General features: G+C 47.2%; 2 protein-coding genes across 4 annotated transcripts in view; one reads left to right on the forward strand and one right to left on the reverse strand.

Moving 5' to 3' along the window:
• The first annotated feature begins 16,249 nt into the window (after nucleotides 1-16,249).
• Nucleotides 16,250-55,232, forward strand: LOC111153837 (fasciculation and elongation protein zeta 1). Of its 3 annotated transcripts, none has more exons than XR_002641045.1 (9): nucleotides 16,250-16,603; nucleotides 25,070-25,169; nucleotides 41,252-41,338; nucleotides 43,451-43,619; nucleotides 46,022-46,293; nucleotides 47,062-47,142; nucleotides 48,923-48,949; nucleotides 52,460-52,525; nucleotides 54,745-55,232. XR_002641045.1 is itself a non-coding variant. In XM_022513096.1 (9 exons), the coding sequence occupies exons 1-9, from the start codon at nucleotides 16,293-16,295 to the stop codon at nucleotides 54,759-54,761; spliced, it is 1,041 nt and encodes a 346-aa protein (XP_022368804.1). In that variant the 5' UTR covers nucleotides 16,250-16,292; the 3' UTR covers nucleotides 54,762-55,232. The 3 variants fall into 3 exon arrangements, 2 of the variants coding, with proteins under 2 accessions (XP_022368804.1, XP_022368803.1); XM_022513096.1 differs by having other exon boundaries at nucleotides 41,252-41,303; nucleotides 43,554-43,619; nucleotides 48,874-48,949; XM_022513095.1 differs by having other exon boundaries at nucleotides 48,874-48,949; nucleotides 54,745-55,098.
• Nucleotides 55,233-66,480: 11,248 nt separating this feature from the next.
• The window catches only part of LOC111153807 (PBX/knotted 1 homeobox 2), a 254,837-nt gene continuing 250,854 nt past the window's right edge, over nucleotides 66,481-70,463 (reverse strand). Inside the window, exons 11-13 of the mRNA XM_022513052.1 lie at nucleotides 68,753-68,829; nucleotides 67,736-67,914; nucleotides 66,481-66,765 (exon numbers count right to left, since the gene is read on the reverse strand). Of these exons, the coding sequence (XP_022368760.1) occupies nucleotides 66,539-66,765; nucleotides 67,736-67,914; nucleotides 68,753-68,829 (483 nt within the window). The 3' untranslated portion in view covers nucleotides 66,481-66,538. The remainder of the gene's footprint in view (nucleotides 66,766-67,735; nucleotides 67,915-68,752; nucleotides 68,830-70,463) is intronic.

The following is a 70,463-nucleotide window of genomic DNA, read 5'->3' on the forward strand; positions in this document are numbered from 1 at the left end:
CTGACTAATATTCCATGGTATGGAGAGACCACAATTTGTGTATCCTTCATCTTCAGATGGTCATCCGGGTGGTTCCCGCTGTCTTGGCTCTTACAAACATTCATGTACAAGTTTTTGTGTGTATGTACTGATTAAGTTTTAGTTTATGGTTTATCAGGCCCCCTGGCCTACTATGATGGGATAAACCAATGGTAAATATGAAAGAGAGGCTGATGTCATTACTTCTTTTAAATTTTTCTCTTGACTATACCTTCCTTTACGCCTATTCTCCTTACTCTTACACTCATCTTTCCTTGTAGAGTGGTCTAATCAGTCTTTTGCAAATATCCAGGTAAGGAATTCTGAGATGCTTATGGAAGATATTTTTCACCCCCGCAAAAGATATTCCATAAGTGTGGAAAGGAGAGAGAGAGAGAGAGATTGGAGCAATGATATATAGGCCAGCCTTAGTCCTCAAGGGCAATTAAAAATATCATTTAGAAACATTGGTTTTAACTTTTCTTACTGAGAAAAGCTATACAAAAGTATGCAAATCAATTAATTATCATACATAGGCCCACGGGCGAGCGCGCGCGCGCGCGCGCTCTCTCACACACACACACACACACACACACCCATCATTTACAATTTGCTTATCTCCACCAAAGTAAGGGTAGAGGTAGGGTTGCCAGATAAAATATGGAGATACAGGGCATCCAGTTAAATTTGAATTTCAGGCAAACAATGAATAGATTTATAGTACAAGTCTATTTTATGCAATATTTGTGACATACTTCTTTAAAAAAACACTATTCGTTATTTATTTGAAACTCAAATTTAACTGGGTATCTTATATTTTGTTAGGTAAATTTGGCAATGATAGAAGGGAGTATTCAAGAACATCCATTTGGTATAAATCAACCTTATGACTCAGTAGCAACTGAAGCTGGGTTAGAGGAAATCCCTGAATAAAACGCAATTTGGAGTTAGTATGTAGATTTAATTCAGTTGGCTCTCTCCTTAGGGTTTGTATAACTAAGCGTTGTGCCATCTTGTTTTCTCCCAATACCTATGTGAAATACTTAGGAGTCTACAAATGGATACACAAATGGAGGGAATTTAAAGACATCCCAAGATCCCTCTGAATTTGGAGTCAATTTAAATAAAATGTTGTGATTGGTTTTGGAAGGAAAACAGAGTTTAGGTTGATTACATTTAAGAGAAGGAAAAGATCTTACTTGAAACTCTTTCTATTGTAGATGAGCAAACAGAGGGCAGAAAACTAAGTACGGGGCACCTGGGTGGCTCAGTGGGTTAAGCCTCTGCCTTCAGCTCGGGTCATGGTCTCAGGGTCCTGGGATCAAGCCCCACATTGGGCTCTCTGCTTGGTGGGGAGCCTGCTTCCCCACCTCTCTCTGCCTGCCTCTCTGCCTACTTGTGATCTCTCTCTCTCTGTCAAATAAATAAATAAAATCTTTATAAAAAAAAAAAAAAAAGAAAACCTAAGTACTTCTCCCTGAGTCACTGGAGCTAGCTAATGGTTAAGTTGACACTAAAATCCCAAACACCTGACTCCTAGTTTATGCTAGGTGTTTCCCAACATCACACACCCTTCTGCTTTTCCTCCCTCCCTTTTAATTTTCTTCTCTTGTAATGTGGTCCAGATAATCAGCTCAGCCATAATCATATAGTTATATGAAACACTAGACTGAGAGTTTTTCCTAGATCTTGCAAGTATAGAGAGCTGGATTATTTAATATGGATTAAATACTTTTCTGTTCTAAACAAAGTTTACAAAAGGATTAAAGAATAATCATCATTAGATTATGGGGTAATCTTTTCTCTTCTGATAGGTAACGAGTGAGCTTCCTTTGATGTATACATTCTCCATTTCCTTCATGTCCACTGGACCCAATGAACAAACACATTCTTAACCTGGAAAGATTCTGGATTTTTCTTAATATGCAAACCTACAAAATCAACAGATTTTGGATGATTATAGATTGTCATACATGATTGTAGATTGTAAATAAAACTTCTTTATTTACATTTGCCCTATATCTAACTGCACTGTGCATTTCTAAGTCAGTATTTGCATCATTGATTTCTTCCCACGCATCCCAGGGGTCTGATCTATATCCAACACTGGGTTTTTCCTCTGACAGCTCCCCAAGACCCAGCAGCGATGCCATGTCATGTCAAGAATTTTGCAGGATGTCATTTGGTCTGTATATTTGTGGGGAGCCCTCTTGCTCATCACCAACCATAACTCTTCTTTGGGGTTTGGTGTTCAACACTGTGAAGCTCTCACCTTGTAGGATGTGACAACTAGAAGAGACTGGTTTATTTAAATCCTGGCGACAATGACTTGGTGGAAAAAGCCTAACTGCTGAAAGTGAGACTTTGGGGGTTCTTTGCTCCTTATTTCTACAGGGTGGGAAAATGCTGTCGTGACTCAGAGCCAAGTCTTAAGGAGGACAGCTGTGGCCTGGGGCAGAATTTGCTGAGCGTGGAGGGCTGGGCTGGGCGGGGCTGGGCGGGGCTGGGCGGGGGGCGGGGGAGCGGTTTGCGGGTGAAGTGATTTTTATGTGGCCAGACGAGTATAGTGAAATAACAGTGTTAATTGGCATTTTCATTTCCTCAAGTTCATTTCTGAATCATCACATTTCTGAATACCAGGGCATCCAGGGTAGCATAAAATAGAGATTATCTGACATAGAGGGCAGGGGGAGTCAGTCCTCAAAGGTTTATATATAAACGAGTCCCAAGTCTGCTTGACCTGGTGGATGCATGAAGAACCAAAAATTGATCTAAAAGTGAACTTCTGAACCGGAACCATCTCGTGAGTGGCCTCCCATCATGACACTGTGGTTGAGTAGTAGGAGTCAAGAGAAGGACACAATAGCCTATTCTGTCCACATTCACCCGGGCACATGCTGATTCATGCTGATTAATCACTCGGTAGCTACAGAGAGGGGAAGATGAACGACCTTTCTTTTTGACCACCGTAGATCTAAAAGCTTCCCCCACACCGGGGACGTCATTTTCCTTTTCCAATTAAAATCTGTGGGTTCTCCTTTCCTGAAATTGCCAAGTATTTTCTTTATAGAAAAAAAAATTGTCTTATTTCCACTAAAGGGAATTTCCAATATCTTAAGGGATCTCATTCTTTAATATTTGCCAGCTAGTTCATGTATTTTGTCATTTTTCATCAGGTAACAGAGGCTACTATTCTGGAATTTGTAATTATTCTTGGGATTGATTTATTGTCAATTTTTATAGTGCTGCTTATTCTTTTTGAAAGTAATGTGCTCTTGTTCCTGGGGCTTGTGCTTTGTGGTGGAGAGTAATTACCTACCGACTAGATGGGTATGAATACATTCTGAATCTTGGGGAATATTCCACTTCCCTTGTGGAAACAAATCAGGGAGTTTAATCAACCCTGGAGATTGAGGATGGAGATGAATATGGGCTGGAATTGAATGTTGGTGTCTGAGAGCTACCAGTGATGGAAAAAATCAAGCAGCCTTAAAATGTTAGCAGCTATGAGCTCATCTTTATTTGCTGGGCTGTGATTGACGTAGGTTTTCAAAAAAGACTCAGCAGCTCATTTCCAGAATGCCATGGAAAACTGGCTTCTTCCAGAAGGGTCCTTCTAAGGAAAATCAAGTAGAACGAGCACAGTCCATATCGTGCTATCACTGAATTTCTAACGATAACAAGCTGTTTCTAGCCTTGAAAGCCATTAAAAGCACAAAACCCAAAAAACAAAAAGGACAGGTCAGGTTGCTCCTCACAGGAGGTATCTAACATCACCCAGGGATACTGGTTTCTGAATCAGGTGGGAGGTTAGATTAGATGACCTTTAAGTGCTCTATATCTTCCCAGATTCTTTGATTATATCATGTAGATTAGGGACTAAAATAAGTTCAGTTCAGGAACTAAAATCAGCCCCTAGAATGGTCCTAGTGTGATTTTAGCAAAAATTTTTATGCTGTATTTCCCACGGCCAGCAGTTTGAATCTATGACCAGACTCAGTTTTTCTTTTCTTTTTTTAAAAAATATTTTATTTATTTATTTGACAGAAAGAGAGAGAGATCACAAGTAGGCAGGCATGGGGGAGGGGAAGCAGGCTCCCTGCTGAGCAGAGAGCCCGATGTGGGGCTCGATCCCAGGACCCTGAGCTCATGACCTGAGCTGAAGGCAGAGACTTAAGCCACTGAGCCACCCAGGTGCCCCCAGCCTCAGTTTTTCTTAAAAGGCACATGTATGCCTTTCCAAATAACCCAAGCTTTGGTTCTGCTGGTTCTCTCTGTGGGAAACGTCGCCCTGTGCTAGCAGACTGTCCACTCACCCCTTAAAGACCTATGTCTAGGGTAGCGGTGCTCAACTCAGGTGATTTTGTGATTTTCTCCTCCAGGTGTCGGTCACTTGATGAAATACAGAGGCATTTTTGGTTGTTACAACTGGGGGGATGCTACTGGCATCTAGTGGTCAGAGAAGCCGCTAAGCACCCTGCAACACGCAGGACAGCCTCCAACAGAGTTCACCCAAACTCAACAGGCCTGGGCTGGAGAAAACCTGCCCCAAGGTTTTCAGGCAACCCCCCTGCTCTTTTCCCCACCATCACATAGCAGTCATAGAACTCTGTTTAAAATACTTTATATCTGGGGCGCTTGGGTGGCTCAGTGGGTTGGGGCCTCTGCCTTCGGCTCGGGTCATGGTCTCGGGGTCCTGGGATCGAGCCCCGCATCGGGCTCTCTGCTCTGCGGGGAGCCTGCTTCCCTCTCTCTCTGCCTGCCTCTCTGCCTACTTGTGATCTCTCTCTGTCAAGTAAATAAATAAAATCTTTAAAAAAAAATAAATAAATAAAATACTTTATATCTGGGGCGCCTGGGTGGCTCAGCCTGTTAAATGTCTGCCTTGCGCTCGGGTCATGATCCCGAGTCCCAAGTCCGGGTGGGGCTCCCTGCTCAGTGGGGAGTCTGCTTTTCCCTCTCCCTCTGCTGCTCCCCGCACTGGTGCTCATGTTCCTGGGCGTGCTTGCGCCTGCTCTCTCTCTCTCTCCTTCTCTCTCAAATAAATAAATACAGTCTTTTAAAACCCCCACTTTATATCTTCTTTAAAGCACTGATCACTTTATCTAATGGGAGTGTCCTTTGTTTGGAAACTCTCTTAGGCTCTAAAAGCTCTTAGGATGCATCAGTGTAATTGAACTTCCTCGGACTGGAGATGTGGGGAGGTGGGGATAGCTCTACCTACCCAGCCCAAGGAAGATTTTGGAAACTTTTATGTAACATATAAGCAGCACTTCATGAACAACTAGTAGTTGCTAGGTCCTGTGCCAAAGCTTTACATGGATGGCACATAGGAGGTTTTATTTATTTATTTATTTGACACAGAGAGAGACACAGCGAGAGACGGAACATAAGCAGGGGGAGTGGGAGAGGGAGAAGCAGGCTTCCCTCTGAGCAGGGAGCCCAATTCGGGGCTCGATCTCAGGACCCTGGGCTCATGCCCTGAGCCAAAGGCAGACGCTCAATGACTGAGACACCCAGGCACTCCAGGAGTTTTAAATATGAGGTGAATGTTGAATTATCTTATATAATTCTTCTAGGATCCTGTATTAGTTTCCTTTTTTTTTAAAAAAGATTTTATTTATTTACTTGACAGAGATTACAAGTAGGCAGAGAGACAGGTGGGGGGGCGGTAAGCAGGCTCCCGCTGAGCAGAGAGCCCGATACAGGGCTCGATCCCAGGATCCTGAGATCATGATCTGAGCCGAAGGCAGAGGCTTTAACCCACTGAGCCACCCAGGTGTGCCCCTGTATTAGTTTCTTGAGACCACTTTAACAATGTCACCAAGTCCCTGGATTTCGGGCCCACCCTCAGCCAGTATAATCTCATCTTAGCTAATTACATCTGCAAAGACCCTATTTCCAAGTAAGGTCATATTCTAAAGTTTGGGGTTGCTAGGGTCTGAATTTTTGTGTCCTAAAATTCACAGATTGGAAACCTAACGGCCAGTGTCGTGGTACTCAGCGGTGGGACCTTTGGGAAACCTCACGGACGAAGCGAAGCACTCATGAATGGGATCTGTGTTTTATAAAAGTGGCCCAAAGCCCTAGCCCCTTCTACTTTGTCGGAAAGTGGCCATCTGGAACCCAGAAGAGAACTTTCCCTGGAAACCCTGCCATGCTGGCACCATGGTCTATGACTTCCAGCCTCCATAACCACTAAAAACCAATTTCTGTTGTATATAAGCCACCCAGACTGTGGTACGTGGTTATACCAGCCTCAATGGACTAAGACATGAGTGGACATGAGTTTTGGGGGACACTATCCAAACCACTACAGTCTGTCCTCTGGTCCTCTCTTGCAAAACACATTCATTCCGTCCCAACATTCCCAAGTCTTAACCCATTTCAACATGAACTAGATCTCAGCAAAATATCATCCACTCAGAAAGTTTCAAATGTGATCATCTAAATCAGATATAGGTGAGATGGTGGGTGTGGTAACCCCTGGGGCAAATTAGCCCTCCCTCTATGGACCAGTGGAACTGGTTGTCTTCTAAAATACAAGGGTAGGACAGACAGAAGATAGACATTCCCACTTGGAAAGGGAGGAAGTGGAAGGAGGAAAAGGACCAGTGGTTTAAAGCAAGCCTGAAACCCAGCACGGCAAATTCCATGAGATTTCCAGGCCTGAGAATGATCCCCTGTGCCTCAGGGCACCATCATCCAGGCCCAGAGTGGGCACCCTGCCTTCAGAGTCGTTCTTCCTTCTTCTTGGAGGATGCCAGGTGTTCACGGCCGAGTGCCTCTCCCTGTCAGTCTGTTTCCTGACTGTGGATTTCAGAAGTCAAACAGTTTTCCTTCAATGCATCCCATCCCCTATCCTTTCCGCCCAGGTTGGCAGTGTTTCTATTGGATGAAATTCTCAGATACTTTACATGCAACATAATGTGTAGGAGGGGAGGGGGTCCAGGCCTCCATTCCTCATTGCTTTTTACCCTAAGCAGCAAGGAGATGCCAGGCCACATTTTTCACCCTTGAAAAATCTCCTCAGCTAGGGGCACCTGGGTGGCTCAGTTAAGCATCTGACTCTTTTTTTTTTTTTTTTAAGATTTTATTTATTTATTTGCCAGAGAGAGCACAAACAGAGGAAATGACAGGCAGAGGGAGAGAAAGAAGCAGGTTCCCGGTTGAGCAGAGAGCCCAATGCGGGACTCGATCCCAGGACCCTGGGACCATGATCTGAGCTGAAGGCAGAAGCTTAACCCTCTGAGCCACCCAGGTGCCTCAAGCATCTGGCTCTTGATTTGGGCTCTGGTCATGATCTCAGGGTCCTGGGATCAAGCCCTGAGTTGGGGGTTCCTGCTCAGCGGGGGCTCTGAGATTCTCTCTCTCCTTCTCCCTCTGGCCCTCCCCTGTTCATGCACTCACTTTCTCTCTCTCTCTCTCTCTCTAAGATAAATAAATACATCTTAAAAAAATAAACAGAATGTGGTATATCCACACCATGGAATATCATTCCATCTTTTTTTTTTTTTTAAAGATTTTATTTATTTATTTGACAGACAGAGATCACAAGTAGGCAGAGAGGCAGGCAGAGAGAGCGGAGGAAGTAGGCTCCCCGCTGAGCAAAGAGCCCGATGTGGGGCTCGATCCCAGGACTCTGAGATCATGACCTGAGCCAAAGGCAGAGGCTTTAACCCACTGAGCCACCCAGGCGCCCCGGAACATCATTCCATCTTAAAAAAGAATGGAATTCTGACCCATGCTACAACAAGGATGAAACTTCAAAGCATATACTGAGTGAAATAACCCAGACACACAAGGACAAACTTAGAACAGTCAGATTCATAGAGACAGAAAGTAGAATGGTGGTTTCAGGGTGTGCAGGGACGAAGGAATGGAGATTTATTGTTTAATTTATACAGAGTTTCAGTTTGGGATGAAAGAGGTGATGGTGGCAATAATAATGTGAATGTACTTAATGTCACTGGATTGTACATTTGAAAATGGTTAAAATGCTAAATTTTATCTTGTGTGTATTTTACCGCAATGAAATGAAAAAAATGTTTTTATGGAGGAATAACCTTGCTCGTGTTTTAGGACATTCGCATTCCAGAAGACTAGAATATCAATCATCAACTTCTAGTTCCTCCAAGTCCTCACAAAAATAAGAACAACAGAATTCCCTTATTGAATACTTACTATACGTCGGGCATTATGCTCAGCATTTTGTGGGCATTATTTTATTTAATCTGCACAGCCACCTTGTAGGAGATATTGGAATCCCCCCTTTACAGATGAGGACATTGAGGCTGAAAGCTGGCAAGTAACTTGTGCAAGGTCCCTAGCTGATACATGGGACACTGGGGTTTGACCCTAAATTTTCTGCAAAGCCCAAGCTATTTATCACTTTGCTGTGCTTCCTTGAAAGCCTCTCTCAAACCTGTGAGTCCCATGCTTTTGAAGATCAGGACAGAGGTGGCCTCTGGTACAGTGTCCCCAAGCTTCTCCTAAAAAGGATACTGGCCAAGACTGTAGTGGCTTCTACTGTGCCTGAAAGAAAGTACTTTACATATAGTAACTCTAATCCTACGACAGGCATCGGAGGTGGGTGCTATTTATTTAACCTCGTTTTACTGAAGAAGAAATGAGGCACAAGAAGGTTAACTAGCCTAAGTCACAAAACTGGGTAACATCCCAACAAAGTAGACTCCAGGGTCCCCATTTAAAAAAAAAATTTTTTTTTTCAGGATTTTACTTATTTGTTTGTCAGAGAGAGAGAGAGAGAGAGAGAGCACACAAGCAGGGAGAGAGGCAGGCAGAGGGAGAAGGCTCCCCGTTGAGCAGGAAGCCTGATGTGGGACTTGATCCCAGGACCCCAGGATCATGATCTGAGCTGAAGGCAGACCCTTAACCGACTGAGCCATCCAGGCACCCAAACCCATCTTTTTTTTTTTTTTTAATATTTATTTATCCTAGAGAGAGAGAGAGAGAGAGAGAGAGAGAGAGAGAGTGGGGGAAGGGCAGAAGGAGAGGGAGAGAGAGAGAATCTCAAGCAGACTCCACACCCATCGAGGAGCCCAACCCAGGGCTCGATCCCATGACCCTGAGATCGTGACCTGAGCCGAAATCAAGAATCTCACCCTTAACTGACTGAGCCACTCAGGCATCCCGAATCATGGGCCTTTGAACCAGCCCCCACTCTATCTGGTTGATGCCCCCTGGAGGGCAAAGTGACCAACTCTTGCTCTCCTCTGAAAGGGACCTTATTCCCTTGTTCCACCTTTGTCTCATGATTGAAATGTCTGTGGGATGAAGGCATAAATGAGCAAAAAAGGGCTCCAGCTCCTTTCAGCTGAAGCTCTCAGCTTCGTCCAGAGGTCCTTCTCCACATCTCTGCCAGTTTATCTGACTTCATCTCTAACTTGACCAAAGTGTTTGGGTTCTCCAAGTTTGCTTCCATTGATACCCACAAATCTTGTGCTTTCAGTCGTCTGCTTTGGTGAATTATTAGACTTTGTACTGACAGCACTTGTAAACACAGACTTATGCATAGTGGACAAGATAAATGAATGAGGAGACAATTTTCATAAGACCCCAGGGCCTTCCTTATAATCCCCTGGTGGATTATTCTCTACTACCTCAAGTCCTCCTGTGCCAGAAACCTCACTCAGCTTTATCAGCCTGGATCCAGCTCTCATCCTGAATCTTTGGGCAGTAAATGCCGTTATCACTTTTGGCTGGAGGTCTGAGCTGGGTTTGGGCTGCCAGGCATCCCTCAGCTTGCTGACCTCGGTCCCCAGTAGAGTGGAATGAGTCAGAACCCCCAAAAGGCCAGGGGAGTCTTCGGTGTATTGGATGGCATCCGCCTGCCCATCCACTCAGCCACCTGCCTATGTTTTTATGGAGAATCTACAGTGTCAGGCGCTGTGAGGTATCCTTATTGGGAGATACAGCAAGCACAGATCTTGGAGCTGCTGAATATTCATGAGGGCAGAAGAAAGTCCAATGTTAGAGGGGGGAGAAATAGTAAGTCATGAATATTAATAAAGGCAGGCCACATGCTGCAAGGAAGGCTCTGAATGCTAACGAGTAGATGACGTCGGGCCCGGCGCGTGCCAGCGGGCGGGTGCCCGAGCGCGGGCGCGCCCCCGAGGGCCCGGACACGAGCGCGGGGAGGGGGCGGAGGGGGCGGGGTGGAGGAGGGGAGCGGAGCCGGGCGCCGGCCGAGCTGCGGGGGGAGCGCTCGCTGGCTCGCCGCTGCCGCCGCCGCCGCCGCGCTGTGCTCCGGCCGCTCCCCGCGGCCGTGGATGGGGGTGTCCCGCTGAGCCCCGCGATATCCGCCTCCCTCCGCCAGGACCCGCACAGGTGCCGTCGCGGGGGGCGACCTTAGCCCGACCGACCCACTGCCATGGGTGGGGGTTGGACGGACGGGGGTGGTGAAGGAGAGGCCCCGTGACTGTGGCTTCTCCGCCAGCAGGTCCCGGGGCGCCGCAGCCCTGCGCCCCCATCCCGTCCCATCCTGGAATTGGAACGGAAGGGCCCCGAGGCCGTCGCCCTCCTGCCCAGCCCTTCAAGGGAGCGTAGCGCCCGGGCCGGGAGCTGTGGGATGATGGGCACTTCAAGCATCATCAGATCAGAGCCTGGGCCCCCCAGCCAGGCCTGGCGTGCGTGTGCGTGCGAGTGTGTGTGTGTGTGTGTGAGAGAGAGAGAGAGAAAGAGAGAGAAAGAGAGAGAGAGAGAGAGATTGAGAGAGAAGGGAGGCGCGGCGCGGGCTGGGGGCTGGGGGAACCGGGAACGCTGCCCGATGGTGTGGGGCAGTGGGACTGTACCTGCTCCCTGGACCGTTATCCGGCCCGGCTACTCTTAAAACGCCCCCGAGTCATCTATGCCCCTAAGAGCCTGACCCCGCACCCGCCCGTGCCCCTCCCTGGGGTGTCGAGCCCGTCCTCAGGACCATGCATTCCTGCAGTGTCAGAACCGCTGGCAGCTGCCGCAGACGCTGCGGGAGCGATTGTTTTACTACCGAACAGGTCGGAGAAAGGACGAGAGAGGGTGGTGGTGGTTGGGGGGAGCGCTGCCCTCCGGTGGGCCCAGGGCCTCTGGGGCTCAGGGGCGCGAGGCTTGACAGAGCCCCAGGACGGGCGTGTTATCCCAGCCCTCTCTTCTTTTTTGCCTATCCCTTCCCTTGTCGCCGCTGGACACCAGCGGAGCTCCCTGCCACTCCCGTGTCCCGCTCTTGTTTGGCCAAAGGGCCGTGGAGTCTGTGTGCGGCCTGCGCGGGCTGAGCCCAGCTTTCTTGGAGCGCCAGCCATTGTGCTGTTTGGAGAAGCCTTTCTTTACCCCAACAGACCCGGGCGGGGTGGGGAGGAGGGGGATGTGAAATGAGGGTGAATGGAGCAGCAGGAGGAGGAGGAGGAAGAGGGGGGAAGCAGAACGCAAAGGGGTTGCTGACTTCTATGCAACAAAATACATTCGTTGTGGGAAGCTGGCACTATCCTGTATCCTGGCTGGTTTTGCTGAGTAGCAGTGGGACAGCCGCTGTGAATCAGTGCAGGGCAGATTTTAGGGATGAGGTGGGTAAGGGGCTAGAAATAACTGATCTATGGGGTAGGTAATAGGAAGAAGGGGGAGATGGGCTGGGGCCTCTGTGGAGGTGCAGGGGCCCAGCGGGGGGGAGGGGGGGAGGCAATGGTGAATTCTCTGCTCCTGCTTCTCTCTGTTCAGCTCAGCAAAGCAGGGAGTGAAAATTTGTGACTGCAGCCCCAAGCTGCATCTTTATGCTGCAAGGGGAGAGGCTTCTGTGTTTCCTACCGTCTCTCTGTGATGCTTGGAACTGTCTTTTCTTTTCCAAATTACACCATCTATCGGGAGCCAAAATAAATGGAGTAGATTATAGGACATAATCAAAGTCTAGTCCTGCGCGCTGTTATTGGATAGAGTGAAAAAGACAAGGTGACCCTTCCGCGGTTCCCTTTTTCTGCCATTCTTCCTGCCTTAAAAAAAAAATCATTTGGGAAGTGTAGAGACAGAGGATAAGCTCTGAATTGCATTAACCCTAGCTTTTCAGGGAGGAGGCCTCTGAGATGAGCTGGGAGTGAACACAGGGGAGAGCTTGTCAGGATGCAAGAGTAGGACATTTCAGTGGGAGTGCAAAGGTACCTCACCAAGGGAGAAGAGCAAGAGAAAGTGAGCTAAAGGAAGGACAGAAGGGGCACGGGTTCCAGAAGGGTGGCCAGTGCCCACCCAGAGGCCCCTCCTTGAGCCAGGCTCTCATGGCCTCTGCCGCAGCCTGGGGTCTTTCTACAAATACCGGGCTCAGCTTGGGTGTTGAGCGACTTCCAATTTCCAGTGCAGGCTTTCAGTTTTTGTTTCATCCCCAGGTCCCCGGGTAGTCATTCACGCAGAGCTTCTTGGCTCCTGGGCGTGAATCGATGCGCAGAAATCAGGATATGACCATGTTTCAGAACTCTAGGGCTGTGCTATCCCGTTCTTGTTTTATAATCATCTAGGTGAATCCATTTCCTCCAGAGGCTGCCTGGGCTGAGGATAGGTGCTTTCAGCATAATCCTCCTGTTGCCAACACCCCAAACTCAGTCTCTGTCTTAGATTCTGGTTGGATCGTTCCCTTGTTGCTGGTTAATAGTATGGACGGTGCTGTTTCAAACTAGCCCCCCCGTTGGTATCACTTACTTTTTCCCACTCCCCCTTCTCTCTTAGAGAAGAGTACAGATTTAAAGGAAATGTACATATATGGAACATAAGGCAGTTAGCTTTCATGTCTCCCTGAAATGGGGCCTGTGTTCCAAGAACCTTTGACCAAATAAATAAAAAAAGAGGTGATAAAATTTATTCAGCAATGGTTCTCCCATTTGATCAACACGTGGAGCATTGCACATAGACTGTCGCAGCAGGGGGAGTTTTTATTTTATCTTATTTTTTTATTTTTTACTTGAACCACCCTCCCCCTACCTTTCCGTGAAACTGAGTTATCCTTATTTTCCTAAAATCGTTGACATCTATTGGACACCACATATGTCATACATTGTGCTTAGCACTTTCAAAGATTATTGTCATTACTCTACAAAATAACATTCAATTTAAATGCCATTTTATTTTATTTTTTAAAAAATATTTATTTACTTATTTATTTGAGAGAGAATGAGAGCATGAGCAGGGGGGAGGAGCAGAGGGAGAGGGAGAGAGAGAATCTTAAGCAGACTCCACACTGAGCATGGGGCCTGATGCGAGGCTCCATCTCGTGACCCTGAGATCATGATCTGAGCCCAAACCGAGAGTGGGATGTTTAACGGGCTGAGCCATACAGGCACCCCTAAATGTTATTTAAACCCCATTTTACGGATGAGGAGACTGAGGCACAAGTTTATCAGAGGCTGATAATTTGTCCAGGTCTCATACCTAAGAAGTGATAGGATCAAAAGGGGAACCTGGAGTCCAGGCTCTTAACCGTCACAGAGTTCTGCTCTAGTCCTCAACAAATCCCTCATCTGTTGTTGTTTGCTTTTGTTTTTGTTTTTAATTTAATTCAATTTATTTGACAGAGAGCGAGAGAGGGAATACAAGCGGGGGGAGGGGGAGGGGGTGAAGCAGGCTTCCTGCCAAGCTGGGAGCTTGATGCGGGGCTCGATCCTAACACTCCGGGATCATGACCTGAGCCAAAGGCAGATGCTTAATGACTGAGCCACCCAGGTGCCTCCAAATCCCTCATCTGTAAAGCCTTTCCTTGCTTCCTATTGTACCCTGTGACCTTTTCTCAACTTACTTTGACACTCAGGGATTCTCAGTCTTTTTTGTGCTATTGGCCCCTTTGGCAATGTAGAGAAACCTATGGGATTCTCCTCCAAATATGTTTAAGTGCATAAAAGATAGTTATATTCAAAGAGCCCTTTTAGGGGTCTGTAGACCCTAGATGAAGAAACCTTGACTGCTAATTAGTTGCATATTGCTTTATAGTTCTGTTATCCAATATGGTAGCCACAAGCCACCTGTGGATAGTCCAAATGGAAAATGTACATTGAACACACGCTGGATTTCAAAGACTGAGTACGAAAAAGGAATGGAAACTGTCTCATTAATATTTTAAAATATAGATTACATTTTGAAATACAACCTTTTGGATATATTGGATCAAATAAAATACATCATTAAATATTTTATTAAAATTAAGATTGTTAATTAATAAGTTGTTGAAATTAACTTCCAAAGCTATTAGCTCTACACCAACACCTTCATCTTCTAACAGATGAGAAAATCAGGACCCATGAAGCTTGTCACTTAGCCACACATTGGCAGGTCTCTTTGGCTCTTGAGCATATGTTCTTTCCAAGATACCATACTGCTTTTATATCTCTTTATTTTTATGTCTTATCATGTTGCCTTTGCAAACCATAAATACTTAGAATGTGTTTTGTTGGGATGTGATGGTAACTGGCTTAATCCCAGTACAATCCCAGTAAGAGCTGGCTTGGTCCTGGCCTGGCATGACCTTTGCCTCACTCATTTAGAGTTTAAGTTTTATAGACAGAGATGGAGAACGGCACTTGCAGGGCAAAACCCATGGTTTTTGTTATTTGTTCGGTTCTCCTCAGGTGGTGGTTCCAATTTCAGCATCTCATTGGACCAGTAATCACACAGACAGGAGAGAAGAGTTTGGTTGCCTTTCCACATTATGGGGAAGGAAGTGGAATAGGGAGGGAAGGGTATGAGAGACAGTAATGCTGTGCTGCTTGAAATTGAAAATGAGAAACTATATGTAGGGGACAAATGATCATTTCTCGTTGAGTGCACACTGATTGATTGCCTAGCTGCACAGCAGTGTGTGCTAGAAGTCATACGGATGTCCAGAGATGTTTGTGCCCTTGAGGGATTGAAATTAAAATTGGGGAAGGACTTGGATATCCACATGGTTGGATATATCGCGGTCGAAAGCAGTGTATGAGGAGGACCCAGAGCCGTGGAAAAGAAAGCAGGCCTGAGTGTGCAGCCTTTCAGCGGGGTGTGCCCGAGATGGTTATGGAGGTTGGCCTTGGAGCACATGGGAAGTTAGCTGGGTCTCTCTCTTTCAGGATAACCAATCATTTGATCCATTCCTTTAACCCCAGATAGAAGCTCTGTGTCTTAGAAGAGCTCAGGTGCTTGTTTGAAAGTCTCTATTGGTCTATGATTTATTGATGAGGGTAGTAATATCCAGGTCCATGAATTCCTATCCAAAACCCTTAGGGCAGGCATTTTGAAAGCAGTAATAGAGTGCATATTCTGCATATCGTCTCCTGGGGATTGGGGCAGCAATCGCCATAATTAAAAACATTAACATTTCTGCAGCAAAACACATTAAATGGAATAAAATTTTTTTAAAACATTTTTTTTTAAGATTTTATTTATTTATTTATTTGACAGAGAGAGATCACAAGTAGATGGAGAGGCAGGCAGAGAGAGAGAGAGAGAGAGAGAGAGAGAGAAGCAGGCTCCCCGCCGAGCAGAGAGCCCGACGCGGGACTCGATCCCAGGACCCCGAGATCATGACCTGGGCCGAAGGCAGCGGCTTAACCCACTGAGCCACCCAGGCGCCCTAAATGGAATAAATTAAAACCATAAGCAACTTTAAATTCATGTAGATCAGCTTTAGTTGCCAAGTGAGGTCAGGTCAGATCTGCCACCAAATAAGTTATCAAAGACTTCTGGTTCTCAGAGCACATGGTGAAGAATGTGGACCTGTGGTAATAATAATAATAATAATAATATTAAATGGAGAACATATGGAACAACAATGATGTTTATTATCTTCCAGATACAGTTCTAAGCACTTACCTGGGTTTACTCCCTTAATCGATCAGACAATCCCTTGCAGATGATTATTTCTTGAGAAAAAAACAAAAGGAAGCTCAGAGAATTAAGCAACTTGTCCAACTACAACTTGTCAGGATCAGAACAGGATGCAAACCTGGGCAGTCTGGTCCAGGCCTGCGTCTTAACCACTCTGCTTTGTGTTTTGGAGCAGGGAACTGGAAGCAGGCATGTCTCCAAAGTTTTCTCCACTTAGGTTACTCACACGGACGGTCCTATTTGAACATCTCCCGTGTATAACAGTGAGCGGCCATGATGGATGCCTGGCAAGCGGAATCTTCTTTCTCAGAGGGATCTAGAGCCAGGGACGACTTGGTTACGGCTCCCCTGCAGAGCTGTCACAAAAGCCCAGCCCAGCTCATGTTACCTTGTTTATTTCTCCTAGATCAACTGAGAGTTGCTTGCTGTTGTCCTCTTGCCGGGCAAGAATGGAGGCCCCGCTGGTGAGTCTGGATGAAGAGTTCGAGGACCTTCGGCCCAGTTGCTCAGACGACCAGGAGGAGAAACCACAGTGCTTCTACGGCTCATCTCCCCACCATCTAGAGGACCCCTCCCTCTCTGAGCTGGAGAATTTTTCTTCCGAAATAATCAGCTTCAAGTCCATGGAGGACCTCGTGAATGAATTTGACGAGAAGCTCAATGTCTGCTTTCGGAACTACAACGCCAAGACGGAGACCCTGGCTCCCGTGAAGAACCAGTTCCAGATCCAGGAGGAGGAGGAGACCTTGCAGGACGAGGAGTAAGAAGTCTTAATTGCCCTCTGTTGCTTCCGACATGAGCCCCGTAGACTGGGGCTCCTTGGCACGGACCTGGTTTCTGTCCATGGGTTCATGTCACTTACACTTGCCTCTAGTGGGGCAAAGCCCCGGGAATTGCCGACATTCCACTATTATGTCCCTGTACGGTGACCTGTAGAGCTTTCTTAAAATGGAAACCTTAAAGGAATGAAAGATTTTTAGAAAATAGGTTTTCTTTGATACAAAATGGAATTTTAGGAGCATGATCCATTTTAGAGCCTATCTTCAGTTTTCTTTCTTTTTTTTTTTCCCTTTCCAAAAACTTATTTTGCACAAGCCTTCTATGACTCTCTTTTTCCTCATTAAAGCAGACGTTTTACTTTGCTTGCATGTGGAGCTGTTTCCCTTATTATTTCTAGTAGCTTTAATTACATAAACTAGAATTCTTAACCCTTACAAAGCTTACTTTCTGGTGAAAACGAAGAAGTAAACAATGGTAAAGTCTTTGTTATAATAGCATTCTTCAGACTGACAAATTTAGGGATACATTTAGTAATTTCTAGAAGCACATGTTGTAGGATTTTTGCCTTTGGTGCCTGCTGTTCTTGGTCACACTGCTTTGAAGAATGAAGAGGTAGACGGGGCAGAGTTGAGGGCAGCAAAGCAAGGTTTATTGAGTGGTAGTACAAAGCTCCCAAAGAAGAAGGGGACCCGAGAGGGTTGCCCTTTTTTTTAGTTTAAAGATTTTATTTATTTATTTGAGAGACAGAGGAGCACAAGCAGTGGGGAGGGGCAGAGGGAGAGGGAAAAGCAGACTGCCCGCTGAGCAGGGAACCTGATGTGGGGCTTGATCCCAGGACCCCCGAAATCCTGAACTGAGCCAAAGGCAGACACTTAACCAACTGAGCCAGCCAGGTACCTCTTCAATTTTCTTTATATCAGTAGTAATCCACCCAGATATTAGAAATAAGGACCAGAAGAAAAATTAACTAACAGTGACAGATTCCTGGGGCCCCTCGGTGGCTCAGTGGGTTAAGCCTCTGCCTTCGGCCCAGGTCATGATCTCAGGGTCCTGGGATCGAGCCCCACATCGGGCTCTCTGCTCAGCAGGGAACCGCCCCCCCCGCCTGCCTCTCTGCCTACTTGTCATCTCTCTCTATCAAATAAATAAATAAAAATCTTAAAAAAAACAAAAAACAAAAACAGTGACAGAGTCCAACAATTTGCTTCGAGAAACAGCAGAATTATAAAAATCACCTGTTTACAAACCCTCCTCAGGACTGGAAAATCATCTACAAGTGTTAAGATATGTCCAAACCAGAAACCATACTAACCGAGAGCCCAGGGAATTACTTTGGGCACAACAAAGGTGACAATTAGGTGATGTGGCTTTTGAGTATACAGAGTCCCTGGGTCACTTACTAGCCACTCCTGGGGTCTTAACTGTAGTCAAGAAAAGGGCTTTGAGAAAAGTGCTGTATGAGGAGTGACTAGAAAAAGATGAAGGGGATAATTTGGCACATAAATTAAAGAAGGGTGTTTTAGGCACTTAGTAAAAATAGGCCTGAATTCCCTATAGAGATAAAATAAGTATCAATTGTTCTTTTTTTTTTTTTTTAAATTTTATGGGTTTTTTTTTTAAAGATTTTTATTTATTTATTTGACAGAGAGAGATCACAAGTAGACAGAGAGGCAGGCAGAGAGAGAGAGAGAGAGAGGGAAGCAGGCTCCTTGCTGAGCAGAGAGCCCGATGCGGGACTCGATCCCAGGACCCTGAGATCATGACCTGAGCCGAAGGCAGCGGCTTAACCCACTGAGCCACCCAGGCGCCCCAGTATCAATTGTTCTTAAGGGATCACACACGTAGTTGTAATGGGACTTTGGAGCGACCGGGTTTTGGTTTCTCTTTTTATGAACTTGAGCCGGGGGAGGGGGGCTGTTGCCCATAAATAAGTGGGATAAAACGGCGTGTCCTAGACAAGGGAGCCTGACCAGTGTGGGAGATAGTTGCTGACTTGATGACCCTGTGAGTGTACTGGGTCTCTGTGTCTGTCTGTCTCACTCACTATTATACCCCCATGTCCAATGCAGGGCTTGGTGTGTTGTAAGTAATCCAGGAATATTTTTTGGATGAAATACTGAATATTAAATGAATTGGGTGAGCAATAATGGCCATCCTCGTAGGTAAAGGTAGTGCATTTGCAGATCCACACCATTTCCTTTTCTCCTTTTTGATTAATGTTGGCCTGAAGTCATGATCAGAGAGAACATTTTACTCTGGTGACCAGTACTGTAACTGTGAGCTCTGTGTTTAAATTCAGTTTTAAGTTTGAAACTGACTCTTCTTAAATGCCAAGCCTGTTATAATTTGTTAACTCCTGTAAGTTGAAAAAGAATGGCTTTGGGGCTTTATTATACAGACTATTTTTTTTCACTGCCTGGTGCAATGAACTAGAAATACAAAGACTGTGAATTATAATTTTCTTACTCCTGCTAACTCACTGTGTGACCTTGGGCTAGTCACTTAACTCTAGCCGACTGCGTGGGTCCTCATCTCTGAAACCTTCAGAGCTCAATCTTGATGAAGCGGGGCTAAGAACTCGGAAAGACCCTAATTCCTTATCTTACCCACAATGACATTTTAAGATGCGTCCCATTTCCTTTTGCTTCCAACAAATCATTTCTTCCCAATCTAACGGCAACCCTGCCTCCCCCGCTCCCCGCTGCCTCATTAAGGACGAAGGCCCAGTGAACTGGTTCTTACTCTCTTCTAGCACATTAGCAGAGGCCGCTCAATGTTAATTACCATCACATGGGGTTATTGGTCCGCTCACCCTGATTTTTCTGTCTTGCCTGCCTCATTGACTGCTTCAGCTAAAAGACGGAAGGTTGAGTAGTTCCTTAGAGATAAGGTACAATTTGGGGATAGCGTAGAGGGAGGAAGCCGGGAACAGAGAAATTAACACTGTGCTTTCTAAGCAGTCCATGTATCTAAGCCTTTCCAACTTAAAATAAAAATCAGAGTTGGGGCACCTGGGTGGCTCAGTGGGTTAAAGCCTCTGCCTTCAGCTCAGGTCATGATCCCAGGGTCTTGGGATCAAGCCCCGCATCGGGCTCTCTGCTCAGTGGGGAGCCTGCTTCCCTTCCTCTCTATCTCTGCCTGCCTCTCTGCCTACTTGTGATCTCTCTCTTTCTGTCAAAAAATAAAACCTTAAAAAAAAAAATCAGAGTTAAATTGCACATTTTGCCTAGAGATACCTATCCGGACACTATAAAATTATAAACTATAAAATTATGATGGAGAAAGGAAAAAGATAATTTAATATCTAATTTGCTTATGATTCTCCTGAGCATAGCTTGTACTAAACTTGCCTAGTTTTGGTAGTGGAATGGCTGTTTCATCCACAAAGAGACTACAAGTGTTTCAGCTGGGTTAGAGCTAAATAATAGAAACATAAAACAAAAGCTGTGTCGTTCTTAGTCAAGCTAACCTCCTTAAAGATAGCACAAGTCATAAAGCCAGTGCAGTAATTCCCTTTAAAGTTTGGATTTCTTTAAAAAAAAGAAAAAAGTTTGGATTTCTTTCCTTCCCGTGTGGAACCATTTGGCCAATAGGGAATTGGCTGAGAAGTCAACTTAACTCTGATTCGTCAGGCCGTGGAAGTTTTAGGCACTACACGAGTCAAATTTGAATAGTTATTTCCTGGCTGTAAGTTTAGAAACTTCCAGAATCTATTCTTTGCCCATGTGTGATCATCCTTTCCTTTGTCATGAGAGATTGAACTGGGAGGCTAGAGACCTCAGCCTACCGCCTGCCTCACTGGGGTTGAGATCAGTCCTCTTACTGGCACTCAGGATACTGAGGGTCCAGACATGTGGGAACAATCAGTTTCCTGTTCTTCAGATAGAATTGTTGGGTTAAAGCTGTTAAAAATAAAGTCCATGTGGGGTCATGCCTGTCTGGCTTGGTCTGGAAGAGCATGTGACTCTTGACCTCGGGGTTGTGAGTTTGAGCCCCGTGCTGGGTGTAGAGATGCCTTAAATAAGTAAAAACTTAAAACCAAGTAAAGTCCACGCGGTAAATAAATACCACGTAGTCAGCTATACTTGAGGGTGAAGACAAGTAAATACCGAATACGCAGGACAGGGAAAGCCGATGGGTAACTGATTTTTAGGAACTTTATTTCTCTTCTCAGAAGTTCAGTTTCCCCAGAGGGCAGCGGTAGTATTGATTCTATTTAAGTCCTCGAAAGAATTTAAAAGTTGTTCAAAGCCAGTATGTGCGTATAATAATTCCTAAGTATTAACTGTGAACCAAGCATTAATATACTCACAGGAACACACACCCAAGCGAGGCTGTCGGCCTGGCTGGACACACAACACTGGGGGGAGGGAGGAGCCAGCCTCAAGGGTATTAAGGGAAAGGTTATCAAGTCGGAATTCTAATAAGCTCGTTAAGCCTAGCTGCCTGCTGTATTGTCCAGAATAGGTACAAAGAGGCGTGTGTGTGTGTGTGTGTGTGTGTGTGTGTGTGTGTGTGTGTGTGGGGCAGGACTCACGTAGCCTTGATGGTCATATTGCCAGTAGACCCAGATCTCTGTATCCGTGTCTTGTCACAACCCATCCTGCTCAGTCCCTCACACTCTGCCTGTGTCCATTTCCGAATCCCCAGCCCTGTGTGGTGAAAGATGGTTTAGTCAGTCCACAGGCACCTCGCTAAGCCCAGGCCATAAACCATGCACACGAAGAGCAGCATAACGACGGGCATTAAGGCAACCTGTTTAATCTTGGCTGTTCGAGAACAGATCTAGGAGGTAACATTGGGAGTCTCCCTTCCCCAAGATAAGAGTCCATAGCAGGGTGCTTCTCAGGGAAGTAGAATTTCACAGTCCTCCTCAGGGTGCCTGTAAAAGGGAATGTGTTCATTCCCAAGGCCCTTGCTTGTGGGAGAATAGGTAGCCTCTCTGGGGAAGAAAGCCCTTCCCCTTCTCTCCCTCAGAGAAAGCTTTGTGTTTCCCTCCCACCACTGGCTCTTTGCTCCCTCTCCCGCTCCCGTGGCTGCCGCCAGTGTTTCTGCCTTTGCCTTCTGTGTAACCTTTGCTGGGGCCGGAGAGCTAGACAGGAAGCCGTCACGCCCCTGCTGCCCCTGCCATCGCTCCTTTTGGAGACCGAAAAAAGCACCCTGTCCAAGGAAAATAGAGTTCGAGATCTTTCACTCAGAGCCACTTTCTAAACTGCTGTTCTAGCTCGTGAGTGGGAGCTTCGTATATTATTCTGATGCCCGTGCCAGTGCCAGTAAAATTATAAAGAACTGGAATAGTTACATGGTTAGGCATATGAGCTCTGTAGCTGTATTGCCCGGTTTCAAATCCCACCTCTGTCTTTACTGACTGTGTGACCCTAGACAAGTTAACGGACTTCTCTGTTTCAGTTTTTTTTCCCCCCTCCTTAGGATCTGCCTTATAGAGTTGTGAGGAAGAAATGAATCCATCCACACAAAGGTTTAGGAGAGTACCTGGCTTATGGTCAGTGCCCATTAAGGGGTGGCCGTTATTATTGTGACGTGGGCACTGACTACGCGTAGGGGTGTGGCGTATGCGAGCAATTACAGAGATAAGAGTCACTCTGTCTTAAAGGTTGTTTATGAACCCTGAAGGGTAAAGAGTGCTTCAGAAAAGAAGAAGACAATTTGGACAGAACAGGAAAGAATGAGGATGGCTTGAAATCCCAAAGAGATCAGGGTGTGGGGAATCGTCCCTAAAAATCTAGAATTGGAAGATGAAATCCAGAATATGTCAGTGAAGGCTCACATGAGAAAAGCTGCCACGCCCTCCACGATTTGACAGAGTCCCTACTTGTTTTAAGAATGTAGGCAGTTTCAGGGTCATTGGCAAGTGTGTGGTTCATTAAAGTTCCCGGCTTCTATCCAGCCTAGAAGAGGCACAAAATCCTCCTGCCTATTTTGGGCTTTGCTGAATTTCATTTTTCCAGGCGCTTGCTGCAGGGAGAACTCGAAGGTCAATGCCCACATGCTTGTTGTCGATTCTCCGCAGCAGAGAAGGTAACACAGCCATGTGAAGGGGGAGTTCCCCGCTGGCCTTCCCGGTGTGGGGCTTGGAGTTTTGTCCTGGAGACAGCAAATCGTGTTTGCCTCTTGGCTTTAGAATGCTGCTGAGACTTGTGTTAGCATTAGGCTGGATTAATGAAGCTCTAATGGTGCCTGATGGAGATTGGATTATCACCCATGTTTAAGAAGCAGACGCTGAAATCCTGCTGAATGGATGTCTAATGAACACTTGATGAGTCCTCTCGAAGTGCTTTCTTGTAATTGTAGGAAAATAACAGAATAAGCGGATCACCCGCGCACGGCTCTGAAACTGTGTTTTTTTGAGTTCCTTCAATGTGCCTCATGACCAGTTGTATACCTTGTGCACTAGGAAAGTCTCTTTGCTTCTATGCCCATAAATCATATATCATTCTGGATTTTACATATGTTAAGGGCACTCACTTGTTCATATTTCAAATGTCTGTGCTCCTGTCCGTCCTGCACTTGCCTTTTCAGCCTGGATTTTGTCATGTTTTGAATTTGATCCATATGTATACTTAGTTGCTTATTTTTATTTTTATTTTTATTTTTTTAAGATTTTATTTATTTATTTGACAGAGAGAGAGATCACAAGTAGGCAGAGAAAGGGAGAGAGGAAAGCAGGCTCCCTGCTGAGCAGAGAGCCCGATGCGGGGCTCGATTCCAGGATCCTGGGATCATGACCTGAGCTGAAGGCAGAGGCTTTAACCCACTGAGCCACCCAGGTGCCCCAGTTGCTTATTTTTAAATGGCTATTTCTTTATATTAGTCAATCTAAATAAAATGTACCTTCTTAGACTTTGTTTTCGTAGGTATCACTCATGTTTGGCATGTGTAGGCACCAGAGGAAGATTGCGTAGAGCCCTCATTTATCATTAGCTAATATTAGCCAATGCCACTGGCTGCCATGGATGACATTATTTTAGGAGCTTGGTTTAATGATTTTTGTTAATCTCTCGGTGTTGACTCATTTATTATTTTTATTTTTATTTTTATTTTATTTTTTTAAAGATTTTATTTATTTATTTGACAGAGATCACAAGTAGACAGAGAGGCAGGCAGAGAGAGAGAGAGAGGGAAGCAGGCTCCCTGCTGAGCAGAGAGCCCGATGAGGGACTCGATCCTAGGACCCTGAGATCATGACCCGAGCCGAAGGCAGCGGCTTAACCCACTGAGCCACCCAGGCGCCCCTATTATTTTTATTTTTATTTTTTAAGATTCTATTTATTTATTTGACAGAGAGGGACACAGCAAGAGAGGGAACACAAGCAGGGGGAGTGGGAGAGGGAGAAGCAGGCTTCCTGCTGAGCAGAGAGCCTGAATGGGGGCTCACTGCCAGGACCCTGAGATCAGGACCTGAGCTGAAGGCAGATACTTAACGACTGAGCCACCCAGGTGTCCCTCATTTGTTTATTTTCCTGTTGAGAATTTGTGACTTTAGGTAATTTCCCCTAACCCCCTCTCTTCCACCCCGCCCCACCCAAGAAAACTTTCTGAAATAAGTGAATTAAATGGCATGAGTTGTAGGAAAGGGTTTCTTATAATGTACATATTGGAATTTTTAAAAGTAACGTAATAAGGGGAGCCCCATCTTCCCTCACAAAAACCAATTGTTAGAAGTGTATTGATTGATTCCTTTCCTACATTTGCCTTAGAGGGTCCATGATGGAGACTTACATTGCTAGAGGGCGGGATCGTGCCACCCGTGGGCTCGCTAGAGCATTCTGGGTAATAAGTAAGCATGAACAGCATCGGCATTATCCCCTTAGCTACGTTAGATGTCAAGGAGTTAATTCTTGACCATTTAGATTGATTTGCATTCAGTAAAATTGAAATGCATCTGAACTTTATGATGACCCTGATCTTAATGAGATTCAGCCAGAAAATCTGCCCTGATGTCCATCTGCGTGTCTATCATCTATGTATCTATAAATCTATCAATCTATCATGATCTTCCTCTTTCTCTCTGTCTTCTTCACCCATAAGAAAGGAAAGGAAAGGAAACATGGGCGTTTCTTAGGTTCATGACACATCAACTATTTGGTGGAAGGGCAGATTTATTTTCAGGGGCAATTTATTTTTTGCCAGAGTTGGCTTGATTGTACTCTACCGTGTGTATCTCAATGGTGAGAAAGCCCTCTTCTTTTAAGCAAACACCTTTCATGCTGAAGCCCCTGGCCAGGGTCCATTCTCTTGGCTCTTTCTCTCCTGGTAGTGCCTCTAATTCTGTTTTTTAAGCTGCTTTGCTCTCGCATGCTGGAAGGCAGATGACCTCAGCCTGGCACACACAGAAGCCTCTCTCCTCCCCTGGCCCAGCTCTTCCTTCCTCCAGGCGGGGCCAGGCCACAGATGTGTGCTAATGAGAGCTTCTCTTTGTTTACAGGGTTTGGGATGCTCTGACAGACAATTACATCCCTTCACTCTCAGAAGACTGGAGGGACCCAAACATGGAGGCTCTGAATGGCAACAGCTCTGACACGGAGGTACCTCTCTGGGGCCCCTTGCTTAATAAAGCTTGAGAAGATGTAGATTCCAGCTAGGAAAACATTCAGTAATTCAACAGTCTTCCCCATTAGGTCACGAAGCCCAGCAGTAGCTCCCAAACATTGCTGGGAAGGCAGGAGTTGCGGAGGAGGTAGAGAGTAAGAGGAGGGGACCTCCGATGTTTACAAGGTGATTCGAAGGCTGTCTGTGAAAAGTGTCAATGCAAGTTGCTCTGTGGTTGATCTGTGTCCTGCAACGTGCGAAATAAGGTGGTCTGAAGTAAGAGGAGGAGAGTGACTATGACGCTTCCCTTGTGTGCAAATATGAATGGCTTAAAAAAATATATCAGGTTTTCCTATCTAAAATGAACAGTTCAGTCCCATCAAAACCAAGATGGCAAGTACTGATACACTTGTGGCAAGGTCAAAGCCTGGCTAATGATCAGAGCTGGGGCCTAGACATTAGGGAGGTGGTCACTCCGTGGGGAGTGGCCAATGAGACATTTCTAGACTCAACCAAGAAGATGTTTAAGCAGCTGAACCTGAGTCACATTCCTGCTTACTGATGCCAAAGAAGAAAGTAGCCTCAAGGTTTCTGAATAAAGAGAATATACTTGTTTTGAGTTGATTTGCACGGGCTATGACGAGTGACATTTCAGAAGATCCAAATGGCCCTTCCTAGCTGAATCTACGTGTAGAAAAAAAATCATTTAATGGCTCCATCCTTCTTAAAAGCTGATTTCTGCCTTGCTTAGTTTTCTAGTTTTAGCTGCAAAGGAAATTTGATGATTTCTTACCAGGAAGGGCTGTCACAGCCGTGTGGGCTCAGCAAATGAGCGAAGGGGAGGTGGATCTCATCTTCCTAGGTCCTCCAGAATTGAGTTCAAGGGAAAGAACGAGAGATGCATTCTCCTTACCGGGCGATATTTCTGCAGATCATTACCCCAAAGAGCACAGCAAAGAGATCAACAGTGGGCTGATTTATTGAAAAGGTGGCTGTACATCCTTAGCTCTTTTAATAATTAGCAATCTAAAATTCTCAAAACCTCAGGGTTTCATGGATGGGGCAGTTAAGGTGGTGACTTTGACACTAGGATATTCACGACAATCCTACTCAGTGTGGATAGAGGAGGCTACATCCCAAGTCGCCTTTTGGCTCCCGACCACTTGTTTTCTCTTGCGATGCTAATATGCATCCCTACCCCAATGCAAAGGACAAGGGGACGACCATGGAATAAATCTCGTTACTGAAATGAAATCAGGTCCATCACGGCGCAAAAGGCAGATTTTGCTTTCTTATCTCTTTTGCCACCTTTTCAACTCATTCTGTGGACTAAGCCAGAGGATGTGTAAGATAGCCTGCCCTTCAGAAGGTTTCTAATTTATTCTCATTTGCGGATTTCCCTCAAGAGGGTTAATATTTCAGGGCAAATTGAATGACCCTGAGAAGGATGATCTTGAGTTCGACTCCTTGTGAAATTTCTTCCATCCAACCCATGGGAAAATGACAGGGTAGCCAAAGTGGATGGATTAAGGCTGTTTTATTTCATCTCCTTTATTATCGGGATTCATTACAGTAGAAGCTCTTTTAACTGACCTCAGTTTAAATGATTTGCTAGATTAACCAGAGCTCTGTAGTCCTGTAAGAGAGCGGCCGACCTGGTGTCCTTGTCTTGCTGAATGCACACAGCTGGTAGGCTGCTTCGAGCAAGCTCTCATAGCTCTTTTTCCACTCAAGTGGTTCATGGCCAGGGATCAGTTGTGTTTGTTCCCAAACCTCTTTATGCTTGTCCTTGGGACTCCAAGTAATGTAATCAAACATTACAGAAACTGTTGGATCATGACAGCAAAGAGAGTCATGTTTTGCTTTTTAAAAATCAAAATAACACATGTACAGTCTTCTTTTTTTTTTTTTAAGAAAAAAATATTTTATTTATTTATTTGAGATAGAGTGAGAGTGAGAGCGAGAGAGCATGAGCCGGGATGTCATGGTGGTGAAGGGGGTGGTGGGTAGAGGCAGAAGGAGAAGCAGACTCTCCATTGAGCAAGGAGCCCGATGTTGGACACGATCCCAGGACCCTGAGATCATGACCTGTACTGAAGGCAGATGCTTAACTGACTGAGCCACTCAGATACTCCATATATGTACATAATCTTAAAAATCAAATAATACTACTTTAAAAATATTATAAGACCTAGGGGCGCCTGGGTGGCTCAGTGGGTTGCGGCCTCTGCCTTCGGCTCAGGTCATGGTCTTGGGGTCCTGGGATCCGGCCCTGCATCGGGCTCTCTGCTTGGCGGGGAGCCTGCTTCCTCCTCTCTCCCTGCCTGCCTCTCTGACTACTTGTAATCTCTGTCAAATAAATAAATAAAATCTTTTAAAAAAATAATATAAGACCTAAAGCCTCCCCGCTGACCCCTAGCTGCTCCTGCCTTGTCTTTCTCTAGTCCACAGGGGCAAGTACTTTTATTTCTTTTGGCATAGACCTCAAATTTTCTTTCTTTCTTTTTTTTTTTTTTTTTAAGATCTTTAAATAAGTCTTAAAAAAAAAAAGAATATTTCTTCTCTTATACAACCTTTGCTTAGCCTGGAGTAAAGAATTACCTTGTTTTTTTATTTGCTTGATTTTCTGTATCTATCAATAGTCAAACCCAGAACTCTTGAGTGAATTTTAAATCTCACAATATGGTTGAAAAAAAAAAAAATTAAGACATTCAGGGTTGCCTGGGTGGCTTAGTTGGTTGGGCATCTGCCTTCAGCTCAGGTGGTGATCTCAGAGTCCTGGGATCAAGGGGCGCATAGGCTCCCTGCTCAGCGGGGAGCCTGCTTCTCCCTCTGCCTCTGCCCCTGCCCCCCCATTCCTTGTGCTCTCTGTCAAATAAATAAATAAATCTTTTTTTTAAAAAACCCAGGTATTCTATCAATTCTTTTTTTTTTTTTTTTTTGGTCTTGAAAACGTCCAAATGAGTATCTCCATCTTTCTACTATCAACTAGTCTGGTTGTATTCTCGATCTGGTACACAGCTGTTGTTGTGGGACTTTCCTTCACTTTCATCCAGGGGAGACTTCCTGCCTCTCTCTCCTGTCCTTTGACTGATGTATTTTCTTTTAATCTTTCTGGGTATATTCCCTTGTTTTGGTGGGGAAAAAACATTCACTATATTCTTGAGAAAAGGGTACAGAGGAATCTGTTTTTTAGAATATACTAGAATGTCTTTATTCTCCTGCCATAGACTAGATTGAGAGTTTGATTTAATAGTTATTTTAGGTTGCAAACATTTTTTTTTACCTGGAATTCTGAAGGCATTGTCCTCTTATCTTCCAGCTTTCCCTTGCTGTTGAGAAGAACTCGAATCCATTCTGATTCTCCTTTTATATGTGACTCTTTTATGGTTCTTTCTGAAAGCGTTTAGGATATTCTTTTGCCTTCCTTTTTTTTTTTTTTTTAAAAGATTTTATTTATTTACTTGACAGACAGAGATCACAAGTAGGCAGAGAGGCAGGCAGAGAGAGAAGAGGAAGCAGACTCCCTGCTGAGCAGAGAGCCTGATGGGGGGCTGGATCCCAGGATCCTGGGATCATGACCTGAGCGGAAGGCAGAGGCTTTAACCCACTGAGCCACCCAGGCGCATCTCTTTTTCCTTTCTCATTTGAAATTTTCCATTGATGTGCCTTACAGTGAGGTCCCCCCCTCCACAATTCAGTCTGCATTATACATAGTGCTCCCTTTCACCCTGGAAGCTCATGACTAAATCGTGGTATGTTTTCTTGTGTTATTTCTCTGAAGATGAATTATTTCTGTTTTCTGCCTCTATGGCGATGATTACGTACGTAGTTCTCTCCTTTATTATGTAAATGTGATCAATGACATGAATTGATTCTCAAATATTAAGTCAGCCTTGCATTCTTGAGATAAACCCAACTTGGTCATGGTGTATCATTTTTTGCTTTTCTTTCCTTCTTTGCTTTTCTTTTATTGTGTGGTTTTCTTTTTTCCTCATAGTTTTACTGAAGGATGATTGGAATACAATAAATGGCATATATTAAAGTATTCAATTTGATAAGTTTTGACATATGTATACATCTGTGAAATCATCACCATAATCAAGGTATCAAGAATATCCATTAACTACTCCACTTCACCCCCCAATCTCCAGGCAACCCATTTCTGTCACTATAAATTAGTTTGTGTTTTCTAGAATTTTGTATAAATGGAATCATGCAGCAGGTACTCTTTTTTTTTTTTTTTGCAGGGGGAGGGGTCTGGCTTTTAAAAACTCAGTATAATCATTTCGATATTCATCTAAAAGGTTCATCCCTTTTTATTGCCGAGGGCTGTTCCATTATAGAGATTTAAAAATAATTGGTTTACTCATTCACCTGTTGATGGACATTTGGGTTGTTTTTTGAATATTGTAAATACAGCGATTGTGAATATTCTTGCCTAAGTCTACTTGTAGACATATGTCTCTGTTTCTCTGGGATAGGAAACCGATGAGTGGAATGTTAGGGTCATAGGGTAAATGTATGTTTCACTTTTTAAGAATCTGTCAAACTCTTTACCAGTTTGAGAGCTCCGGTTAGTCCACATCCTTGCCAACCCTTGTTATAGACAGCCTTTTACATTTAGACATTGGAGTAGGCACATAGAGTACCTTATTTGGGTTAAATTTGCACTACTGAGCATCCTTTCATGTCCTTATTTATAATCTGTCTTCTTCAGTGAAGCGTGTGTCCAAGTCCTTTGCCCACTTTCTTTTTTTTTTTTTTTTAAAGATTTTATTTATTTATTTGTCAGAGAGAGAGAGAGAGCACGAGAGTGAGCACAAGCAGATAGAGTGGCAGCAGAGGCAGAGGGAGAAGCAGGCTCCCTGCTGAGCAAGGAGCCCGATGCGGGACTCGATCCCAGGACGCTGGGATCATGACCTGAGCCGAAGGCAGCGGCTTAACCCACTGAGCCACCCAGGCGTCCCACTTTGCCCACTTTCTTAATGGGTTGTGAGTGATCTTGTTAAGTTGTTATTATTCCTTATATTAAAAGGTAAAATGAGACATACTAAGTTTTTTTTTTTTTTTTTAAGATTTTATTTGTTTATTTGACACAGAGAGAATGAGCACAAGTAGGGGGAGCAGTAGGCAGAGGGAGAAGCAGGCTCCCTGCTAAGCAGGGAGCCCGATGTGGGGCTCCATCCCAGGACCCCGGGACTGTGACCTGAGCCGAAGGCAGATGCTTAACAACTGAGCCACCCAGGCACCCCAAGGCATACTAAATTTTTAAGATTAATGTAAGTAAGATCAAATAAGACAGCACAAGCCCAAAGCCGTTAGGAGTTCTCCACCAACGGGAACTATAGAAAAGCTGGAAGAAAAGGAAGGAAAGTATTCACTTTGCTCTAGCTTAAATGGCTCTATTATTTGGGAAAGCCTAGTTGGCTGTTTGAGATTGGTTGCTCTTTGATTTGAATTCTTACCCTTGAGGCATTAAAGGCTTAGGTTTTGACTGGCTTGGAAATCTACTAAGGCATTAAAACCACCTCAGTCTAATGGCCTCCTTGTTTAATTAATTTAACACACGCATTCTAGACACAGTCCTTTGTCTGATATGTTTTATGCACATCTTTTTTTTTTTTAAAGATTTTATTTATTTGACAGAGAGAGATCACAAGTAAGCAGAGAGGCAGGCAGAGAGCGTGGGGGGTGGGAAGCAGGCTCCCTGCTGAGCAGAGAGCCCTGAGCTGAAGGCAGCGGCTTAACCCACTGAGCCACCCAGGTTCCCTGTTTTATGCACATCTTTTTGTCTATGGACTGCCTTTTAACTTTCTTAACCTATTTTGAAGGTCAAATGTTTTTTAAATATGATGAAGCCCTATTTGTTGATTTTTTTATAGTTTGTGCTTAATGTGCAGTATTTAAGTAGTCATTGGGATTTTTCTTTTAAGTCTTCTAGAAGTTGCATAGTTTTAGCTCGTCTGTGGCTTATGATTCATTTCAAGTTAGTTTCTGTATATGGTGTGAGGTAAGGGTCAAAGTTTGTATGAGTGTGTGTGTGTGTGTGTGTATGGCTATCCAATTGTTCTGGTACTACTAATTGGAAATATTATTCTTTCCCTATTAAATTGTCTTGGCACCTTTATCAATCGACCATATATATGTGGATCTATTTCTGAATTCTTTATTCTTTTTCATCAATGGGCATCTATCTCTATGCCAATACCATGCTGTCTTCATTACTATAGCTTTGTAATAAGTCTCAGCATAAAATAGTACAGCTTCTGACCCTTGAACAACACAGGTTTGAACTGTGTGAGCCCACTTACTTGTGAAATTTGTTTTGGGAAAAACAATAGTGTACTGTAAATGTATTTTTTTCTTCCTTATGATTTTCTTCTTAACATTTTCTTCTCTCAAGCTTACTTTATTATAAAAATACAGTATAGAATACATATAAAATACCAAATATGCGTTAATCAACTGTCTATATTATCAGTAAGTCTTCTGTCAACTTAACCAGTAGTTAAGTTTTGGGGAGTCAGAAGTTATATGTGAATTTTTGACAGTGCAGGGCATCCAGACTTCTAAACCCTGCATTGTTCAAGGGTCAACTGTATGTCTTTCAACTTTGTCCTTTTTTTTTTTTTTTTGAAGTTGTTTTGGCTATTTTTGGTCCTTTGCATTTCCATATAAATTTTGGAATCAGCTAATTAATTTCTCTAAGTTGCTGGAAATTCAACTGTGACTGTTAAATCCATATATCGATTTATATATGTAGATCAATTTATTATCTTAATGTGGTGAATTACACAAACTGATTTTCAAATATTAAGCCAACCTTTCATTCTTCTTTTTTTTTTTTAAGATTTTATTTATTTATTTGACAGATCACAAGTAGGCAGAGAGGGAGGCAGAGAGAGAGGGGGCAAGCAGGCTCCCCACTGAGCAGAGAGCTCGAAACGGGACTTGATCCAAGGACCCTGGACCTGAGCCGAAGGCAGGCTTTAACGCACTGAGCCACCCAGGCATCCCCCAACCTTTCATTCTTAGGATAAACCCCAATCAGTCATGATATAGTATCCATTTTATATAATGTGGGATTTGATTTGCTAGTATTTTATTAAAGCTTTTCGCTTCTCTGTTCACTAGGAATTTTTTTCTGTAATTTTCTTGTAATGTCGTGACTTGAATTGGGAATTTTCCTTTCTCTAGTTTCTGAGAGTTTGTCTTAGATTGGTATTATTTCTCCCTTACATGTTTGGTAGACTACACCAGCGAAACCATCTGGACCAGAGGTATTCTCTGTGGAAGGTTTTCGATGACACATTCAATTTCTTTAATAAATATAGGGGTGTTCTGATTTTCTGTTTCTTCCTCCAGTTGATTTTGGTAAATAGTGTCTTTCAGGGAATTTTTTCATTTAATCTGAGTAATTGAAGTATTGACCACAAAGTTGTTTATGATACACTTTTTAAATTTTAATGTAAGTAAGATTAGTACAGTGATGTTCTCCTTTTTATTTCTGATCTGCTAATTTGTGTTTTCTTTCTCCTTTCCCTCTCCTTCCCCTCTTCTCTCTTCAGTCTAGCTATGGGTTTATCACTTTTTTGGGGGGGGGTTAGTTATCACTTTTATTAATCTCTCCACAAAATCACTCTTGTTTTCTCTTTTACCTCTGTTGTTTGTTCATTAGAAAATGATTGTTTTCTTTCCTTAACTTTATTATTTCCTTCCTTATACTTACTAGGGTTTTACTAAGCCACTTTAGGTGGGAGCTTAGATCAGATTTTTTTTTTTAAAGATTTTATTTATTTATTTGACAGAGAGAGAGCGTAAGTAGACAGAGAGGCAGGCGGAGAGAGAGGAGGAAGCAGGCTCCCTGCTGAGCAGAGAGCCCGACTTGGAACTCGATCCCAGGACCCTGAGATCATGACCTGAGCCAAAGACAGCGGCTTAATCCACTGAGCCACCCAGGTGCCCTAGATCAGATTTTATTTATTTATTTATTAAAATATTTTATTTACTTATTTGACAGAGGGAGATCACAAGCTGGTGGAGAGGCAGGCAGAGAGAGGGGGAAGCCAGCTTCTTGCTGAGCAGAGAGCTGGATGATGCGGGGTTCCATCCCAGGACTCTGAGATCATGACCTGAGCGGAAGGCAGAGTCTTTAAACCACTGAGACACCCAGGCTCCCCTAGATTTTAAACTTTAGCAATAATTGTCTTAGTCCACCCAGGCTCCCATAACAAATTGCCACAGACAGGGTGACTTACAAACAACAGAAATTTATTTCTCAGATAAGGAGGCTGGAATGCAAGATCAAGGTGCCAACATGATTAGATTCCGGTAAAGACCTTCTTCTGGCTTGCAGACTGCCAATTTCTGTCTGTGTTCTTAACAGGGTACAAGGGATCTCAGGAACTCTGTGGACTCTTTTATAAGGTACCAATCCCATTCATAAAGGCTCTACCCTTATGACGTAAGCAAGTCCCCAAGGCCCCACCTCTTAATGCCATTTTTTGTTTTACGTTTTATTTGAGATATAATTGGTATACAATGTTAAATCAGTTCTTTTTTCAGGTGCACAACATAATAAGTTGACAATTCTATACGTTACACAATGCTTAACCATGATAAGTGTAGTTACCATCTGTTGCCATACAATGTTATTACAGTATTATCGACTATATTCTCTTTGCTATACTTTTCATCTCCATTGTTGATTGATTGATTGATTTTAAGTAAGCTCTACACCCAACATGGGGCTTGAACTCATGACCCTGAGATCAAGAGTCACATGTTCTACCAACTGAAATAGCCAGGTGCCCCTTGATTTATTTATCTTATAACTGGAAGTTTGTACCTCTTACCCCTCTTAAGCTATTTTGCCTGTGCTTCTCCCCACCACCCTTTCCTCTGGAAATCACCAGTTTGTTCTCTGTATTTATGAGTATTTCTGTTTTTGCTTGTTTTGTCTTTTAGATTACACATGTAGGTGAAATCGTAACATTTGCCTTTCTCTGTCTGGTTTATTCACTTAGCATGATACCCTCCACGTTGTCCATCCACGTTGTCACAAATGGCAAAAATCTCATTCTTTTTAGTGGTTGAGTACAATTCCATTATGTATAGATGTATATGTCACGTCTTCTTTATCCATTCATCATCCATCAAAGGACACTTGGGCTGCTTTTATAGCTCGGCTATTGTAAATAATGCTGACATCAATGTAGGGGTGTATATATTTTTTGAATTAATGTTCTCATTTCCTTTGGGTAAATACCTGATAGTGTAATTACTAGATTGTATCATGTTTCTATCAATCCTTTTACTTTTCACCTGTGTCTTCATGTTTAAAGTATGCCTTTTATAGATTGCATACAGTTGAGTCTTTTGTGTTTAGTCTGACAATGATGATCTATGCTTTTTGGTCTATTGAGTTTAGTTCATTTGCATAGTATGTTGTTCATTAGCATTTAAAATAACTTTAATAATTTGTGTTTAGTGGTATGATCTTGCATTTCTATTTGTCCTATCTGGGTTTTTTATTGTTGTTGTTCCTCTGTTCCACCTTCCTTGCCTTCTTTTGGGTTAATCAAATTTTTTGGTATTCCATTTTCTTTCTTCCATTGGATTTTATTTTTTAATATTTATTTATTTATTTATTTTTTAAAATTTATTTTTACCTTTTAAAGATTTTATTTATTTATTTGACAGAGAGAGATCGCAGGTCGGCAGAGAGAGAGAGGAAGAAGCAGGCTCCCTGCAGAGCAGAGAGCCAGATGCCGGGCTTGATCCCAGGACCCTGGGATCATGACCTGAGCTGAAGGGGACGCTTAACAGACTGAACCGCCCAGGCATTCCCTCTTCCATTGGATTTTAGCTATACCTCTTTGTGTGCTTGTTTTTTGTTTGTTTTGTTTTTGTTTTTTTACTGACTGCTCCAAGGATTACACCCTGCATTATTAAGTTATCATAGTCTATTTAGGATTCATATTATGCTACTTCACAAAAAATGTGAAACACTCTCAACAGTTTAAGTATACTCCTGTCATCCTCTGTGCTATTCTTGTCATATATTGTACTTCAATCCACATTACATACCCCACAACACAAGTTACGATTTTTGCTTTAGGCAGTTAGTTGTCTTTTAAAGAGATTAGGAGAAGGAAAAACAATTTTTTTCTATTTACTATTTCTGGTGTTATTTATTGCTTCCTGTAAATCAGATTTTTAATCATTTCTTTTCAGGTCAAAAAACTTTGTATTTCTATATAGAAACTTTATATTTCTATATAGATTACTATATAATCTTGTAATGTTAGTTCACAGGTGACAGATTCTCAGCTTTCATTTATTTCATGTTTTCCCTTCTTTCAGTGATCACAGCCTTGCACTGTCTGTGCCCAGTGTCTCAAAACAATAGGCTCTTAGATTTTGTCCAGATTTATATTTGCGTGTGGCAGGGTAAGTCCAGTACTAGCTACTCTTTTGTGGCTGAAAGAGGCCATCTCGTCTGTTTTTGTGTTTTGGAATTCCTTTTCTTCAAGTGTTGGACTTAAACTGATCTTTTGCTTTTTCTCCCCTCCCACTCTCTATCTACTTATTTTCTTTTACTCTCTAGATGATTTTCTCGGCCTTAACTTCAACTCTTCTACTGAAAATATAAATTTTGCTACCATGATTTTAATTTCTAAGAGCTCTATCTTGTTGTTTTTTAGAATTAATTCTACTAAACAGGCCATGTTTCAAGGAGGCAGTGTTTCTTGGTATCCCTCTTCCTAATGACAGGAAGGAGTTGCTTCTGCCCTCTGTATTACTTTTGATTTACCTTTCCTATGTATTTGCTTTAGTCCCTGTTTTTCATGTTGGGGATTGTCTGAAAATATTTGATAATCTTTGGGCATATTTAAAAGTGAGGCTAAACTCACAGAGTTCTTTCTGTGGGGGAAGGGCTTGTCTCCTACTGGCCTCCACTGTAGTGATCAGTAAGGACCTGGTCATTTTGTTTGGAGACCCCGGATATTGGCATGTACGTCTTTTTTCTTGCGCAGTGTAACAGAAACGTAGTGACCACTAAGTGGAGTCCTCCAGTGTTTTGCTTGAGGAAGATAAGCCTGGCTGCTAGCGTTCTTGGAGCCTAATCAGGGCAAGAGGCTGAGGGTCTCTGGTGAGTATGTAGACTTCCACTTAATCCCTCTGTTTTGGGCACGATCCCTCACCCCAGCTTTCAGGTGACCTGGTGTCTCTTGTGTACAGGTCCCCTTAGTTCAACCTTTCCAAAGTGAAAGCTCCTCTTCTTTCCTTGGTGGTGGGGGGATGGTAGTTGCCTTTCTTCATGGGAGAGAAGAGACTTGGGGTCTTACTGCTCCTATGAAGAATCCTGGCAGATCCTTCCTCTTGTAGCCCCACCTCCCAGTGCCCCCCACCCAGTCTCCAATTCCCGAGCCTTTGAGCATTTTTGGAGTGAAAGCACATACTTTGGGAAGCTTTCTCCCACAGGGCTTAACCCTCTAGCCTACTAGCTCAGCATCTGCCCTCTGGCATCTCGTTCACTGTTGTCTTTCCTCAGTTTGTTTTGTCCCTGTAGGATATTCTCTTTTGTCCTTTTGCTCTCACTTCAGTAGGGTTTCAGAAGGAAGAGGAGATAAACGTATGTGCTCAATCCCCTAAGTGTCTTCCTTCTGTTATTAAAAAAATGGAGAGCACCCAGGTGGGTTAAGCATCTGCCTTCGGCTCAGGTCATGATCCCAGGGTCCTGGGATCGAGCCCCACATCGGGCTCCCTGCTCAGCAGGGTGTCTGCTTCTCCCTCTCCCTGCATGCTCTCCCTCTCTCTCTTTCTTTCTTTTTTTTTTTTTAAAGATTTTATTTATTTATTTGACAGAGAGAGAGATCACAAGTAGGCAGAGAGACAGAGAGAGATGAGGAGAAGCAGGCTCCCTGCTGAGCAGAGAGCCCGATGCGGGACTCGATCCCAGGCCCCTGGGATCATGACCTGAGCCGAAGGCAGAGGCTTAACCCACTGAGACACCCAGGCGCCCTGTCTCTCTCTTTCTTGTTCTTTCTTTCTCTCAGATAAATAAATAAAATCTTTAAAAAAAATGGGAATGCGGGCCCACTTAAAAAATGGTGTACTGATGTGGATGATAGAAGAAAGACAATGTGGAACCTCTATTCAGAGACCCATCATGGAGAAAAAGGCATTGACCTTACATTAAGAGCTTGGGGAAAAACAAGTATATTCTTATATTTTTAGGTCAAACTAATATGCTCGAGTTATGTAATATTATTATTTACAGCTCTCCACACTTACTGGATTTTTCAGTTTATCAATATTCTGTCCTTGGCTTATATAAAAGATAGTCTCTTTTATCCCTGTTACTGTGATTAAGAGCAGGTGGTGGTTGTCTTGGACAAGAGGAAGTCAAGTCTGGACAGTGAGTCCAGGCCTTCTGTTTTCCAGGTAACTGAGCAGCTAAGTTGTGTGTGGAGTTGGACTGACTGTAGGAGGTGATCGTGCAACCATTCTTCTCGCTTTCATTATTTGTTCATTAATTCTTTCCAGAAACGTCTGTTGTCTACATGCTATTTGCTATGCTCTGGTGCGTCTCACTGTGGGGATTCAGAGACACTGACTTAACCTCACACAGATGTTTCCCGGTTGTTCACAAGCATGAAGGGATGTAGTTGTCCTTTCCTTGGGCTGGGTGCCTGCCGTGGACTTTTTTTTTTTTTTTTTAACTTGTTGAGTGAAGGTGAAAATGGATCTTTGTTTTCTTAATTTTGGTCAAGAAGGAACCACCTATGTGGAACAACTGTGATAAGGGGAGGGAAATACAAGGCAGTGGAGACTCCCTTTCTTGTGAATAGAATCTTCTGGATTGCTCTGGTGAGAGCCCACGGCTAACAGTCGCTATTGAACACAAGGACTCAGCGTCATTTTAGTCCTCACACAGACTTTGTGCGGCAAGATTTAGTGGCAGTTAGGGCCCAGGGAAGATTCCCTCATTTACTGTCAAGCTTTAAGCTACCACATCACAGCCCTAAGGGCACACCCTTTACGGAAAGCAGAAGGAAGAAACAGCTTGCCAGGGAGGAAGATGGCCAGAACTTTTCTGCCTCTAGGTCTTCTCTCCTCCGTTCTGGAAAGAAGTCTCTTGGAAGAATGATAATTCTTGGAAGAGCCATAGTTCACTTCTACAGTGTGGAACCAACTTGAGTTTCAGTCTACAGAGAAATTCAGCCCCAGATGACCTGGCCTGCGGGCTGTTTGTGGCTTTAGCCTTCTCATTGTCACCTGAGAGGGTAAAGGAACTCCCTGTGGCGATTTCTAGGTCTCTGTCATATATTAAGAATAAGAGTAGGGGCACCTGGGTGGCTCAGTGAGTTAAGCATCTGCCTTCAGCTCAGGTCATGATCCCCAGGGTCCTGGGATCGAGCCCCGCATGGGGTTCCCTGCCCAGTGGGGAGCCTGTTTCCCCCTCTCCCTCTGCCTGTTGCTCTGCCTGCTTGTGCTCTCTGTCGAATAACTAAAATCTTAACAAAAAATTTTTTAATAAAAAAAAAGAGTAAGAGTATACATACACTCTTCCCCCTGCCTAAGTGTGTGTGTGTAAATCACATAATCCTATCCATATATATAAATGGCATCATCTTTCAAAGTTCTTTCTCTTTTCTTCTGTTAATCCCCATCCAGCTTTATACTCTCTGCACAAGATACTGTCACGATAAGGAAGGGCAGGTTGGCAGGTCGGGATCCTCTCAGCGGCATGTGTAAGAGGAGAGGGCTCACTGAGAAGTGACAGAGGGGTCAGGGAGGAACAGTCTTCGAGATCTGGGAGGAAATGTGGGAGGAGCCTGGAGAAGCGCCAAGGGACAAGAACAGGAGACCTAGGGAGGGAGGAGGAAAGGCCAGATACAGGTTGGGTGTGGTGAAAGCAGAGGCAGGGGTTGTCCACACTGGGGAGACGGAAGGAGCCCGGGCTTCCTTTAAGTACTTGTGTTTGCTTCTCTTTCTTTCTTTTTTTTTTTTCTTAAAGAGTTTATTTATTTATTTGACAGAGATCACAAGTAGGCAGAGAGGCAGGCAGAGAGAGAGGAAGGGAAGCAGGCTCCCTGCCGAGCAGAGAGCCCGATGCGGGGCTCGATCCCAGGACCCTGGGATCACGACCTGAGCTGAAGGCAGTGGCTTTAACCCACTGAGCCACCCAGGCGCCCCTGTTTGCTTCTCTTTCTATTTTACTTCTTAGTGGCACACTTCTGAGGTCTGAGGAAGCGTGGGGTAGGTGCAGCTCCCACAATCCTAGAACTCAGGGAAACTTAGCAGTGATTATAGGTCATTTTCGGGTCTTTTTTCACCCAAGCCTGACAAGTCAGACCTGTAGGCTTTGTGCCAGAGACGGGGAGAGGAGAGACAGCTCTAAGAGGGCTCCATGCACCTCCATTCAGGTTCAATAACATTTAAAAATGACAAGATGGGTCTATCCCTACAAGCTTCCTCTCCGCCTTCCGCCAGGAACTCAGAGGGAAGACCTCCTGAAGGGGGGTGGTTTAGCTCAACGATGCTCTACTAACAGTGGAAACTGGCCCTGTCTCAGAAAGACCGTCCATCTTTAGAATACACTTATTGTCCGGCACCCCCCACCCCACCCCCAAAATTTCTGGTTATAGACTAACACTTGCTTATAAAAAAGAATCCTAACAGAAAATGAGGAACTCTGTTTCTCCCAGGGTGACTTCCAACGCAGGCCTTTTTGGCCCCGAGAAAGTTTGCCCTAGCCGTGTAGTCATGAACAAACCGAGGTTCCAGGGGCTTCGGTTGGCAGAGTGGGGAGTGCGGAAGCCAGGCGACTACCACCGGTGGTACACCTGGCAGAGAGAGGAGCATATGGGTTCGCCAGCAGAAATAGATGTCACCATCTGGCATACAAGCCCCTCGGATGATCCCATTACCTCCCTGCCCTACCCCTTACCCAGGTGGAGCGCAGATGGCATTTAAGATGCACTTGATTAATTTTTTTAATGACAGAGTCCTGGTTTTAAGCAAACCTAGATAGAAGGTGATGTGTTTTGTTAGGCATGTCTGGCAAGGTGGAGCTCAAAGGCTAGGGGAGAAGTTCCTAAGGATGGCTTATCTCTGACATGGTTGCTCGGGAGGGAACTGGGCGTCTTCTGTTGGAAGAGCAGAAGCGTAATCCCAGGAAAGCGGCCCATCAGCAAGCCAGCTAACCATGAGCAAGTCCAATTGGTTCCTGGATGAGAGGTGTCTTTGCAGAATGATTTCCTGGAGGCACCCCTCGCCAGCCCCTAAATGACTTTCAGATCGGACTTCTGGACATAGACAAATTGTTGGGTGGCTTAGGGGTTGATTTTGTGCAGGATTTGAACATAAATGCCGGGCAGTGGCCATTTGGGATATGGTTAGGAAAGCCAGATGTGCTGTGAATATCTTGTTGGATTGCAACATCCAGACTCTCAGTGGTTGTGAACTTCCAGAATCTTACTTGGCACTGTGGGATCTCTGAGGAATGGGACACCTGTTTTGATATTGTTGTTGTTGTTTTGTCCGGGCCTCAGTTCACGTGGTCGGGTTGTTCCCTGGCACGTTTCATGTAGCTTCAGCACCCCCTTCAGCAGCCGTGACCTCACACCTAGATTCCCGTCACAGGGTGGCCTTGTGTCCAGTCCAGTCAAAGCTTGACTCTTTGGACTGGAACAACCCACCCTTTAAAATGCCTCAACCAGTGCACTCTGGAAACAGCCCCCCAGATTGAAATTCCTCGTCTAAGTAAGAGAGGCTTCGATGCAGGAAGGTATCACTCACCCTGTTCATGCAGGGACGACCCATCTGTGGGCTAAGGAACAGTGCTCCTTCCTTTGAGTCAGATGCTCTTGCTGGACTCGGGGAGGCAGAAGGGGTATGTTTGGAATTGGATGAAACTCTGGGCATCTCTTCAGATTCCCTCCTCACACAGCGGATGGCCGGATGGGCCTCTCAGTCCGTGTCGTCTGTTCTAGAGACCAGACAGTAAAGAGAACCCTAGTTCTGCTGATGATCAATCAGAATTCCACGCCCCACCCCCCTTCAGATCCATGAGAAAGAAGAGGAAGAGTTCAATGAGAAGAGTGAACATGATTCTGGTATCAATGAGGAGCCTCTACTCACAGCAGATCAGGTATGAATGTTTATCTTGGTTCTTGGGACTTTTTGTTCTTTGGATCAAGAAAAAGTCTGAGTACATACGTGTCGTGTCCATTTAAAGCAAAAGACAAATGTATGGTCTCATGGTTGCCTGGGTTGATGACTTGGAGTGTCTTTGGTAAGGGAATTCATTTCTCTCTAGGCCTCAGTTTACCCACCTGCAGTAAATAGGAACATAATTCCTGACCCTTGGGTTGGGCAGGACTCATGTTTGATTATAGCCAGAGATAGGTCCGGTGTTGACTGGCTTCAGTTCTTGCTAAGCCTCAGAGTACAATCTCATTAAGTGAGTTGGGAGAAATCAGGAGAGGGAGACAAACCATGAGAGACTGTGGACTCTGAGAAACAAACTGAGCGTTTTGGAGGGGAGGAGGGCTGGGGGTTTGGGTGAGCCTGGTGGTGGGTATTAAGGAGGACATGTATTGCAAGGAGCACTGGGTGTGGTGCATAAACAATGAATACTGGAACGCTGAAAAGAAATAAAATGGAAAAAAAAGAGTCAAGACACTTAAATGAGGGTCCCAAAGACTTATTCTTGCAAAAATAGAGGTGACAGTTGAGGCTTTTGTACGATGGGTATTTTCTCATATTTCACAGAATACCCAAAATGCTGAGCCTTCCAAAAGGAGTCTTAATGGACAGTTGTGACTTTGTTTAATTAAAAAAAAAAAGATAGTGCTTGACATTTGATTGAATTAGTTAAATGTTGGCTTTAGTCATTTATTACTTAGGAGGGAATCATCTTGGGTCTCTGGATTCTTTTTTCAACTTTTTGGTCAATGAATATTTCTGGGCAACTTTTTGAGCAGGAACCATACAAGGTTTTCACAGAGTAGTTCCGAAAAAGCTCCACCAGGAGCCTGTGGTGCCAGAAAGCACTTTTCGGCCAAAGGAACTCTTTCAGATCTGAGGCAAAAAGGTGGGATATAAACAGGTAAGGGTCAAGAGATTGAAGGGCACCAGATGAAAAGAGAAGAGGGCCTGACAGCTCTTCTTGTGAACTGTAGGAGAAATGCAATTCAGTGATCCAAGGTTAGCGAGAAGTTCTCTGTGAGAGAAGGAGAAAGTCAGCCGTAAAATTTCTGAAGGGGGCTTGTCGTTTGCTTGCATTTTATAAATGGCTTTCAGGAAGCAAAGACTAAGTATTCCCCAAATTTGCTGAATGGAAGTGAGAAGGTGTGGGAATAAAATAGAAATTGCTCTTAAGGCAGGCACCCTAAGTCCTCTTGTCCTTGGTCCAGCTGATGTGAAGAAGCCGGCCTCAGAGAGCACCAGGCCGAGGGGCCTGGAGCCTGAACCCGTCACAGAATCAAGGACAGACAAATGCATGAGTGCCCTGTCGTGACCAGACATCCATGGACGCCTTTCAGACTGTCTTTGCTTCTTCCATTTTCTTTATGTGTCAGCAGTTAATGAACAGAGCGGCTCTCCTGTCTTCCTCTGGCAATCCTTTGATTTAGCTCTCTCTTCTAGGAACAGATCCCTAGTAAGAGCGGAGATTACAGCTGGGTTCCTTGGTTCCTTTCTGTTTTCCAGACCCCACCTATCCTTTTGTTATTTTAGCTTCTTGTTTGGCATTTGTGGCTACGCAGCTTTAGCTCCTACCTAGGAGAATTCTGGAGAAATTTCCTCTACCTAAAAAAAAAAAAAAAGCCTCCCCATTTTGAGTTGGTCTAGGAACCACGTAAGCACTGTAACAATTAATGGGCTGGGTTTTGTGTTAAAGTTGGGGGGATAATTATTTCCCACTTAGAAATAAAGTGCTCAGCACATTGAAGTCAATGTTCCCTTCCAGGCAGCTCTGCTTTGGTTCCCGAAAGAGGAGTTTATTTCCAATAAAGCACTCATCTAAATGGTGTTCTTGGAAGAGATTTCCCATTTTAGAGCGCTTTACATTAATGGAAGAGTGTATGTAAGCCTTTGGTCAGATCTATTTTTATTATTATTCAATATTTATTAAATAACAATATTGCTTTAGGAATCTTATAGGCAGCAAATTAGAAATATCCTTAACTGACCCAAATCTGAGCTGGGATGTCCCCCCGGCAGAGACCAGAGTTAGCACTCTCTTGCGTACCTTCTTCAGGTGATTGAGGAGATCGAGGAAATGATGCAGAACTCCCCAGACCCTGAGGAAGAAGAGGAGGTCCTGGAAGAGGAGGATGAGGGAGAAACCTCCTCCCAGGCAGACTCGGTCCTCCTGCAGGAGATGCAGGCCTTGACCCAGACCTTCAACAACAACTGGTCCTACGAAGGTGAGGGGCCTGGCGGGTGGCCTTGCCCGGGATGGACCCTCCTGCCTGTGGGCCGGGCCGTGGGCACCCGCTTCACACGTACCTAGTCGGACCCCCAACCCAGGGAGTTGGCAACCCTTTCCCTATTGGGCGTCAGGAGAGAAGTTAGCAAATTTTGGGGGTGGGGGGAAAGGCAATCGAGCCCAGTCAAAATGGTAAAACCAAGCAAAGGTGAAGATGAAAGCAGAATGAGCAGAAGAAATCGGAACCCTTTGTCCAAAACGAGGCTCCCATGAGATCAAGGAAAAAGGTAATGATCATGATAGCTGGTATTTCTGGAAAAATCTCTATGTGCCAGACCAGTTCTAAGGGTCTCTGTGCGTCATCTCATTTCATCCCCACCCCAGCTCCATGCGGTTGGGGTAGTCGAGGGTGCTGAGAGGCGAGGTGGCTTGTTGGATGCCACTGTTGGGGAAATAGAACCACCCAGAAAACCTCCCTTCCCGGGGAGGAGGCACATGTGTGGGCCGGCGGGGACTTAGAAACACGGCAGAGGGAAGGCGGGCCGGGCATGTGACGAGGTCCGAACACGGGTGAAAATGGAGGCTGTCTGAGGAACCGAGACTCTGTGGCTCTTAAGAGCAGAGGCCGGGCGAGGGCAAAAGCTGAAGGAATGTGCTCGCGATGACGGGGCTGATTTGGCTACGGAGCTCTATTCAGGCTGTTCTCAGCCACACAAAGGCCCCAAACATAGCCACGCTCTACGAAGACTCAGGAAAACAGCTCAAGTGCACAGGGACATGGCAAGGGCAGAAGGAGGGGGACAGCTCCAAAGAGCAGAATAAAGGGGAAGGGTGAACCAAGTCAGCAAATCCACAGGCCATGGCAGAAACAGAACAGAGAAGTAAAATGGGTGCTGCGGCAGAAACAAAAGATGTTAGAAAGGGACAAATTTGAGAAGATGCTCACTCTCCCGCCCCCCAGATCTTTTTGTTTGTTTGTTTGTTTGTTTTGTTTTTGTAGGCTCCATGCCCTCCGTGGGGCTTGAACTCGTAACCTTGGGATGGAGAGTTGCAGGCTCTACAGACTGAGCCCACAGAGGCACTCCCCACCCCCCACCCCCAATCTATTTTAAATGAAGAAATCTGAGGGGATAAGAATTTACGACAAAGTTACCTGTATCCCATTATCTCAGCTTCCTTTCCCTTTTCCCTGACAGCAGGCTCGGTACTGACCAGCCTGGATATGCTTTTCAGCCTGTGGTCCCAGTCAGCCGCACGTTTCCCTTGTTTCTTGAATTTCTGCACTGCTGTGTGGGACTGTGGGGTGAAGGGGGCCTCAGACCCCTGTGCTGAGATTGCTGGCTGGCTAGAGCTTGATCAGTTCTTGGGACAAACACCATCTCTCTCCTGCTTTGCGGCACATATGCCCAAAACCTCCTCTGAATGTTTTCTCCCCCTGATCCTTGACCCATTTTGCACCAGGAATATCAGAGACACAGAGGAAAACTAGGAAGAGGAAGAAGGGATCAAAAAGTCACATGCCTGTGCATGCACATTTTTTTTTAAAGATTTTATTTATTTGACAGAGAGAGAGATCACAAGCAGACAGAGAGGCAGGCAGAGGGGGAGTGGGGAGCAGACTCCCCACTAAGCAGAGAACCCAATATGGGGATTGATCCCAGGACCCCGAGATCATGACCCGCGCCGAAGGCAGAGCCTTAACCCACTGAGCCACCCAGGCGCCCCTGTCCGTGCACTATTTTATTTTATTTTTTTAAAAGATTTTTATTTATTTATTTGACAGAGAGAGATCACAAGTAGGCAGAGAGGCAGGCAGAGAGAGAGGAGGGGAAGCAGGCTCCCTGCCGAGCAGGGAGCCCAATGCGGGGCTCAATCCCAGGATCCTGGGATCATGACCTGAGCCGAAGGCAGAGGCCCTAACCCACTGAGCCACCCAGGCACCCCTCTGTGCACATTTTAAAAAACGATTTTATTTATTTATTTGTTAGAGAAAGAGAGAGCACAAGTAGGGGGAGAGGCAGGCAGAGCAGGCAGAGGGAGAAAGAAGGAGGCTCCCTACTGAGCAAGGAGCCCAACAGCATGGGGCTTGAACCCAGGACCCTGGGATCATGACCTGAAGTCAAAGGCAGATGCTTCACCGACTGAGCCCCCCCAGGTGTCCCTGTCCATGCACATTTTTGTGAATGGAGTCCATGGGTTTCTTCTTCCTCTTCTGTTATCCTGAGAGTGGTGTTCACTTTGGCCGTTGTATATGGGTCCCTTCCTTCCTGAAGATGCCCCTAAATTCCCCGTCCTGTAAGGAGGTGGGAGGGGTCCCCTTGGGAGACACGGCCCCAGGAGCCATCCAGTGGGCTCTGGCTCGGATGCAGTGGTCACCTGCGGGTCGGTCTCCCCCTGCAGGTCTAAGGCACATGTCTGGGTCGGAGCTGACCGAGCTGCTGGACCAGGTGGAGGGCGCCATCCGGGACTTCTCAGAGGAGCTGGTGCAGCAGCTGGCCCGCCGGGACGAGCTGGAGTTCGAGAAGGAAGTGAAGAACTCCTTCATCACGGTGCTTATCGAGGTTCAGAACAAGCAGAAGGAGCAGCGGGAACTGATGAAGAAGAGGCGGAAAGAGAAAGGTCTGAGCCTGCAGAGCAGCCGGATAGAGAAGGGAAACCAGATGCCTCTCAAGGTACGTGAAGCCCCGCCGCGGGCAGAGGAGGTGTGCCCGGCCTCCGGTCCTCGCCATGTCCAGCCCCAGTACCAAGCCTGCGCAGGACCCGTAAGCAGACCTGGACTGAGCAGGGGCTGTGAGCAGGACCGTGGGCAAACAGTAGGGCTGTAAAGAGAAAGGCGGCCCCCCTTTCTCTTTCCTCCTCTTGAGGACATCGGTCTGGCTGGGGGACACTGGACGTGGACACTGGAAAATACTTGTGTGTGGCCTGTGCTCCCTGAGGCAAGACCTTAGAAAGAGGGGGGAAGACAGTTAGTACTGAGGGGCGCTGTGCCTGGGACTCAGGTTAGCATCCGGGCTACTCATCCTGACTGCTCTCCTTAGGATGGCGGGAGGGGGTTGCAAAAAGTAGCTTTAATTACATCTGCCCTTCCCAGTGGCCGGACATTTTGTTTTCCCCTTTAAGATGCTGTGTCATCGTCTGTCCTAGGCATACGGGCCTGCTTTATTCCCTGTCCACGACGAGGCTGAAGGGAGGAAACCAGGGAAGGGCAGGGAGACCCATTGCCCCGAGGGACTGACTAAGATAAGAGTCTTTGAGACTCGACTGTTGGTTCTTGCAAAGCTCAGCCTTAAGTTTTGGCCCATTGGTTAGCCCAGGTGTTATCTGGGACAGGGGGAGGCCGGCGGGTCTGGGTAGCTTAGGGAGGACACCCAAGTCCCCGGGGAGCGATGACTATGGAGCAGGAAGCATTCGTTCTTGAGCCCCGCCCATCCTTTCCCCAGCGTTTCAGCATGGAAGGCATCTCCAACATTCTGCAGAGCGGCATCCGCCAGACCTTCGGCTCCTCAGGGACGGACAAACAGGTACCTGCAATTCCCAGGCTCCCAGCTTTCCTCCTGACCCTTGCCCCCTAGCCTTCCCTGCAGAACAGGGTGTGGTGATTCACTAGAATTATCCCAGCCCTCGGGCAAAGGGAGGTTTACCATCTTCTTCCACTCATTTTCTTCTTCTTCCTCTTTTTTTTTAGATTTTATTTATTTGTTTGACAGAGAGAGAGAGATCACAAGTAGGTACAGAGGCAGGCAGGGAGAGAGAGGGGAGGCTCCCCGCTGAGCAGAGAGCCTGATGTGGGGCTCAATCCCAGGACCCTGAGATCATGACCTGAGCCGAAGGCAGAGGCTTAACCCACTGAACCACCCAGGTGCCCCCTTCTTTTTTTTTTTTTTTTAAATTTAACTTGTTTATTTCGGATAGAGTGAGAGAGAGCATGAGCGCGAGCAGCAGTGGGGTGTGGGCAGAGGGAGAGGGAGAAGCAGGGAGCCCGATGCGGGAGTTGATCCCAGGATACTGGGATCGTGACCTGAGCCAAAGCAGGCACGTAGCCGACTGAGCCACCAGGTGCCCCATCATCTTCTTCCACTCTTAAGAAGGAACAGTGTCTTTTAAAGGGTGAACTGGGTTTTGTTTTGTTTTGTTTTGTTTTGAGCTGTTGCCAAGCCCTTAGGGGCAAAGATGAGTAAGTCCTGGGCTCTGCGCTCATGAAGTGCATAATCTGATAGAAGGGACAAGCTTGAGATCGTGGAGAGAGCGCACGTAATTGTGTACGTGTTAGACATCTTTGTAGCTGAATCCTAAGGGTGAGAATTATGGCACTGCGGCACGGGAGGACATTCTGGGAACATGGAACCCGCTCCCCTCATTTTGTAGCTGTGAGAACTAAGATCTGGAGAGATTAGGTCTTCTCTCAAGACCCCACCGCTAGGGGCAGAACCAAGACCAAAAAAGAAGTCTTCTGGTGTTTGAGCTGCAGCTCTTCTCACTCAGTCCCCCAGGCTACCCCTCCCACCCCCTCCCACCGCCCGACCTTCAGGATCTCTCGGGCACCCTGTTCTTGGGCCCCACGGGGCCAAGATGATCTTGTTGTAGAAGCACCTCATATCCAGCAGAGGGAGCAAACCCAACGTCCAAGACCAAGGGTGGGGTTGAGGGTCTCTCCCCCGTCATTTTTGACAAAAGAGAGATTGTTCGATTTCATATTGCCTGCCCAAGCACACAAAAGTATAATCTCCCTTTAGAATGTTCTCTGCGCTCAGCCTGAAGGAGAAAAAACTCCCCAGGATTCCTAAATATCCAGGAGCTTCTGGTTGTCCGAAGAATGTGTTTGATGGAATGGAGGGCTGATATGGGAAAGTCTTACTTTTAGGGACTTTCTTTCTTTCTTTCTTTTTTTTTAAGATTTTATTTATTTATTTGACAGAGAGAGAGGAAGGGAAGCAGGCTTCCCGCTGAGCAGAGGGCCCGACGCGGGGCTCCATCCTAGGACCCTGAGATCATGACCTGAGCTGAAGGCAGAGGCTTTAACCCACTGAGCCACCCAGGCGCCCCTTTCAGGGATTTTCGCCAGAGACAGGAAGGGGTCCCGAGGCAGGGGTGTGCAGAGCATCATGGGTGTTGCTGTGCCTGTCAACTTCCATGGAGCACGTTGGGGAGAGACCATCACAGTCCCCGTGCGAATTGTCCACACATCTCACCCTCGGAGGGACCACACTTGTATTTCCAGCCCTGCCTGGCATGTTTGTATGTTTGTCTCGTAGTATCTGAACACGGTCATCCCTTATGAGAAGAAGGCCTTGCCCCCGTCAGTGGAAGATCTCCAGATGCTGACAAACAGTGAGTTCCTCTCATCCTCAGAGAGACGGGTCGCCCACTCCCATCCCTCCCTCCCCATGAGGGGCAGCGTTAGATGGGTGGGAACGGGCTCCGTGTCCCTGTGTCACTCCTCCCCTGAGTGGGGGCAAAGCTACAGTGCTCTGCAGTGGCACCCAGAGCCATCTTGTTGTGTCGCTGTTTCCTTGTAAAGGGCAAAGCCTTGCCAGGAAGGAATGAGCTGGTGGAAGAGGTTGGGGGCGGGTGGGGGCTCACCCCACAGTGCTCAAAGCCTTGCCTTCTCCACCTTGTCTGTTCTCTTGGCAACAGCTTGCTGTTGCTTTGTCCCACCTATGGCCCCACAGCAGGAGGCGTGGTGGATGGGGCTGGCTGCATTTTTTAAGGAGCAGCAAGGTTTCTTGGGTGGCAGGAGTGGGGGACAGGAAAGAATAGTTTTCCTTCCAGGAAACGACTGCCTCCTCTCCTCTGCTTTGGCTCTATTGTCAAATATTAACAAATATCCTGAGTGATGGGAGAAACCCGTGTGTGACAAAGAGCCCTCTGTAGGCAAAATCTCTTCATGTACATCAAACACAACAACCCCCAAAAGGCTGGGGGCTCTTGGTATTAGCCATCAGTGTCAGCCTGATTCTTTTAGGAAGAGAAAAATCTGAGGCTGTGACGGGGTGGCAGGCGCAGTGAATCACAGGAACGTCCATCTCCCTGGCAACCGTGAACTGCGCGGAGTGACAGAGTCACCGGGCCTGTCCAGCCCAGGGGCGCCCTGCCTTTGCCTGGGAGGGAAGGGCTTGAGCATCAGGCTAGCGCGGGGGAGGGCAAGAGGAGCTTCTTCTGTTCTGCAGAGGCAGACAGACACCTGCTGCTCCCCTCCGCCTCCCCCCACCCCGGGCTATAAAGGTGACCGAACATTGTCATTGTTAATCAATCTGGGGACCGAAGCAGGCGGTTCTGGTAAACAGAAACCCTGGCCACATCCATGGATACAGCGTCCTTGAGAATCTGGAATTTTCAATTCAAAGTACCTTGGCATCTTCTTCACTCCTTTTAAACTCCTCTATTTGCATAAATATGCACTAAGACTTTTTTCCAAGGGAGCAGACAGAAACGAACTGACATTTATAGGTGTTTGTGTTTTCACAAGCAGTAAGCATTTGGAAAATAATTTGGACAGATTATGAAGGTTGATATATGTAAAGTACTCAATCATGGTTTTTTTTTTTTTAAAGGAAGAGCTATAAATTTATTACAGATACCCATTCAGGAATTCAGCGTGAAATCCTTTCATTTTAATTAAGAAACTGTGGGTTTATTTACATGTTTCAGGTCCGTTTAGAAAATTTTAATTGGAGTATTTCCATCATTTAGAATAGTTTGGAAATACAGAACAGTGAACAAAAGAAAATAAATAATTCATTGTCCCCTCCACCGTGGTTACTATTTTGGTGTTTTCAGCCATAATGTTTTATGTCTTCTCCACATACTTGGGATTATACTGGCTATAAAATTTTCTATCATGATTTTAGTCATATCAGTTAACATTTGGTTAACATTCTTTTTATGGCTCTCTCTTCTATCATGTGGGTACACCACATTCCAATATTTTATTCTTTTTAAAAGAAAAAACTGCCATCTTTCCTGAATGTGAATTCTGCAGCAGGTTATAAAAGCTTTCTTTTTTTTTGGCCAGTCCTTTGGCCATTCCTCTGTGAATGTCTCTTCTTTATTCCTGAACCAAGGGTGCAGGCCCTGGACCAGCTCTTGGGACCAGACAACTCCTATACATTTTGGATTTTGGCAATAAACTTAGATGCATATTGGCTGAAAACAAGGGTTGCATTTTTATAGCTGTCTTCTTCTTCTTCTTCTTCTTTTTTTTAGAATTTTATTTATTTACTTGAGAAAGAGAGAGAGGGAGAGAGCATGCATCAGCATGGGGAGGGACAGAAAGAGACGCCCCACTGAGCAGAGAGCTGGAGGTGGGGCTCGATCCCAGCACCCTGGGATCGTGACCTCAGTCGAAGGCAGATGCTTAACCCACTGAGCCACCCAGGCGCCCCCCAGAGCTGTCTTCTTGGAGTGGCATTTGGTGCGCCCATATTCACTTGTAAAGTCCTTGCAGCCTGTTAGGTTGACATGAATACACATCTAAAACTACAGAAGAAATAAAAGAAACCAAGACCTGGAGGGCCCCAGTTCCAGGCTCTTTCCTGCCCCGGGACCTGGCCACTAACTCACGCCGAAGTGAAGCGAGGCAGAGGTATCAGGAGAGAGCTGAGCCGTAGAACAGGATGGAGATCCGTCCCCTTTACTGCCGAGGCTGCCTCCTCCTGGTGGCCGGTGCCGGCTGACCTTTCTTGCTTTCTCTGCTTGCAGAAAAGCAAAACGTACTCATTGAAGAAGACCAGACCCTGCAGAAATAGGGTATAGAAAGGAACATCCCCTGTGGTCTCGCACCCAGAGATAATCAGTCTTAACAGATTCACGCACATTCTTCCAGACCTTTTCTATGAATATTAGCATTTATTTATTCATTCCCAAGCTAATCCACGATGCCCTGCAGCCTTCTTGCTTCACGGGTAAATATGTCTTGTACCCATGAATCTCTCTCCTTTTTCACAGAGGTCTCTAAGACTACGGGGGATAGATACACCGTGGCTTCTTTAAAGCCGTGTGTGATGCAAAATCCTGCACTCTCTCCTGCCCGTGTTTTTTGATATTGTAAACAAAGTCCAACAACATTCTTAAAAGATTTTCTACAGAGCTGACTTCCACAATATGAATTATGAACATGAGAAAGCGGCACCTCGTTTAATAACAGAAAAAACTATTTTCAAAACTTCTATAAGAAAAGCCTTTACGCTTTCATAACTTCCCTCTTGTTTGCCTTGTATGTGTGTAAATCATCAGGAGTCTCAATGAGGAATCTATGAGCTCCTTGAGGGTCCGTAAGTCTTTTGCATTTCCACAAATTCTAGCACTGTGGTGGGCATAAAACAGAAAAAAAATCACGTGTTAAAATAAGTTCATTTGTTATTAATAAATAGGAATAATGATTTATAATCATAATCAGAGAAAATTTTCCAGTATCTGTTTACATGCATGGAATGTCTTTAAAGAGTTTTGTTGCTGATTCAATGATGGGATGACTGTTATTCTTAACATTTAGATTGCATCTGAAAGCTGATTCTTTTTTTTAATTGCTTTATTTCTTTTCATGCTTATTAAAGAGAGATACTTAGGAAATAACATGGAGATTATAGATGAGCAAAAAAAAAAAAAGTAAAAGATAAAAGAAAATAAAGTCACCAACAGGCCACTCTGATTTTTGGATGTATTCTACTCCATCAGCAGGTGGAGTGCTGATGCTTGACAGAAACTTCTAGATGTTTGCTCCATACTCAGTGATGTCTGGTTTCCTTTCTCACTCTGGGTTGGTGAGTTGTCAGTCTAGAAGTGACCTTTATGCCATGCTGGCATCTTGGCTCATCTCTCTCTCTCTCTCTCCTTCCTTAGTTCTCTTTGCCATGAAGGAGGATAATGAGAAGGTGCCCACTTTGCTAACGGACTACATTTTAAAAGGTGAGAGCAGCCCCACGGGGCCCCCGGAGCAGGGCTTCCTGGGGTTCCCTTCCCCAAGACTTCCCGCTGAAGGCAGGGAACCTGCTATGTTCCTCAGCCTTCCCAGAGCATCCCGCCAGGCCAGATGGCACTGGGTGCACAGGGCCAGGGTCCTCCAGTGGGCGATTGTGAGGCCTCCCAGGAATGGGGTTTTGTCTTTGCATGTTGCCAGGAGGCCTGAGAAGGGGATTCCTTCTCCCTGGAGGCACCAGAGCAACTCCACATTAGAGCTGCGGAACCAGCACGAGCCTGATTGTGAAAGTTCTGGAGAGTTCAGGCTATTTCATAGGGAAAAAACAGAGCCCGGGGCTACATTTACTGGTCTCAGCTGCTTGAAATCATGCCTAGCTACATCCTTTCCCGACTTTTGTTTCATCTTTTATTAAGGGAGCTGTTAACATCCGTAAAAGCCGAGTGACGAGAATAATGAACTCTCATGTACTTGTCCTGCTTCAGCGACCATGGATTCGTGGCCTATCTTGTTCACTCACACCCCTACCCAGCTTCTCCCCTCCGTATGATTTTGAAGCAAATCCAAACCATCAGTTTTCTTAATCTATAAGTATCTCAGTGTACATTTCTAAAACATAAAGACTCTTTTCAAAAACCTAACCACAATATTGTTATCACAACTAGAAAAATAAAAAAAGTCTCAATATCTTTGTCCAATCAGTGCTCACATTTCCCTGTTACATTTTCTCATCTGTTTGAATCAGGATCCAAGGGGAGCCCATACATTGCAATTGGATAATATCTCTCCTGAGTCTCTTTTTATATATATACAGGTTCCCCTTCCTTTCCTCTCGTTCCTTGAAATTTATTTCTTGGAGAAACCAGGCTATTTGCCCCATAGAATTTCCTTGTTTTGGCTTCTGCTTGTCAGTTGTGTCCCCATGGTTTAATTTAACATGTTCTTCCATTTTTCGTATTTCCTGTTAGCTGGCAGAGCCAGAGGCTGGATCAGACTCAGTCTCAAATCTTTTGATAAGCATTACATGATCAGTGGCGCTGAACTTCCATTAAGAGACACATATTCTCCGGTTGTCTTTCTTTCTGTGATGTTAATATCTGTATTAGTCTGCTCAGGCTGCTACAACAAAATAGCACCGGGGGTAGGGGGTATTGTTGGGGGGGGGATCACTTCAACAACAGAAATGTGTTTTCTCACAGTTTCAGAGGCTAGGAGTCCATGATCAAGATGCCAGAAGATCCAGTTGCTAGCGAGGGCTCTTTTCTTGGCTTGTAGACAGCCACCTTCTCGCTGTGTCCTCATGTGGCCTGTCCTGTGTGCACGTGAAGGGAGAGAATGAGGGCTCTCTGGTGTCTCCTCTTATAAGGACGATCAGAGCAGAGCGCCATCCTGTGACTCATTTACGATCACTTCCTTAGAGGTTCCGTCTCCAAATACAGCCGCACACGGGAATTTGGCTGGGGGCCCCGGACCCTCAGGCTGTAACAGTATCCACTGATGGTCATCCGTTATCTGGACTCTTGATTTCATTCGGCTTTGTCCACAAGCACATGCGACGCTGGGTACGCTTCCAGTAGGCTTGCGGATCTCGGATAAGAACCTCTGGGTGGTATTGTTTCCATAAGGATCAGAAAGATTAGTCTTAACTTTCTGCAGGAGGACTTCAGGCTAAACAATGGGAAGAACTTCTGCCTCTTAGAGGCTTTCAAAGCCAATTTCTCAAAGGAGGTCTGTGGAAATGGGTTGGGTAAGTCTGGGAGCCCAAGGGCTGGACCCCTTTCTCCACTGCGATCCACGGAAATGTCAGTGAATTCATAAAACTAGTTAACATTTACTGAGCACTTTCTGTTTGCTTCTGAACAACCCTGTGGGGTAGGCAGAGGCACTGTCTGTTGTACACATGGAGAACCGAGCGCGGAGATGTGGAGCCATTTCCCCAAGGTCGTAGAATTAGCACAGGCCGGATCCAGGGCTTGAACTCAGGCAGATAAGCACCAGAGACCAGATAGGCGCACCAGGCGGCCACCTTCCCGTCGTCTCTTCCTTCTTCCAGAAGGAAGACATGTGATGGCAGTCATTCCCTGGGTCCCAGGGGGGCGGGGGGCTCTCTGTTCAGGACGGGTCCGCCTCTGGGCCGGGCCCCCCCTGGACTGGCAGGTCCTGACTCGCGCTGGGCTTTGACCTCTCTCCTCTCTCCTTCTCTTTGCAGTGCTCTGTCCTACCTAACCTTGCCCTCTGGGGCAGCCTTGCCGCGGAGGTCACGGAGCAAGAGTCATTCCAACCCAGGGACTGCATGACACCACGTAACCTCCGACGTGTATTTAAACGTGTATAGCTTAACCTGGATTAAACATGAGCAAGCGCGCGGGGTCCTTTGCTGTTGGCTTCTAGTCCTAGTGATCATTGGATGCATGACCGAGGGGCAGGGCTGGGAGGCGCCTCTCCGCCCGCGGCGGAGGAAGGCAAGCGCCCTCCCGCTCACTGTGTAGTCTGGCTCCAGCCCTCGAAAACAGCTTACACTCTAAGACTAATTTTGAAATAAACCTTCATTTAATTAATATTCTTCATGGGCTCTGGAGCGTGGTGTGTCAACCCTGGAGAGAAAGGCGGCGGTGGGACTGCCTTGACCTGACGTTCCAGGGCTCACAGCAGATGACCGGGTGTTGAGGGACCCGAGCATGGGCCCTGAGGTGGGGCCCACGGGTACAGTCAGAAGGAGGAGGCCATCCACAGGCCCTCAGGATCTTGCGTGGCAACTTTAAGGGAGACATGCAATGTGTAAGAGGAACTGCTGGTGGTGGGGGTGTCAGACTAGAGGGGCCACGGGGACATTAGCAGATAAAAGAGGGTCTCAAGGAACAGCCCATACCTGCCACTGAGATGGCCACCCGGCCCTTACCAGCCCCTCCATGGCGACCTGGAGGCTCAGGAGCTGGAGGGAGTCAGCTGTGCTAAGCCATCCCAGCTCGGGGGATTGCGGCTCTGCCTGAACACCTCCAGTGACCTTGGGGAGTGGTGTCCTGTGGCTGACCGTACCCTCCCCTGCCCTTTCTGTAGCCCCAGAGGTCCTGCGCCCCAACTCCTGGATGCTGTCCTGGCCTTGGTGGCAGCAATGTCAGCCTTGATGACTGCCGTCTTCTTACCAGCATGCTGCCTTGATTTTGCCACAACCTGAACTTGGCTTCCATCTTCTGGCTTGAATAACAGTAGCCCCATGAATTCCCACAACCCTGTCTTTTTTCTTTCTTTCTTCTTCTTCTTCTTCTTCTTTTTTTTTTTGAATTTTATTTATTTATTTGACCAAGAGAGCACAAGCAGGGTGAGGGGCAGAGGCAGAGGGAGAAGCAGATGCCCTGCTGAGCGGGGAGCCTGATGCAGGACTCGATGACAGGACCCTGGGATCATGACCTGAGCCGAAGGCAGATGCTTAACGACTGAGCTCACCCAGGTGCCCCTCCACAGCTCTGTCTTAAAAACCTTTATCGAGCCCTTGCCATGTGCCTGCCACTGACACTATCCCATCGTAACCGAGTCTCACATCAGAGCGAGCCTCCGTGGCAGGAGGCCATAGTGTCGCCCAGGTTTTACGGGTGAGGAGACTGGCAAGCAGAGACTGTCGGAAGGGGTGGAGTCAGGCTGCCCCTTTCCACTCACTCTTCATACGGCGTTTGCTCTAACCAAACATGCCAAACGGAAAGCCAGACTTTATTATGTGGGCAACCCCACAGAAGGCTGCGGGTCGATGTGGATGACAATGGAATGCCTCGCCTCTCACTTCTTGGGCCCCTGCTTTTCTGGGAGCAGGACCACCGAGCAGGAGCTGTCCTACCTTGGGGTGAGGGGGGGGCCCTCCACCTCCAGGGAAGCTGCCCCTGTGCCTACAGGTCTAACTCAGGCATCCACCTAGAGCAGTATGTCTACACCTGTGGAGGCCTGGCTACTGGGGGGTGGGACGGGTTCCTGTGTACACCCTCAGGGGCCAACACACTGGCATGAGCCCCAGTGCTTTGGCACAAAGGGATGACTGCAGTTCTGTATTCACTGGCACTGTGGTCAAGGATGCCAGGGGTCACGGTGGGGCAGGGGGAGGGGGGCACCAGGTTATTTGCCGGCTGTGGGGTTTTTCACCCGCCTCAGCAAAAGGGAAGCAGAGAATCCTCCAGAGCTTTCCTTCCTGCCTTGTATTTGTCAGATCTGGGTCAGCCATTCCTTCCCCCCATGCATCCTGCCAGCAGGTGTCTGAGGCAGCAGAGACAAGCTAATCAAAGCTGCTGGCGGTTAAAAATAAATCCCAAGTGTCAGGGATGTGCTCCAGCTAGAGGAGGTGAGCGGGGAAAGGTGGGGACAGTGGTCCCTCTCTTCCCGCCTTTTGTCCCCATCAGCAAGCAGTCTTAGTGGGAATGTTCGGTCCCATTGTCATGGTTTTGCACTGTCCTTCCCTCTATCCTCGCTCCTGCTCGGCATGTGGTGTCCAGACCAGCAGCGCCGACAACACGGCGCTGCCCGTGAGAGACAAGCTCTCCAGGCAATCCGTGTTTGCCTCAAGGTCTGGAGAAGCTTTGCGAGGAGGCTGCGGTTGAGCGCAGGTGCAGTTCCAAGTGCACGCGGTTCCCCGCTCCCCGCGTTCACCGCGCCTCGTCCTTCCGGTTGTAGAAGCGCGGAGGCGGCACCCCGAGGTCGACCGGCCCTTGGGTCTGCGGTTGGCCCTGATGGCCAAACTCAAGTCCATCTCGGTTCCTTCCAGCGAATGGCGCCCCGCGTGGGTTGAGCCAAGGGTCACGTGACCACGACCTGGTAAGGACGCTCCAGTCATCGTTTATGTGGGGTCGAAACACCCAGTCCTGCTCACACAAAGCTGTTTTCCAAACGTTCCCTACCCTTGTCTCTCTTTCGGGAGGGACCCAGATGTGACAGCTCAGCCGGGAAAGCTAACAGGGGAGAGTGTTGTGGCCCCGATGTTTAGGGGATAAACTGGCTTTGAAAAATGAAATAGAGTTTTATCTGTTCCGGATGGTCTGGAGGGTGTCTGGCTGGTGGCCGGGGAAGACGAGATGTGGATGGTCAGGGAGGAGCCATCCTGCTGGTATCTCAGGAGGAGCCATGAATCCGGTTCTGATGGGCACGCAGGCCTTCCCGGACCGCTCCCAGCACCCTCAGGGCCCTGCCTCCTCCTCACCCAGACACTGCGGCACTGGGGGCCTCACCCAAGGCCAAGGGCAGGGAGCACCTGGGGTGTCCAGCCTGCCCTGCTGCAGGAGCACAGAATGGGCAGAGGCAGCCCCTGCTTCCCCGGAGGCCAGGAGAGGTGACTCCCACCACAAGCCAGCCTCCGTGATTAGCATGCGTGGAGGGCAGCGTAATTAAATGCTGCTCTTGGAGAAAAGACTTGCGTTCTTGATGGCGCCTGATTATTTATTTCCAGAGAGGATGAGCGGATAGTCGCCAGGCTTTCTGTCTGAGCCTCCGCTTTGCTTTCCCCCTCCCTTCGTGAGGGAGGGGAAGCAGAGGCCACTCTGCTGACCAGAGAGGTGCCTTGGCTTCATATCAATGCCTTCCTTTGAAAAGAACAATGAGCCACCTTAGCCCACAGCCCAGCAGCTCCACACCCCGCCCAAGCCCTCATGCATATTCATCCTGCTTCAAAGAGCACAGCATGGAATATGCAAATTGGCCAGGCAGGAGCCGGTTGGCATTTTGATAATAGCTTTGTCTGAAAAACCCCAGAGACACACGCACATCCAGTTCCTCTCTCTCCCCCTCTTTCTGTCTCTTGCCCCTACCCTTGTGTCCCCCTCCTCACTCTCCCACTCTGCAATCTGTCTGAGAACAGGAAAGTGCATCACACAACTGCAGAAGCCGGTTAGAGGGAGAGCGGGGGTCTGGGTGGGGGTCTGGGTTCTGGTCTGGACTATTTCCACCACATCCTCTCTCCTCCTCCTCCAACAGTCACTTCGGTGTTCTCCCTGGGGAGGGTTGGTTCCTGACCTCACGCAGCGGTCTCTACCACACGTCCGAGCCGCCGGTGACAGGGCAGTTGGCCTTGCTGTTGCCTACTTTATCCCAGTTGGTGGATGGTCAACAGCAGCCTCTTCTCTAGGATGAGCTCTGGGGACCCCTTCTGAAGCACAGCTCCTAGCAAGGTGTGCGGAGGTCCGGTCCCTAACCCCACTCCTTCCCCAGAGGCAGCCGCTTCAAGTGAGAAGCTGCTGGGCTATGGTGTATGCACTCTGCTGGGGGGGGGGAGTGGGCTAAGGTTTGCATCCCACATCTTTGAATGCTGTGCTTGTGGGGTCCTTAGAGGAGAGGAGTGAAGGCAGGTGCATGGGTGCCGGCACCTCTGAGATTTCAGGGAAGAGAGGTGCATCTGCCTTCAACCCTGGAGTCCAGCCCTACTCACGCTGGGGCTTAGGAGACAAATCACCTCATAGGAGGAGCATGGGTTTTGGCATTGGGTTCAAATTCTAGCTCTACTACATATTAGCTTCCTAATTTTAAAAAAAGATTTATGTATTTGAAAGAGAGCAGAAGCGAGAGCTGGGGGAAGGGCAGAGAGAGAGGGAGAGAAGCGGACTCCATGCTGAGCATTTAGCCCAATGTGGGGCTCCATCCCCCCAGCTCGAGATCGTGACTGGAGCCGAAACCCAGAGTCAGACGCTCAACCGACTGCGCCTCCCTGTGTCCCTGTGTTACCAAATCCCTTTTGAGCAAATAATTTCCCTGAGCCCCCGTTTCCTCATTTTAAAGATGGGAATACTAATACCGGTATTCTGAATACAGTGTCTTGCATATATGCTAAAAACTCAATAAATTATACTTTTTACTAGTAAACTTCGAGGAACAGAGAGAAAGGGCTTGGCGCTGTGGCCTTTCTATTGCTGGGGACCTGATCATGTTTCCTTCCAATCCAGTAGGCACAGAGGACCTGAAAACAAAACAAGACTAGGGAAGGAGTGGGCTGTTCCTCTAAAATCAGCCTTTCCCCCCATTCTCGATCCTCACATAAATCCTGCTTTCTGGCCGCCCAAGGAGCACTGGCACCTGCTGATTCCACAGCCTGTGGCCTCCAGGCTCTCCTGGACAGGCAGACAAAGCAAACAGGCAGGAGCTCAATCATTTTCTGATCTCTCAGCAGGTTCATTCAAGGGGAGTGGTGCAGGAGGGAGGCTGAAAAGTCCAATGTATTTCTGCACTTAGCGAAGGGATTCTATTTTCACTGCTAAGGAGACAGGTAGAGCGACAGAAGAGGAAACACACAGACTGCCCCAGACACAGAGAAGCCTCACATGCCTTATGATTGAGCCAGATGGGTGGGAACGTGAGGACTAGTTCAAGGGGTTCAGGAAAGGCATTGCAGGTCTCCTAAAATGCTGCTTCCACATGTTCACTAAGCCTCAAAGATGACATTTAAGCAGTCTGGAGAGGTTCTGCTTCTTTGGGCTGTCTCCAGAAGGCAGATCTGGGATCCTGGTGAAGGTGGAGGGACTGAGTGGCTCTGGGTAAAATGTAGCCTTTCTGCCTGGGAGGTGTGGGGCTCCCAAAGGCTGGGGGTAGGCGGTAAAGACAGGTGACAACATACGGTGTGCTGTACACGGGCTTTCTATACGGGGTGAGCAGGTTGTGCTTCCTGACCCTTTCCGGTCTAGGAAACGATTTTGTTGCCTCTTGGCTTGGATCACTGCTCTGGACTAACAGCCCTGGGAGGGGCAATGCTCAGAGCATCAGGCATTTTCTGCTCAGGGCACCTGCTCCCTCAGACCCATTTCTGAACTCTGGCCTGGGTGAGGCAGGGGTTCAGAATGACTGGCTCCTGTTCACAATGCAGCCAGCTCGGTCCCAGCCCAGGAGACTCTGGTTTAGCAGAGAACAGAACCTGTGCCTGCAGCCCCAGATGGCTGCCCAGCAATCCTGGGTGCTCCGGGCCCAGAGCTCCCGGGTGGGGCTGTACGGGAGGCAAATATGCCGCTGGCCCTGAGGTGCTGGGAGATTCCAACACGAGAGCCAAGTTAGTCCATCTCCTTCCAAATCGTGATCCCCACGTGGATACAGAGTGAGACCCCCATCAGCAGGGCAGTAAGAAGGGTGAAGCCCGCTGGCTGCTGGCAGCCTGGATGGTGATGTCAATCTCAGCTTCTTCAGCAGGGATGGGGGCTGCCCGGAGAGCAGAGCAGTCCCCCCCAGGAGAAGCTGGGGACCCACATCATCATCTGCAGGACTAGTTCCATGGACTATCAACTGAGGGGAGCTTAGCGACCATCTCCTCTAACCCTTCAATGTGCAAGCAAGGAAGTTAACGTAGATGGTGCATGTGTGTCTGAGGGGGAGCTGTTAGCAGAGTCTTGACCGAACCCAGGGCTTTTCCTCACCCCGCAGAGGAGCGTGGGAGGCCCACGGTGGGCGGAGCCAGCCTTAAATGAGTTCCCTGTAATGAAAATTTTGCAATACTATGGGGGGAAACCACCACCCTGAAATTCACAAAATAACAGGTGGATGTGAGATATGCACACCTGACGTGAGTTCTCTGAATAATGCTTGGGTGTAATAAGACGAAAAAAAATCTGAAAATGAAAGGGTATAATGAGATATACACAACTGAAGGGAATTGTCTTAAATGGCTGATTGTAATGAGATGTACATAAATTGTAAGGCTTGTAATGAAATGAAAAAAAAAATTCTTGCCTGATAATACTGGGTGTAATGTCTACACCTGAAATAAGTCGTCTCACCGTGCTGAGTGTAATGAGATGCACATAATTTTAAAGAGTGTAATGAGATGAAAAATAAATCAAACACTTGTCTTAAAATGAAAGATGTACAACGATGCACACCTGAAGGGCATTGTCCTAAATGGGTTCGCTTTAATGAGATGCGTTTAATTTGCAAGGGGGCTAAATGAGATTGGCCCGGAGAGAGGCTGAGAAAAATAAAACTATAAGATATGTACACTTGAAAGCGGTATAATAAAATCTGCCTCATCTGTGGGATGGAAGAGAGTGGAAAGAGAGCAGAAAAGCACAGAACATGGTGTGATTCATCAGCATTCTCTCTGCCAGTCCTCCACGATCCCTCTCCTGTGATGCTTTGCAAAGTTGAACTGTCCTCTGTATGATATCAGGTACCTAGTAGGCACCTGCGAATCCCACTGGCTGAATAATGGGGTTGTAGTCTATATAGCGAAAGGAAGTTAAAGGGAGCAGCTATAAACAAGTAACTTCTAAAAGGCAACAGAAAACTACTTTCTTTCTTTTTGAGAGGAGAGGGCGGTCGATGGGGAGAGGAAAGAGGCGGAGGGAGGAAGAGAGAATCTTAAGCAGGTTCCACGCCCAGCATGGAGCATGTAACAGGGCTAGATCTCACGACCCTGATATCATGACCTGAGCCGAAGTGGAGAGTTTGCTGCTCAGTTAACCAACTGAGCCACCCAGGCACCCCAAAAACTACTTTCTGAGAGCAATGTTTCCCAAAGTCCTCAGGCATCTTGCCTTGGATTCTGGGAAAAAGTTGGTTAGGGGACTGAATCTGCATGTCTAACATGAAACCCTGGTAGGTTTTATGCCTCAGGGTTAGCGTTTGCCTGCAGAGGCCAGGTAGGCAGGTAACAGGAGTGATGTCTGATGCGGGACACAGGCATACTCGGCAATGAGAGGTAGGAGTATCTTCCCTTCCACAGATAGGTTCTCTTGGATTCCCCCCCCCCCCCCCCAAAGGCAGAACCTCTTGGATTGTTTTGTCTTCTCATGCTTGATGGAGCAGGGGGTAGAGAGAAATAGTTTCTTTCTTAAAAGCAAGAATGTAGATATTGGAAATAAAGTTAAAAAAAAAAAAAAGGAAAAAAACAAAAGGGAGTGGGGAGCATAACTAACCCACACACCAACCAAGCAGTGACAACCTGATAATACCATGGGAGGTGGGACTCAGTGTCCGTGTTGGGGAGACCGCATGCATAGGCAATGTCGTGATAGCCTGGAAAGCGAGTCCAAAGGGGTAGCAATGATTTGCTCCTGCCCTGCTGTAGCTGTGTAGTAATATAGGTCCCAAGTTGCAATTCTGTAGCTTTTAAAATGTTGGTACAAAAAGTTTTAGAAACAATATTGGTCCAAACAAAACATGCCTGGGAGCTGAATTTGACTCTATCGCCACACTGGACCCGAGAATCTTGTTTGCAACTCTGAACGATCAAGTTTGAGCTCCCTGTCCCAGGATGAGGTCATATTTTAACCATTAGGGGAATGTTACCAGCACACACTCTCAGTGTTCTACTAGGATGTGTGAACTCTCTGAAGACAAGAACTTTGTCTTTGCTGATCACAGTTGCAGCCTCTGTACTGGAAGTTGCCCGAGACAGAGTCGGTGCTCAGCAAATACACTTCAGTGAGTGTCACCAAGCCATTGCCCTCATCCGGCCGTGTTCAAGGCAGCAGAGGAGTCTCTTGGTCAAGGCAGTGTAGCTCTGGCCATTGGCTCCCAGGAGCAGGAACCTTCCAATCTGAAAGGTCTGCCGTGCTGGGATAGGGGTTGGCGCCAGAAGTCTGGTGCGGTTTCCAGGGTCTCGACACCAGCACTCAGCCTCATCCTGCAGTGTCCCTTTTCTGTTACTTCTTCGGGGATTGTGGCATTGTGACACATCTTCTCCCTGGGTTGGATAGGGCTTGGTCATGTGCGGAGAGAGAGGTGGCTGCCTCTTTTATAACACCACCAGCCGCATCTCAAATGATTTGGGAAACCCCTTTTCCATTGGTTGCATGGTTGAAAAGCTGGCAGAACGACTGAGGAAGGGGTGGGGGAGGCTGGGGCAGGCTACTCTGTAGTTTCATAGAATAGTGTTACGTACAGTGTGTTCTGTGGAATACCAGTAAAATTGGAATAGATATTATTTGGGGAAAAAAAAGGCAAATAAATCTGGAGAACAGGATCAACAAACAGGTTTCTTCCTGCAGGACTCCTCAGAGCCTTTATTATACTAATGTGCCTTATGAAACTCCACCAGCAAAATAGAATATGCAGTTCATCCTAGATTAATTTGGCCATGGGTTTTTTTTTTTTTTTTTTTTTTTTAATGACATGTCTTTTTAACAGCATCTTCCTTGGAAAACACTTCTTTGAAAGCCTGCTGGTTTCCCGGCTCTGGGAAGTGGGGCTCTACTGTATCACAGGTCTTGAGACTTTCTCCCTGCCTAGAGGCAGGGTCTCTGCTTGCAATCTCTCCGGGTAGAACCGGAGGTTTGGGCTGACAGCGGTGACCTAGGCATCAGGCATCAGGCATCAGGGCTGTGTGCGGGCCCATTTTGCCCATGTGAGCACTCCCTTCCCAGCCTTCAGCCTGGCTGGAGGGTGTCCACATGTAAGTGCGACTCCCCAGGCTTCATGAATGCGAGCAAGGAACACCCCCCTCCTGCTCCAAAACCGATGCCCTGGACAATTCTGGGCTGAAATTAACGAGAAAGGTTGTACCTAAATTTCCACTTGCCCTCCCCCAGGAATACAGTGCTGAGCCCTGGGGTTCGGAGGGCAGGCTCATCTCTGGACACAGCTCTAGATTAAAAGCGGCAGTCAGGACCTCCTCTCCTTCCTGATTCCTGGGCCCTGGGTGGACATAGGAGGGCTGGGGGAGGGGCGATGGTGCCACCAGCTTTGAGGATGAAAACCCTTGGAGCCTAGGATGCAGCCTGGAGAAGCAAAGGCCTCTGAGGGAGGTAGAGTATGGTGCCGCAGGGAACCACATTCTGAGCGTGCCGCTGCTATGGGGGAGAATTGCCAGGAGAGGGCAGTGCAGTGTCCTCCGGGTTCCTCTCCTTAATCTCTTTGTCTTTGAGCCAGACACGTATGCAGTGTGTGTGCCAAACGTGGCTGTCTTCCTGCCCAGGCGGGTAAGCTGAGGTCACTCAGAGAGCCTTCTACTTTGTTGCCTTCCATGGGTAGTCAGTTCAACAAGGGGTAGGCTGAGGCCTCCCAATTTTCTCCGGTCCAAGGTCCCACTGACCACTAACCACGGAAAAAGAACTGAGCACCAGAATGATGGTAGGTAATAAGATTTACTGAAAACTTCTCGGCCACATTCAGTACTGGTTTGGTGGATACATCAGAAGGAGGTTGCATAACATTAGGCAGGTGGAGGGGCTGGGAAGAGGATGTGTGGGCATGTGCGCAGGTGTGCCTGTGCTGGGTGGGTTGCTGTTCGAAGTGGTAGGAGAAAGAGTGAGTGTGTGTGTGTGTGTGTGTGAGAGAGAGAGAGAGAGAGAGAGAGAAATAGAACAAGAAAAATGAACCAGAAAAGGAAATGTATTTTATCCCACTGCACATTGCAAAAGTCTCACGCCAAAAAAGCTAGACTTTCCTCTACTTATGGCATCAAAAGGGAGTAAAAAATGATTGGATCACCCAGATTATAAATAAGGTTATTTGTTTCTCAAAAATCCCTATTAAAACATTAAATATCAGCTCTTTTGGGGGAGAAATACATTCATTTCAGGGAGACCTCAGGAGAGCGACCATCCTTTTGCTCCACCCCAACCAGGTGGGGGAGGGGAAGCCCCAGAAGGCCCTGAGGGTCCCCTCAGCTTGAGCCAGGTGGCCACTTGCATCCTGCCACTGAAGGAGATGGCCAATGCACGATTTACAAATGAAACTGCAAGTCCATTAAATTAAATCCAATGGAAAACACACGTGTGAGCAGTCTTGTCATTCACAGCCAAGGGGTGGGAGGGGAGGAGGGGTGCCAGTCATGGGGGCCTGGAAGTTGGGGTAGGAGGGTGGGAGTCAGGGCAGGTGGTGGCAAACCTCCTCCTTGAGGGAGCCCTAGTTCCTCCAGTGCTATGTGTCGTGGTGGGGTGGGGGGAGATCATCAAGGGGTGTGGGGGAGGGGCACCACTTGGCTCTGGGGCACCATTTCTCTGGGCCCTTGCCCACACTTTGGATGCTGATGGGAAGAGGGATGTAGCACCTTCTCCAACCCCTGGCTTCCCATTGGACTGGATGCTTCTTTCCAATGTTTCTTCTGCCTTCTCTGAAGGATAGAATGAAGAGAGAATGGGGGCTGCTCTGCCAGCCCAGGAGCAGGGGGACAGCCATGGGGGGCTGAGGGCCAGGACATCTGAGGAGCTCCATTTGAGGGCTGGAACAACTGGGATAAGACACCATTGTCCTGTTGCTACAGGAGCTGAGTTCTGTGACCACCTAGGGATGGCTGTGGTCCCCAAAGTCACCTTGATATGGCTCCTAGCTCAGGTTCTGCCATCTCCTTGGGTCCTGGAACCGACCCAGGGGAAGGGATTCCTCTTAACGCCCTACAATCCGAGCCTTGCCAGATTACCATTCCTTTCCAGGAGAGAGAGAGAGAGAGAGAGAAGGTGGCTGTGGGGGCTCCTGCCCTCTCTTCCAAGTCCATGGTTGCTCGTGCCTGAGACAGGTCCTTGGAAGAATGAGCCAGAACCCTCGGGGGCCTGGGTCCCACTCCAATCTGCAAGATGTGATGCCTCAGGGCCTCCCCCTCTGCTACAGCCACTGGTGATGAGTCTGGGCTCTTGCCCTTGAATGTCTGTCGAGGAGCTGAGAACCTCATGGGGGTGGAACCCAGACCCCCTTGACTCTCCCTTTCCTCCTGACTCTGTCCCTGGCGAGGCTCACTCTGAACAGCACTGCTCTGCCTCACAGCGCAGGGCTTGTAAACATCTCAAGTCCTTCAGTTTGGGCAGGGGCATGGGTGCCATCTGTCCTCAGGGATTCGTGAGTCCAGCTCTCACTCCTGCCTTTCCGCGTAGGCTGCGTGGCTGGCCCCGCAAACGGAGTCCTCTGCAGGTCTAGGGAAGTGGGGCGGGGGCGCTCACGGAAGCCTGGGAGTTGGGAAGGAGCAGGGGTCTCCTCAGCATTTCTTCAAGCTACTGATTTGGGGAAGCTAGGGCCCAACTTCCTTGGCGCTGCCTGTCCGTGCCCCCCCCCCCCCCCCACCCTGGAGCCCTCCTGACGACACTCCTGTCCTGCTCGGTGACCAGTGCCATCTGGGCTGCCAACTATTCCAGGGAGTCACTGTGTTCCAAGCCCAGGTCGCTGACATTTGTTGTCTGAAGCTCGTCGGCCTCCTCCTCCAGCTCCTCTTCCTCCTCCTCTTCCATCTCATCCTCGTCCTCCTCTTCTGTCCCATCCAACGAGTCGTCATGTGCGGCCATCATGGCCTGCTGCATGGCCATGGTGGCATTGTCTGAGGACAGGGACTGCAGGTTGTCCAAGCTGATGGAACCTACGCGAGAGAAGAAGGCAAGGGTCAGGCTCGGGAACCTCGGTGTTGGGTAGAGTTGGGGGGACTGGCTCATGGAGTGGTCGACAGTTCCCAGGTGTGAAGTCGCCCAATCCACACATTTGTCAGCCCCTCCTGGCTCCTTCCCAAGAAGTGGTGCTCCGAGTTACCACCCCCAGGCAGCGTCTACGGACGTTACATACTTGGACTTTCCAACAATTCTGTAGGGTGGGAGTTACCGTCCCCATTCTACCGAGGAAGAAACTGAGTCTCAGATGGTTAAGGCATCAGCTCAAGGTGACAGTCAGGCATGATGGAGTTGGGATTCTCCCCTTGGTCCGTGTAGCTCAGAATCTGCTAGAGCGGACAAGGCAACTGCCCAGCATGGAGAACCCAAACGCAGCTGCAGAGATGCACGCGGAGGTGTGTACGTGCACACGCACACCTCCACCTCCCACACACAGCTGTCTTCACGTGCCAAGCTATAAAATGTCTGGCTCAGTGAATTATTCATTGTGCACCAGGCGACCAGCAATTAGGAAAGTGTATGTGGAGGGTGTGATGGAGAAGCTGGGAAAACAAAACTCTTCCTGGCCTCCGTTCACAAGCCAGCTGCCTGCTTCGGTATTTATAGATGGCCCCGGCTCTGGGGGAGCTGGGCAGACACTCACGGGCGCGCCGGAACTTCAGGCGGGTGTGGGAGTGAGGAGGGGGCTCTGCTGAGCAGTCACTGACTCAGATGACCACGGACTCCCACTCGTCTTTGTGAGGTTGCTTTTTGGTTGTGAAAATATATGCAAAAGCATCCCCTTCTTTCAGGCCCGCGCACTTCCTTGGAAGGAGAACACGGGTGTGACCGAGCTGCCACTGCCACATAGGCAGGTGGCTGCTCAGCCCTGGCGTCTTTGTGGAGCCTGTCCAGGAGGTCCACCCACCAGCGCCAGGCCACAGTTCCCCCGCCCCCTGTTCTTACCGTCCGGGTTCGTCCCTGGGGCGCCGCCCTGCTGTTGCAGCACACCCGCAGCAATGGAGTTGGGCCAGAATCTTTGGGTGGGCCGGTGCTGCGACTTGATCTTCTTGGCTTTAGGGGCAGGGTCTGGGTTGCTGGCATCAAGCATGGGCTGCAGGATGCGCCTCCGGGCGTTGATGAACCTGCCCAGGGGTAAAGGTAGGGACCTAGTTAGTACCCCCCTGGGGCTGTGGGGTGTGTGTGCGCATGTGCAGGGAGTGAGAGCTGCTTCCAGACTCTCAGCAGCTGATCCACTGTACAGAACAGACTGGGGGCTCGTCTAGGGTGTGAAAGCCCAGCTGGGAGAAGAGCCCTGGGCACTGCAGGGCTCAGGGAATCTCCTGGAGCTTGGTCACCACAAAGCAACAAGGGAGGGACGCATGAGGAGGGTCAGAAATCTCTACTCAGGACTCATCAGGATTGAACAGAGGAAGTAGGGGGCCCCTAAGAAGCACTGAACTCTGACTTCACTCCAGGGCCCAGGGCTCAGATCAGGGGGCCCAAATCTTGGGTCTACCCTCTCCCAACCAGACCTTGCTCTCTCAGATTTCTGTGACAGCTCAGCCAGACACACAGAAGGGGAAAACATGCCTGTGAAGTCAGAAGACGCAACTCTCCCTCCTCCTTCCCACCCAGGCTTTGCAGAACGTTGTAGTTCTTCAGTTTACGGAGGTGGTGGGTAGACTAGATGACCACCGGGCGCTCCTCCAGACCTTGGCTGTCTGCATTCCCTTGTGTGTCTGCCCTGCAGGTGGGGCCAGGCTTTCCATTCAGCCAGAAGCTTCCAGTGATGTTCCTGACACAATCTCCCAGCAGAGGGCGCTAAGAAGCTGCAGATGAAGCTCTAGGAGGTTGGGTTGATTCTAGCTTTCTGCTTCTAGCCCAAAGGGGAAGACTGCTATGGTAGAGCGGCTGGGCTAGGCTATCTCTTTCCCCTGCTGGCCCTCGGATCTGAGAGCCTTTGCACGGGTGATAACTCACCAGTTATTTACTTGCAAGAGGGTGAGGTTTGTCTGGGCCGCAATCTGCCTCTTCTCATCCTCCGTAGGGTAGGGATGCTGAAATGAGAGGTGAAGGGCTAATGCAGGGTGGGCACATGGTGGCCTGGTCCCCCTAGAGACCATGTCTACATCACAGGCGCTATCCTGACCCAGGAAGCCCAGCGGTTTAGGAGCCTAAATCGGGGAAAGTACAATGTTTGTTTCCCAAAAGTAATGGAACGAGGGCCTGGGGGAGGCTGTCCCATGTCTGTGGCTCCATAGTCAGGAACACTGCCCACCCCCCTCAAGATGGGGGACAACATGGGTTTCCCAAGATCAGCAGAGCTCCAAAAGTGCTTCCAATGCACTTTCACATCTTGACTTTGTCCTCACAGCCAATCCCCAGCAGGCAGGTCAAGCATCGTTAGTATTAGGTTGACAATGGCCCCAAAAGCCTACAGGACTATCAGAAGGTGGTATATGGGGGTATCTGAACCAATTCAATTTAAATGGACTGAAATTTAATGAATATCTACTCTGTGCCCAGATTTATGCTGGCATCCCAGGAGACCGAAGATGAATATAACAGTAACTATTAGTTGTAGAATCCTCGGCAACCTAGAAGGTTGTCATGCACTTAATTTCATTTAACAAAGCACATTGCTCACATTTGATAAGGTAGGCAGGTTAAGTATTGTTATTCCCACTTTAAGCTGAAGAAACCGAGTAACTTCTCTGGTGTTCCCCCAGGGGCTGGCTCCAGCTTGGAACTCAGTTCTTGTCGTTTGTAAGACTGAGTCCGTGTCTTTGTGGGGGTGAGGGAAGAAGGGGTGTCCCAGGGCACTTCGGTCCCTGCACTGATGACAGCCTTGTCTCCCGCTCTTAGACTGTGCTTCATGAGGGCAGAGACCATGTCTTATTAATTCGTCTTATTAATGTATCCCCAGTGCCTTCCACATGCAAATGACATGCAAATGACTCCTGAGTGAAAGAAAGCAGAAACAAAGCAAAGGTTGGGTAGTTTGGGTAATAGGCTCTAGAGAAGGTTAGAAGGAGAAATGGGTTGGCCAGAGTGTGGGGAAGGTTGCACAGGTCACATTAAGAATGGGAAAGTTTTGGGTGGTGGTAGAATAGGGGTCCTTTTGGGTCCCACTGGGTGGTGAGCTGCGCGGTAACTGGGTCTCTGCGTCTTTGTGTCTTCTCCAGGTCCCTGCACCCACACCTCGCATCCAGCAGGCATGTGGTGAAGAATTGATGAGGCTCCGAGTGGGTGGGAGCCTTGCCCTGAAGCGAGGGGAGGTCTGTGGACTCCTAGGGCAGAGGGCCAAGCTGTCCAGCCTCTTCTAGCCAGGGATATTCCTCGTGACTGAGGTGGCGTTAGAAAGAGCTGCTTGGGCTTTCCAAAGTCCCAGAGACTGGGACTCAGATTCTGGCTTGGTCACGTCATGCTGTGAGGTCTCAAGCATGTCCCTCAGGCCTACATCATAAAGTCGCCCTAGTGATGAAATGAAATTGTACTCATAACATGCTCACGAGGAGATGGCTCTTCATGCTATTATTATGGGATGATGTGGGCAAGGTGCTTCAGGCTAAGGAACGAGCATGAGAGTGGCTGCCTTGGAAGTGCTCTCATTATCAGCGACAAAGGCAAGCAACCTCTGCAGCTGGCCCCAGCACTCCCTGACCGAAGCTGTTAGGATCATGTGTTGTTC

Source organism: Enhydra lutris, unplaced genomic scaffold (assembly GCF_002288905.1).
Source record: "Enhydra lutris kenyoni isolate GAN:26980312 unplaced genomic scaffold, ASM228890v2 scaffoldscaffold34, whole genome shotgun sequence".
NCBI classification, from domain to species: domain Eukaryota; kingdom Metazoa; phylum Chordata; class Mammalia; order Carnivora; family Mustelidae; genus Enhydra; species Enhydra lutris.

Bases quoted from the DNA above. Each gene is read 5' to 3' on its own strand.
- LOC111153837 (XM_022513095.1), top strand. From the start codon at position 16,293: ATGGAGGCCCCGCTGGTGAGTCTGGATGAAGAGTTCGAGGACCTTCGG. The intron at 25,170-41,251 runs GTACCTCTCTGG...ACCCCCCTTCAG, and splicing joins GCAACAGCTCTGACACGGAG to ATCCATGAGAAAGAAGAGGA. The intron at 43,620-46,021 runs GTGAGGGGCCTG...CTCCCCCTGCAG, and splicing joins CAACAACTGGTCCTACGAAG to GTCTAAGGCACATGTCTGGG.